The 66,027-nt window shown below is 57.4% G+C and overlaps 5 protein-coding genes, 1 long non-coding RNA gene and 1 other non-coding gene across 9 annotated transcripts; 3 read left to right on the forward strand and 4 right to left on the reverse strand.

Annotated features, from left to right (window-relative positions):
* Positions 1-1,787: 1,787 nt before the first annotated feature.
* Positions 1,788-8,072, reverse strand: DAPK3 (death associated protein kinase 3). Of its 2 annotated transcripts, none has more exons than XM_071452217.1 (9): positions 7,951-8,072; positions 6,856-7,001; positions 5,331-5,691; positions 4,231-4,360; positions 4,027-4,075; positions 3,877-3,903; positions 3,625-3,777; positions 3,152-3,197; positions 1,788-3,013 (listed from the first exon to the last, which is right to left on the reverse strand). In XM_071452217.1, the coding sequence occupies exons 2-9, from the start codon at positions 6,915-6,917 to the stop codon at positions 2,471-2,473; spliced, it is 1,371 nt and encodes a 456-aa protein (XP_071308318.1). In that variant the 5' UTR covers positions 6,918-7,001; positions 7,951-8,072; the 3' UTR covers positions 1,788-2,470. The 2 variants fall into 2 exon arrangements, with proteins under 2 accessions (XP_071308318.1, XP_071308319.1); XM_071452218.1 differs by having other exon boundaries at positions 7,921-8,033.
* Positions 8,073-8,501: 429 nt separating this feature from the next.
* Positions 8,502-17,713, reverse strand: EEF2 (eukaryotic translation elongation factor 2). The gene is made up of 15 exons (XM_071452213.1): positions 17,537-17,713; positions 16,709-16,923; positions 15,823-16,004; positions 15,515-15,726; positions 14,685-14,863; positions 14,329-14,434; positions 13,954-14,067; positions 13,680-13,818; positions 12,871-13,066; positions 12,472-12,730; positions 12,143-12,250; positions 11,708-12,061; positions 10,430-10,612; positions 9,545-9,677; positions 8,502-8,852 (listed from the first exon to the last, which is right to left on the reverse strand). Exons 1-15 carry the CDS (start codon positions 17,537-17,539, stop codon positions 8,659-8,661), a joined length of 2,577 nt encoding a protein of 858 aa, XP_071308314.1. The 5' UTR covers positions 17,540-17,713; the 3' UTR covers positions 8,502-8,658.
* On the reverse strand, positions 14,203-14,271 carry LOC139602418 (small nucleolar RNA SNORD37). Its single transcript, XR_011683195.1, has one exon. It is a non-coding gene; the product is annotated as a small nucleolar RNA SNORD37 (small nucleolar RNA).
* A 2,046-nt stretch (positions 17,714-19,759) lies between the features above and the next one.
* On the forward strand, positions 19,760-34,889 carry PIAS4 (protein inhibitor of activated STAT 4). Its single transcript, XM_071452216.1, has 11 exons — positions 19,760-19,874; positions 22,615-23,044; positions 26,679-26,763; positions 27,871-27,912; positions 28,199-28,289; positions 28,597-28,725; positions 28,807-28,912; positions 31,280-31,353; positions 31,874-32,034; positions 33,686-33,816; positions 34,245-34,889. Exons 1-11 carry the CDS (start codon positions 19,848-19,850, stop codon positions 34,448-34,450), a joined length of 1,482 nt encoding a protein of 493 aa, XP_071308317.1. The 5' UTR covers positions 19,760-19,847; the 3' UTR covers positions 34,451-34,889.
* Positions 34,890-35,185: 296 nt separating this feature from the next.
* LOC139602390 (uncharacterized) lies at positions 35,186-37,269 on the forward strand. The gene is made up of 2 exons (XR_011683187.1): positions 35,186-36,067; positions 36,148-37,269. It is a non-coding gene; the product is annotated as an uncharacterized lncRNA (long non-coding RNA).
* Positions 37,270-37,942: 673 nt separating this feature from the next.
* Positions 37,943-39,821, forward strand: LOC139602076 (forkhead box protein L2-like). Its single transcript, XM_071451584.1, has 4 exons — positions 37,943-38,254; positions 38,777-38,949; positions 39,162-39,345; positions 39,804-39,821. The coding sequence occupies exons 1-4, from the start codon at positions 37,943-37,945 to the stop codon at positions 39,819-39,821; spliced, it is 687 nt and encodes a 228-aa protein (XP_071307685.1).
* Positions 39,822-45,088: 5,267 nt separating this feature from the next.
* ZBTB7A (zinc finger and BTB domain containing 7A) lies at positions 45,089-65,085 on the reverse strand. Of its 2 annotated transcripts, none has more exons than XM_071452214.1 (3): positions 64,926-65,085; positions 50,516-51,723; positions 45,089-47,347 (listed from the first exon to the last, which is right to left on the reverse strand). In XM_071452214.1, exons 2-3 carry the CDS (start codon positions 51,706-51,708, stop codon positions 46,903-46,905), a joined length of 1,638 nt encoding a protein of 545 aa, XP_071308315.1. In that variant the 5' UTR covers positions 51,709-51,723; positions 64,926-65,085; the 3' UTR covers positions 45,089-46,902. The 2 variants fall into 2 exon arrangements, with proteins under 2 accessions (XP_071308315.1, XP_071308316.1); XM_071452215.1 differs by lacking the exon at positions 64,926-65,085 and adding an exon at positions 51,854-52,972.
* Between the last annotated feature and the right edge of the window lie 942 nt (positions 65,086-66,027).

A 66,027-nucleotide genomic window follows, 5' to 3' on the forward strand; every position in this document is an offset into this window, starting at 1 on the left:
GAGGGGTCAGTGCCATCCCTGAATGCGTGTGGGGCCTCCCCATGCATTCATGAGAGATGAATGCCATTCATGCCAGGGGATGAGCCCTGGCAGCTCTCAGCACTGAAATAACTTGGCTGGGGGGTCCCTTCCCAAGATTTTGAGGCCTGAATTAGGAACTGCTCTGGAAAAGCAGCTGCTTTTAATGAATTAATTTAATTTTAGTTAATGAGTTAATAACCCAGAAACCCACCCAGGGGCGCTTTCAGCAGCCCGAGGGGAGCCAGATCCAGCTCCTTGCTCTCGTCCCACCCCGATGCTTTCCCAGTTGTGCTGGGCAGGGATGGCATGGCCAGAAAGGGATTTGGGGACACCCACCCCACCGTGCTGGCACTGTCCCCAGGCAGGGACTGTGACCTGTCACCCTGGGCAGCGCTGCCCAGAGCTCAGGGCTGCAGCCGTGGGGTTCCCTGTGCCTGCACAGGTTGGCTTGAGCCGCACAAAAGCGTTTGGGGCTTGTGAAGACTTATAAGGGAAAAGCCCTCGCTCCCACCGCCTGCCAAGCTCTGGGAAGCAGAAATGGGAGCCTAAAAAAGGCATTTTGGTGTCTCTGTCCACAGAGGGGGGTGGCAGCTCCAGCTGCTAAGAGGGGGCTGGAGCAGAACATCCTGGGAACGTCCCAGTGCTGGAAGCCCCTTCTGGCCATTCCAGAACTCCTGCAGGCCTCGGGATTAGGAGATTTGTGGCATCATGAATCACACCCCAAATTCTGCTATTTTAGAGCTATTTTGGTGTCATTTCGTGCATCCACGTGAGCGAGATCCCCCTGCCTGCTCCAGGGCCGGGGTGAATGACCGGTGACTTCCAAGAGCCTTTTGGGAGCGTGAAACCCAAAGCCTGGGCAGGAAGAGAATCCAGGAAATGTTTCTCACTATGTGACCTTTGGCCAGCTGGGGAACAGCCGGCACTGCAGGGTTTCCATCCATCCCTTCAGCCCCTGCCTGTGCAGGCAGAGCTGGGGCTGCACCAGATCCACACCGTGAGCCCCAGGTGTCCCCTCACTCACGTGGCCAGGGCTGGTGGCCGTGCTGGACACGGGGACAGCCCCGGTCACGCCACCTCCCCTGGCAGCCAAGGGCCTTGGCAGGGAACACCAGGGCAGATCAAATTATCCCAGGTCCACGTGTCCCGTGCAGGGGGGTGAAACCTACACCTGCTGGAGCGTCAGCAGGGACGGGGACATGGGGCACAGCCCCCCTGCTCCCCAGGGAGCCACAGGGGACACAGAAGGGTGACAAATAAACCCCAAATGGAGCAAACGCCCTGGGCCTGGAGCTGAGCTGGAGGTGAAGCCACCCTGGCCTGCCAGGGGAACGCCTGCCACCCACTGGCATTTGGCTGGTGATTCCCCCGGATCAAATTCTGCTGCATCTTGGCTCCGGGGGGCCCCAGGCAGTCGGAAAGCCCGCGGTGCTCCCGGGGGAAACGTGCTCCGTGCTCTGGTGTTCTCTGGAACGTGAGAACGCTTTGGGACCTGGCTCCCCCTGTCCCCAGGAGTGAGGGATCTCAGGCAAGAGGAGCTGGGGGCTCCCCCAGGCTGGGAACACCCCACAAACCACCCCCAGACCTCCCTCTGTGCCCACCACAGCAAGCTCACCTACCAGCACTGGGTTTCATAAGGAATAAAAAGCATTCTTCCCCCAAATTAAGGAAGTCCCTCTGGATGGGAGCACACTGGGGGAGCTGTCACCACGGGGCACATCCTTATCTCCCTCCCGAGCCCTGTCCCACCATGGCAGCCACCCCACTACACAGAAACCTTTATTTATTGTGGGAAAAGGGGGAGCCAGGGCTGGGACAGGGGGACAGGGGGTGCAGCAGCCTGGGGGGAATGTGGGGTGCAGGGGGGCCTGCGGAGCGTGAGGCCACGCAGGGATCAGTCCTTGGTCCCAGCCCATGCGTGGCTGCTGCTGCAGTGAGGGGGGAGTCCTGCCCACCAACCCCTCCACGGGGCACTGGGGCAGCTCAGGGGACCCGGGTGACAGGAGGGGACAAACATCCCAGGGAGGGCAGGGACATGAGCCAGGCAGGAGCTGCACATGGGAAGCCTCAGAGTGGCACAACCCCAGGCCCCCGAGGTGGGGGCTCCAGGGAGGCACAAGCACCCCCTGCACACCGGCAAGGCCAGGGGTGAGCTGGGGCACCAGAGGCCCTGGGGGTGAGCAGGGACACCGGAGCCCCGGGGATGAGCAGGGGCACTGAGGAGCAGTGGAGGCCCCAGGAAGGAGCAGGGGCACTGGGGAGAAGTGGAGCCCCCAGGGATGAGCAGGGGCACTGGAGCCCCCAGGGAGGAGCAGGGGCACCGGGGAGCACCGCAGGCCCCGGGGATGAGCAGGGGCACTGAGGAGCAGTGGAGCCCCCGGGGGTGAGCAGGGACACCAGAGCCCCCGGGGATGAACAGGGACACCAGAGCCCCCGGGGGTGAGCAGGGTTAGCGGATGCTGCCGTCGCCCTCGCTGCTCTGCAGCTTCTCGCACTCGATGGACCACACCAGCTCCTGCACAAACTTCATCTCCGAGGCCACCTGCTTGGCCAGGGCCTCGTAGTGGTTCTCCAGCTTGCGGTAGCGCCGCTTGAGCCCGTTGGCCGCCTGCACCACGCTCCTGGTCTCCTCCTGCGCCTGCTTCTTCAGCGCCTCCGTCTTCTGCAGCTCCTGCCGGATCTGCCGCAGGTCCTGGCTGATGCTCTCGTTCTCCTCTTTGTACCACGACTCCTTCTCCTCGTAGATGGACAGCAGCGCCTCGATGTCCTCCTGGAAGGACTTCTTGTTCCTCTCCAGCTCTCGGAGGCTCTCCTCGGCCGCGGCCACCTCCTCCATGACCTTGGAGAAGCGCTCGAAGTTGATGTAGGTGTTGTTGGGGGGCATGCTGGAGTGGGATTTGATGGTGTACTCCTTCAGGCGCGTGGTCTTCAGCCGGCGCCGCTCGGGCTTCTTGCAGCTGTCCTCGTTGCGGACGTTCCTCCTCTTGATCACCTGAGGCAGGGACAGTGGTGGCTGCAGCAGGTGTCACAGGCAGTGACACCAAACCGGCCCCCACAGGGCTGGGGGAGCAGCAGAGCCCCAGCCTCGGGGGTCAGGCACCCAAAAAGTGCAAATTCTTTCACTTCTCACCTTAATCCAAGGGTGCTCCAGGCTCTGGGCGATGGTCATTCGCTTCCTGCAAACACAGCAAGGCTGGGCTCAGGGCAGAGGCTCTGCTCCTCTTTCCCTCTCACAGCCCTGGAAAAGCAGCTTGGATCCTGTGATTGCCTTTGGGGTCAGGCTGAGCCTTGCTGCACTCAGGGCCCCCCCGGGCAGGAGCTGTATCCAGCCCCCAACCCCCCAAACTGCCTCCCAAGGGAAGCACAGGCAGAGGATGCTGTGGGAACCTCCTGTCCCCACTGCTCCTTCCCAAACCCTGAGCCCTGGGGGCCCGGCTCAAACCCTCCCAAACCCCAGTGGAGCTACTGCACCCTTGGGGTGGTCCCAGAACTCACCCCACCGTGGCGCAGGCAGGAGAGAGGAGCTGCCTGTGCACTGCAGGGTGGGCAGGGGGGACTGTCCCCTCTCCCAGAGGAAGCCCAGCTGTGCTCCCTGTCCCTTACTTGGGGTCCTTGACCAGCAGGCGGCGGATGAAGTCCTTGGCCAGCTCACTGGTGTTGCTGAAATATTCCTCATCGAAGTCGTAGTTGACAGCAGAGATGTTGGTCAGCGTCTCCTGCTTCGTCTCCCCCAGGAACGGGGAGGCTCCGCTCAGCCTGAGGAGAGACTGGCTTGGGACACCCCAAAAAGGCTCCAGCCCGAGGTGGGGGGCTCATCCTGCAGCCCTGTCCCCTCCAGAGCTGCCTCATACTCACAGGATGTAGGTGATGACCCCGATGCTCCTGGAAGAGAGAGGGAGAGGAGGATGAAGCCACACGGAGGAGGATGAAGCCACACAGAGCTTTTGGCACGAGGGCAGATCCAGCAGCACGAGGGGATTGGCTGCTGGGAGGGGAATCACTCACCACATGTCGGCCTCCAGCCCCAGGGGCTCGTAGTTCACAATTTCTGGGGCTTTAGGAGGAAAGGGAAGAAAATGGATTTATTGTGGGGGAAGGAAGCCTGGCCCCATGGACACATCCCGGCAGCAGCAGCACCCGAGTACTGGGTGTCTCTCCAGGATTAATCCAAAGCTTTCAGTACCCCAAGGAGCCCCCAGGAATGCCCACCTACAAACTCTGGGGTCCCAAAGATATTCTTGAACTCATTCCCAGCCTCGATCTTGTGGGCGATCCCGAAGTCGATGAGTTTGATGCGAGGGTTCGGCACGTTCTTGTCCAGCAGCATGATGTTCTCTGGCTGTGGGGGGAGAGGAGCTGGGTCTGTCCCTACACAGCAGCCTGGGGAAGCTGCCCTGGGCTCCTCATTCCAGAGGGGAGGATGAGTGCCTCAAGCTGGGAGAGATCCCAAGCACCAGCCCCACTGCTCTGCAGGAGTGCACTGACCCCACTCCCTAGCACTGATTTCCACACCTCACCTGGGGGCTGGGCTCATCCCTGCTCCTAGTGCTGAACATGGGGTGTCTGTAGCTCCCAGAGCTGAACATGGGGTATCTGCAGCTCCCAGAGCCCATCTGGGGGCTCCTCCCTGTTCCCAGTGCTGAACACAGGGTGTCTGCAGCTCCCAGAGCTCACCTGAGGGCTCATCCCTGCTCCCAGTGCTGAACATTGGGTGTGTGCAGCTCCCAGAGCCCATCTGGGGGCCCATCCCTGCTCCCAGACTGGGGTCTGCAGCTCCCAGACCCTACCTGAGGGCTCATCCCTGCTCCCAGTGCTGAACATGGGGTGTGTGCAGCTCCCAGACCCCACCTGAGGGCTCATCCCTGCTCCCAGTGTGGTGTCTGCAGCTCCCAGACCCTACATGAGGGCTCATCCCTGCTCCCAGTGCTGAACATGGGGTGTGTGCAGCTCCCAGAGCCCATCTGAGGGCTCCTCCCTGCTCCCAGTGCTGAACACAGGGTGTGTGCAGCTCCCAGAGCCCATCTGGGGGCTCATCCCTGCTCCCAGTGCTGAACACGGGGTGCCTGCAGCTCCCAGAGCCCATCTGGGGGCTCCTCCCTGCTCCCAGTGCTGAACACAGGGTGCCTGCAGCACCCAGAGCTCACCTGGGGGCTCATCCCTGCTCCGTGTGTGGTGTCTGCAGCTCCCAGAGCCCATCTGAGGGCTCATCCCTGTTCCCAGTGCTGAACACAGGGTGCGTGCAGCTCCCAGAGCTCACCTGGGGGCTCATCCCTGCTCCCAGACTGGGGTCTGCAGCTCCCAGAGCTCACCTTCAGGTCGAAGTGGGCGATGCGCTTGGAGTGCAGGTAGTGCACCCCGTCCAGGATCTGCTTGAGGAACTGCGTTGCCTCCTCCTCCGTCAGCGACTCCTTCTCGGCCAGGAAGTCGAAGAGCTCCCCGCCGGACACCAGCTCCAGGATGAGCACCACGTCGGTCTTGTTCTCGAAGATGTCGTGCAGGGTGATGATGTTGGGGTGCTGGATCTCGCGCAGGATGTCCACCTCGCGCTCGATCTCCTCGCGGCTCACGCCCCTGCGGCTCGACGACAGCCGCCGCTTCTTGATGAACTTGGCCGCGTACTCCAGCCCCGTCTTCCTCTCCCGGCACTTCCTGACGATGGCGAACTGCCCGCTGCAGGGGGAGGGAGCACAGCACGTCCTGCCTGCCACAGCCCCACGGTGGGCACTGCTGGATGAGCCTTCCCCCCCATGAGAGCTGAGATCTGGGGATGCCCACCCGCTCCCGGGCTCTGGCAAACTCCTGCCAGGAATGTGGCAGCTGCCGATCCTCCCCGGGCTGCTCAGGTGCTGCTGTGATCAGCCAGGCTGGGAGATGCCCCCATCAGCTCCTCCTGGAGCCCCCAGGAGCAAACCCCAGAGCCCAGTGGTCCCAGGAGACCCCAAAGCCCTGATGGAGAAGGCAGATGGAGGGGAAATGTCTGAAATCAGAGTGACTGCACCTGGACCTGAGACTCCTTTACACCTTTATCCATCCCTGAATCGTGGCCAGGGAGACTCCTTTATCCATCCCTGAATCATGGCAAGGGAGACTCTTTTATCCATCCCTGAATCGTGGCCAGGGAGACTCCTTTACACCTTTATCCATCCCTCAATCATGGCCAGGGAGACTCCTTTACACCTTTATCCATCCCTGAATCATGGCAAGGGAGACTCCTTTATACATCCTTGAATCATGGCCAGGGAGACTCTTTTATACCTTTATACAGCCCTGCATCGTGGCCAGGGACACACACAGCCCTGGAGGGCAGAGTGGGTCCAGCCATGGCCACCGCATCCCTCCCCACGGCTCACAAACAACCCCAGCCACAGAGAGGCAAAAGAACCTGCAGCAACTCCTGCAAGTTCCTCTGCTTGGAAAAAAAACAACACTTAAGTGACCCAAAACGCTTTTGCTGCCCAAGTGCCCGAGGAGGGGCCACGGCGCGGGGCTGGCGCGGCCGGGGCAGCGCTGGAGGATCCCGAGGCGGCTCCCCCAGCGCCGCCTCTGCATCCCGGCTGATTAAATCCCATCTGCGGGCTCTGAGTCACCCTGGATCCTTCCCACAGGCGCCGAGCCAGGCGAGGAGGGCCGGAAGCCGCCAGCCCCGGACGGGAGCTCCACCGGGAACAACGTTAATTAACGCTTTTTAAAGAAATCTCTATCTGCCAGAGGTGCCTGACCGCGCACGGAGGGGGCGCAGGGACACCGCGGGGGATGCAGCAGCCGGATCCAGCGAAGCTCCCGCCAGGGCTGCAGCCATGGAAGCCCCCGAGAAGGCAGCGGGACGAGCCTCACCTGCCCAGCTCCTCTCCCATCTCATAGAAGTCCTCCACGCTCTCCTGGCGGAAGGTGGACATGGCTGCGGGGCCCTCCGGAGCGGGAACCGCCCCGCCGCTGCCAGCGCTGGATGTCAGGAGCGGGGAGCAGCCGGGGATCAGCACCTGTGGCACCGGGAACAGGGGGGCTGTGTCCCGGGAGCTCACACCGACACCCAGGGCACCGGGAACAGGGGGGCTGTGTCCCGGGAGCTCACACCGACACCCAGGGCACCGGGAACAGGGGGGTTGTGTCCCGGGAGCTCACACCGACACCCAGGGCACCGGGAACAGGGGGGCTGTGTCCCGGCAGCTCACACCGACACCCAGGGATTTGTGGCACCGGAATAGGGGGGCTGTGTCCCGGGAGCTCACACCGACACCCAGGGATTTGTGGCACCGGAATAGGGGGGCTGTGTGCCGGGAGCTCACACCGACACCCAGCTCAGCGATCCCGGGTCCCCGGGGGATGCGCAGCCCCGGGCCGGGCGGTGCCGTGCGGCAGCACCACGAGCTCATCCCGGGGATGCCCCCCCGGTCTCACCACACCCCAAAACCCAGGGGACAGAGAAGGGAAGGGGGCCACAGCCTCTCCCTGCTCCACAGGGCCCACACCCGCCGTCCACCCAGTCTCCTCATCCCTTTCCTGCCCCACAGCCCCTCCCCACCCCAATTCCCCAGAGCCCCTCTCACACCCACGGCCCCCCAGTCCCTCCCCATCCCAATCCCTACCCCTCCTTTTCCAGCCCCACGGCCCCTCCCAACCCGATCCCACACTGCCCCTCCCTATCCCACAGCTCCCCCCAATCCCTCTCCACCCCTCTCCCGACCCGCAGCACCTCCCAGCCCCACAGCCCCCACACCCACAGCCCCCCCCATTCCTCCCGTTCCTTCCCCACCCCACCCCACAGGCCTCACAACCCCCGCACACCGCTCCCCGCGCCATCCCTCTCTCCCCACGCCACGCAGCCTCCCTCCATCACCCCTCTCCCACCCGCACAGCCCCTCCCGCCCCCCTCCCGGTCCCACACCGCCCCTCACGGACCCCTCAGCAGCACCGGCCCCCGTTCCCAACCTGGGCCGCCGCCGCCCGCGTCGCCGCCGCCACATTCCAGCACAGCAAGTCCCGCCCCCTCCCGCACAAACCACGCCCACCTCCGCATAAAGCCCTGCCCACGTCGCGGCATCCTCATGCATCCAAGCCCCGCCCACTCCCCGCCAGAGGCCCCGCCCCGCGGCTCGCGGATGGGCGGGTCCAAGGCAGCACCACCCCTTCACTCCCACCAGAGGGCGCCACCCTCACCCTTAAAAACACCCCAAAAATTCACTTTTCGTCACCATTTATCCAATTTTATTAATTCCAGTGGCACTAATACAGGCGGCGATGGGCACGACGGACAGTCACGCTGCAGATAAGGCACCCTCACCCCCTCTCTCTTTCCCCCCATTTTCCTTGTCCTCTTTAAGCACGCCCCCACTCCCTTCCAGGCCATTCTGCAGCAGTATTTTTTTTTTTTTTGAGTCAAATAAATACAGAATTGGGCAGATCTAGTGGAAATGTTTTAGTTACAATGGCAAAGATGAGTCATGTGCAACACAGAAACCTATAAGGCTTTTTTTTTTTTCTTTTTGTTTGTTTTCCTCATTTGAAGTTCTCAAAATCGCTATGAAACCCATTTAATTAACAAGATGGTGGTCACAGGCGTCTATAGCCCCTGGCGGCATGGGTGATAACGCTAATTAATTAAATTTTTCCTGCTCTCCCAGAGTTCCATGAGTGTCATTAGAGTTTGTCCAGGAAGTTGTCGAGGGCAGGGATTCCTTCCTTCAGCCCTTTGCGTTTGCGGGTCTCGGCCACCACCTGGGCTGGCCGGGTGGCACTGTCGAAGGGGTCCCCGGGCAGGATCTGCCAGTGGTCAAAGACGCACTGGGGGAAGGCCTGGCCACCCGTGTTGGACCTCAAATCCGCTGTGAAACCTGCGAGGGAGAAGAGAAAAGGTGAGGTAAGGACAGGAGTGGTCGTAGTTCAATGCTGCATCCATGGATAGCCCCTTCCTTGTTTCCATGGAGGAACCCAGAGCAGCTCTCAAAAGCCTCCTGAGATCCCAACCAATGTGAGGTAGGAATGGAGAAAAGGCTCCAAGAAGAACTTAGAGACCCTTTTAATGCCTAAAACTGGGGAGGGACTTTGGACAAACATATGGAAGGACAGGACATGGAGAATGGCTTCCCACTGCCAGTGGGCAGGGATAGATGGGGTATTGGGAAGGGCTGGGATGAATTCCCAAAGCAGCTGTGGCTGCCCCTGGATCCCTGGAAATCTCCAAGGCCAGGGATAGTGGAAGGTGTCCCTGCCCATGGCAGGGGTGGCACTGAAAGACCCTGAAATGTCCCTTCCAACCCAAAATGTTCTGCAACCTTGGACTCTTCTCCTGGGCACCCAGTGACAGGATGAGAGGAAACACCCCTAAGCTGTACCAAGGAAGGCTTGGAGATTTCCCCAGAAGAAGAACATTTTCCCCAGAAGGATGGTCAAGCCTGGCATGGCTGCCCAGGGCAGTGCTGGGGTCCCCATCTGTGTGGATGTGGCACTTGGGGACACGGTTCAGTGCTGGCTGAACAGCTCAACTCGAGGCTCTCCCTCCTCCCAGGACGGCTCCAGGACTCACCAAAGGACTCGTTGACAGGCAGGTAGGCCTTGACCACGAACATGGGGGTCCCAGCCACCTGGGTCTCCTCAAACACGTGGCCACGTTTCCTGTTCAGCACCCCGTAGATGCCTCCCACCACCTGCTCCGGGCACTGCGGGAGAGATTGGAGTCAGGATTGCACCCAGCTGCCGTCCCCCCTTCCCTGAGGGCTGGCAGGGGCTGCACTGCAGTGTGATTTCAGGGTTTACCTCAGAACCCGGGTCCCTCCCCTGCAGATTCCCTCCCAGGTGTGTCAGTGTCACCTCTCCTTTCCCCACCCTGACCCCTGCCAGCACTGTCTGTCAGTCCTGGCATTCCAGAAGGGCACTGAGTGATTGGCAGATCCAAAGGATGCCCTCCACCCCTGGGGGGGGGCATTGGGCCATCCAGGTGTCCTTTGTCCCTCCCCTCCTGTCCCTGCTTGGTGGCTCCCTGCCCCTCTCCCCGGGGTTCAAAGGAGCAGCAGCCATGGGCTCAGGGAGTTCTGTTGGAGCTGGTGCTGCATTCAGAGGCCAGAATAAAGCTCTGGATCCAAACCCTCCATCAGAACCGACTCCTTTCCTTCACCATCCCCTTAAAGCTTCTCTGGCAGAGGCAAACCTGAGGAGCAGCCCCTGTTATGGGGGGAAGCTCCATCCCAGCACCACCAGAGCTCCTGCAGGCCTGGGTTTGTCTCCATGTGCCAACTGCATCACCCAGCCAGCCAAAAGTGTCTGTGGGGTTAAACACCACACACCCAGCCAGCCAAGAGTGTCTGTGGGGTCAAACACCCCAGTGCCACTGTTTGGTTCAGCACCAAGGGCCAGACAAGCCCAGGCAGGTCCCACCTGCAATGCTGGCAAACATCCCGAGAGCGCTGCTCACCTGGATCTCCACCAGGTAGATGGGCTCCATGAGGCGAGGCTGGGCGGTCAGCACGCAGGCGTAGAGGCAGCGCCGGGCCGTGGGGATGATCTGGCCGCCGCCGCGGTGGATGGCGTCGGCGTGCAGGGTCACGTCGTGCACGTCGAAACGCACGGCGCGCATGTTCTCCTCACACAGCACCCCCTGCCAGGGCACGGCGGGGCCAGCGTCACCACCCGGGGCACGCAGCCACGGGGGTGCTGCTCCCTCAGCTCACAGCTCTGTGCAAGCGGCTCCTGGAGGAGCAAGCCCGCCCAGGAGCCACCCGAGCTCCCTGCTGAGGGATGAACCCTCCAACCTACAAAGCTGGACTGTGGGAGGCCTTTCCCAGCTTAAGGGGTCTAAGGGGCACCAGCTCCCAGCCCTGTGCCATCACTGCAGCATCCTCGTGATCGAAATGTAATGTCCCCAGTGTCCCCACATGAGGTGCTGCTCCCTTGGCTCACAGGAGCTCTGTGGAAGCAGCTGCTTGAGCAGCAAGCCCACCAGGAGCCACCTGACCTCCCTGCTGAGGGATGAACCTTCAAACTCTTGTAGGCAGTAGCTCCTTGAGCAGCAAGCCCACCAGGAGCCACTCAACATCCTTGCTGATGGATGAACCTTCAAACCTTTGTAGGCAGTAGCTCCTTGAGCACCAAGTCCACCCAGGAGCCACCTGACCTCCCTGCTGAGGGATGAACCTTCAAACCGTTGTAGGAAGCAGCTCCTTGAGCAGAAAGCCCACCCAGGTGCCATTCAATCTCCTTGCTGAAGGATGAACCTTCAAACCTACAAAGGTTGGACTCTAGGAGATCTTCCCCAACTTAAGGGGCACCAGGTCCCAGCCCTGTGCCAGCACTGCAGCATCCTCGTGATCAGCTCTGAGGTTCAAGCCACAAGAGCTGTCACACATTTATGGTGCTGAAACTCAAGTATTTGGCCAAGGAAAATGGTTGGGTTTTTTTTTGGTCTCAGTAATGTCATAGAAGTTGCTGGCCTGAAATCTCCCTCAGACTGAAACTGAATGGTAAACAGGAAAATGAATCTTTCCAGTTGCTGTTCCCAATCTGTCAATTTACCCTGCAGTCTAAACCTGAAGATAATTGCTAGATAAGGCCAAGACCCTCAGAGCACCTTTCCTCCTGAAGCCAGTTCTGTTATTCACTGCCCAGATATTACATTTTGCTCCATGAGAAGCATTACAAAAATAAGGACGTGTCGAACCCTGGATGCCACCCAGACCAAGACACCAGGCCTCACCTCCTTGGTGGCCCACTGGAAGCCGGCCACCACGCTGTCCTTGATCTCGTTGAGGTACTGCACTCCCTTGGTGATGTCGGTGAGGATGTTGGGGCCGGTGCCGTCGGGCCCGAAGCACCAGATCTTCCTGGCCTCGGTGACGTCCCACTCGTACTTCTCAGCCAGGTACCGCGCCCGCTGCTTCAGCTCCTGCCGGGCCGACACCTCGCCCTTGTCGATGTCCTCGGCCAGCCCGTCGGGGAAGGGCCGTGCCTTCATGTACAGCCGGTTGTGTTTGTTGGGGGACTTGGAAAGGCACATCACGTTGGACTCCTCGCTCACCGTCTCGCGGTACGACACCACGGGATCCGATTTCTGCGGGGACAGGGTGGGCGTGAGGCACCAGAGCTGGACAAAGCCCCAGCCCTGAGCTCAGCCAGCACTCAGCCTCTCTACCTTAATGGGGATGCAGGCGTGGTCCTCCTCCAGGTCCTTCAGGCAGATCTCCAGGTGCAGCTCCCCGGCGCCAGCGATGATGTGCTCCCCTGACTCCTCAATGATGCACTGGGAACAGCAGGAGCAGCAGGTGAAGCTTCAGAACGAGCCACAGCCACAAACACCAGCAACTCTCTCTGTGTTGTGTTTGACCCGCTGAGCTACCTCTGGATGTTCTCCCCACCGATCTGCTGGTGTCAGAGCACCAAGCCAGGGACCAACACCCAACTCAATACTTGCCCAGGAGTGCAGGCAGCACCCCCAGATCCATTCCTGCAGCAGGCACTCACCTGCACCATGGGGTCAGACTTGGCCAGGCGCTTCAGCCCCTCCACCAGCTTGGGCAGGTCGGCCGGGTTCTTGGCCTCCACGGCCACGCGCACCACGGGGCTGACGCTGAACTTCATCACCCTCATGTTGTGGGCGTGCTCAAAGGTGGTGATGGTTCCAGTCTTCACGAGGAACTGGTCCACACCGACCAGCCCCACGATGTTTCCACAAGGCACGTCCTCGATGGGCTCCACGTAGCGGCCCATCATGAGAATGGTCCTGAGGGGAAAGTTGGGTTAGTGAGGCTGGGATGGGGAGGAGATCCCACTGAGCCCATGGCCAAGCACCTTGACAGGCCCTCAGACATGAGGAGAGCTGAGACAGCAGCAGAACCCCTCACCACCCCAGCCAGGACACACCTTTGAATTGGCTTCAGGTACAGATCCTCCTTCTTGCCGGGGGTGTAGTTTGGTCCCATGATTCTGACTTTCAAGCCAGTTGAGACGAGACCAGAGAAGACACGGCCGAAAGCGTAGAAACGTCCCTTGTCAGAGGTTGGCACCATTTTGGAGATGTACATCATCAGGGGGCCTTTGGGGTCACAGTTCTTAATGCCTGGGAGGAGGAGAGAGACCAGCTTAGCACCAGAGGTGTTGATGGATCTGGCACCCAGCCCAAAACCCAACTCAAGACCTGCACCCACCATCCCAGCCCAAGGGCTTTTGTCTGGACAAGAGGAAATTGAGAATGGCTTCCCACTACCAGAGGGATATTGGGAAGGGATTGTTCCCTGGGAGGGAGCTGAGGCCCTGGCACAGGGTGCCCACAGCAGCCGTGGCTGCTCCTAGATCCCTGCAAGTGTCCAAGGCCAGGTTGGATGGGGCTTGGAGCAGCCTGGGACAGTGGGAGGAGTCCCTGCCCATGGCAGAAGATGGGGCTGACTTCCAAGATCTCCTCCAACCCAATCTACCCTGAGACTCCATGGAAGATCACGTCAACAAGCAATGTCTTTAACAAATCCAGGCTCACATGGACCCCCTGCCTACTCTGAGATTACTCAACCAGCTCAGTGCTCCAGAAACAAGCTGTGAGCCACTAAACTGTTTGATCCATGCTAGAAAAGACACAGACTCAATTTCAGACGCTCCTGAGCCGTGCACATGGAGATCAAGCTGGTTAGAGGCGTGCTAGAGCTGAGGCCTGGCAGCAAAGCAGCAGCTCCTCCTACCTATGGCAGCCTCATCATCAGGGGGGCCCTCGTAGAGCAGCTCGCAGCGATACTTCTGGGCTGTGACGGGGGAAGGCAGGTGGATGGTGATCATCTGCAGCAGGGCATCTCCAGCTGGCAGCCACCGCCTCATCACGGCCTGGGTAGAGCAGCAGGACCCAGTCAAGAGTGTTCCCAACAAGGGTTCGCCTCCCACTCTTTCCCCACCTCCCAGTCTCCCCCAAGTAGGTTGCAACTGCTCAGCTGCTCCCCAGAGAACTCAAACCAGCCTCACCTTCAGCAGGGGTTTGCCCTCCTTGTCCTTGTCCTCACTGTCCAGCTTGATGTCCAGTTTCTCAATCAGTTTAGCAGCCTCTTCCTTCTTGAAGTTCATGATTGCATCGAAAACCTGAGAAAAGAGCAGCCATTGGAGCGCTGCTGGGACCCAGTCTGGAGCAGCTGCACCACTGCACCTGCAGAGAACTCCTGCTCCTCCTCAGCACCCAGCCTCCCCCAGGAGACACAGCCCATGTGCCCCCAGGTGTGTCAGACAGCTGAATTTCTTCAATCAAACAAGTCAGGTCAAAGTGAAGAAATTTTCCATCATCACGCACGGAACAGAAGCCCAGAGCGGGAGGCACTGGCCAAGGAGGAACTCTGAGGAACTCACCTTGAAGATGGGGTCAAGAATGAGCTGGCAGAAGGTCCTGGGCAGCTTCTTTCCATCAGGGCTGGTGGCAGATTTGCTGAACTTGCCAGTAGCAGGGTCAAAGTATCTACAGGGAGAAGGAAATCAGACAATTGTCCATGCTCAGCTACAGACACAGAGCTTGTTCTGCCTGCTCAGGGCAGAGCCAAGGGCTGCTGAGGAAGAGCCATTTCCTGCTTTCCCCCTCCTTCAAAACGTAATTAACTCCTGTTAAACCGGGCACAACCACGCCCTGCCTCCCTTCACCCATCCCCTGCAGTGCCAGGCTGCAGCCACGCAGAGCTGATCTGGAATTGCCATCACCACCATTCCCTCACCTGTCTCCCCACAGCTTCTTCATCATGTCCTCGACTTTCTTGGCACGCTCGGCGGGGCTGAGCTGGGCATCTCCCTTGGCAGCAAACTTTGCCACGTACATCTCAGCAAACTGCTTGAGGGTGAAGGCCCAGCCGTGCAGGCCCGAGCCGAAGCCCACGGTCCCGAGCACCGGGTCAATCTGAGAGGGAACAGCAGAGCTGGGTCAGGGAGCAGCCTCAGCCCATCCCAAAAACAGCCCAGTACAAAATGGGCCTTTGGGACACTGAGATTCTGAATCGTTCTGTCCCAGTGACCACCTCTGAGGGCTGGGACAGGCACCATTTTATCTCTGCACCACAGAACTGGGTTGGTTTTCCTCCACTCCCACCAGGTGTGTGCTCAGGTTCACGTGCAGGTAGGACTCCCATCCCTCCAGGAAGGATCAGGAAGGCATGGACACCTCCAGCTTCTCCTCAGAACCCATCACCCACAGCCCTGATCCCTTCCCAGGAACGTTAAGGTGGGAAGGCAACGTTAAAACCATCCCATTCCACTCCTGCCATGGGCATGGACACCTTTCACAATCCCAGGGTGCTCCAAGCCCCATCCAGCCTGACCTTGGACACTTTCAGGGACTGGGCAGCCACAGCTGCTCTGGGCAACAATCCCAGCCTTTATTTGCTCAGGCCTTGAACAGGAAATTTGGGAGAGGAGCCAGCAGGAGCCCCAAGCCATCCCAAGCCTGGGAGTTCAGGCACCCTTAGGATCCCCTGTCCTCCACCTGGGATAGGGAGGGAGCTGCTCCCTCTCCCCAGAGTGGCTCCATCCCAGCACTCAGAGCCTCCCTCACCATGATGTTGCCCATGGGGCCGCTCTCTCCCTCTCCGTAGGTGGAGATGATGACGTTGACGTTCTCCACGATGCGCTGGAAGGTCTGGTACAGCTCCTCAGGCTCCAGCTGCAGCTCCAGCAGCGCTCTGTCCATCTTGTTCATCATCAGCACAGGTTTGATCCTCTCGGCGATGGCCTGGCGCAGCACGGTCTCTGTCTGCACGCACACGCCTGCCAAACACACCAGCGGTTAGGAATGAGCTATCCCCAGCTCCAAATTCCAGCTCCAAATTCCCCAAAATGCTCTCCAGCTGCAGGAAACCTCACCAGAGACACAGTCCACGACGACCAGGGCACCGTCAGTGACTCGCAGAGCTGCAGTGACCTCTGAGGAGAAGTCCACGTGCCCAGGGGAGTCAATGAGGTTGATCAAGAAACCAGAACCATCCTTGCTCTGCTTGATGAAGGCCAAGTCGTTCTCAGAGAGCTCGTAGAACAGAGAAATGGCTCTGGAAGCAAGAGAAAATGTTAAAATAATGATCTGTGTTATTCTTCCCGAAAGTTTAGAAATGTTTTGCCCTGCACAAAAAGCTGCCACCACTGGAGGTGGCACCCAGTGCTCTGCTCTGGGTGACAAGGTTGGAGTTGGTGACCTTGGAGATCTCTTCCAACCTGAATCCTGGGCTCCAGGATTTCCTGAAGTGTATTCCAGGGAGGTCAGTGTGTGAGATAACAGGAGCCCAGGCTACAACCTGTCCTTCCTAAACTGTAACATCCTCCAGAATCCCACCCTCCTCCAACTCCCTGCATTCTCCAGCACCCATAAAGGGTTCCATTCCCAAATCGTGGATTTAGGATTTTCCTACCAATCCAAACCGTATTCTCCACCCCTTTTCCAGCCCTCAGAGTCCTCACACTCCCTGTGGCAGCACAGCCACCAGAACATCCCCAGAGATGCTCCCAAGGGTCTCCACACCACATCCATGATTCACCCAAGAATCCTGGTGCTCAACTGGGAGTATGAAGTTCCTGCTTCCCCAGTGCCAAGCACAAGCCAGTCAACACTTGCTCCACCATTCAAGACCCTCATGAGCAGAGATGAGCTTCTGAACTAGACCAAAACCCAACAGCGTTTTCTTCCACCTCCTGGAGGAGCCCAATCTCCCCAGAGCTCAGCCCAGGGAGCAGCAGGAGCCCGAGGGAGGGCACTCACGTGGATTTGATGGTGATGCACCGCTCCTGCTCGTCCTTGCGGGTGTCGGTGAAGCGCGTCTCGCCGGCCCGAGCCGAGGCGATGATCCCGGCCTTGCACACCAGGGAATCCGTCAGCGTGGACTTGCCGTGGTCCACGTGGGCAATCACGGACATGTTCCTGATGTTGGCCTTTTTGTCCATGATGGCCCGTATCTGGTCTACTGTGAAGTTCACCTTGAGGGAGGGGAGAAGGGGGACTCAGCGTGTACAAAAACAGCTTTGGCGATTCCAAGGAAGCCGAATCGCCCATAAATACCTGCCATAATCGCGGTGACACCACCTCTGCCTGGCTGACAACACAACCCGCAGCAAGGGCACCGCAGCGAGGCTGCGGCACCAACCCCTCCCTGCCCCGGACCCCTCAAGCCGCGGTGTCAGCAGGTGCAGGGCACAAATCGCCCCCAAAACCGAGCGCGGGCCGGTGCGGGTGCCGGTGACAGCCCAGACCGCAGCGTTACATAAGGCACGACCGGCACCGCAGCGCCCCGTCCCCGGCGCCGCCACCGCGCTGCCACATCAGCGCGGCCGCTCCCGAGCCCCGCGGGCCAACGGCAGCGCCGGCACCGACACCGGCGGCTCCTGCCGGCTCCGGGGGTGTCACGGCCGCCCGGACCGGCCCCCTCTCGCCGCCCCACCCTCTCCCCGCAGCCGCGGCCCAGGCCGGCAGCACAGGCCGCAGCCTCCGCCGTGTGACCCGCGGCGCCCGCGGAACCGCCATCCCCGGCGATACGGGAAGCGCGACGGCCGCTGATCGCGCCGGGAGCGGCGGCGGGCGGCGGGGGCTCACCATGGTGGCGGATGGCGGCGGATGCTGCGGGGCGGGGGGATCACGGCAATGGCGGCGGCTCGGCCCTGTCTCGCTGGCGAGCGCAGAGCGGGCGGAAGAGAGCGCTGACGTCAGCCGTTGCCCTCTTATAGGGCGGCGCCGCCGAGGGGCGGGACCGGCGCAGAGCGCGTGCGCGGCCGCGCCGCTCTATCCCGCAGACTCTATGGTCAGGAGGCTGTTCCGCCTCGCCGGCACCACGTGGGTGTCACCACGGCTGCACCGGGACTGCAGCGAGGCGACACCGGGGAAACAGCGACCGGCAGGGACAGTCCCGCCCCGCCCGGGCTGCAGCGGGTTGAAAGTCACACCGGCAGCGGGAGGGGCGAAGAACCGACCCGGGGCACCGGGGTCGGTGAGGCCGCCCTCAGAGCGGTATCACCGAGCGGCAGCCGAGCACGGCGGCTGGGCCGCTGGGAGCAGGCGGTACGGCCGAGCCCGGTGGCAGGGGGCGGCCCCGGCACCGGTGGGTCCGGGCCGCCCCGCCCCGGTCCCGCAGGGTGCCCGCAGTGCGCATGCTCCGGGCGGGCCGGTGCTGCAGCGCCCCCTGCGGGCGGGGAGGAGCGCGGGGGCAGCACCGGCCGGAGCCCCCGCCGGGCCCGGGGCTGGAACGGAAATCAGGGCCCGGGCTCCAAACTGTCCCTGTGCGCCCTCACCCGCCTTAGAGCTGGCTGGAATCATGGAGTGAATGGTTTGGGTCGGAAGGGACACGGAGGAACATACAGTGCCATGGCAGGGACACCTTCCACCGCCCCAGGGGGCTCCAGCCTGGCCTTGGGCACTGCCAGGGATCCAGGGGCAGCCACAGCTGCTCTGGGAATCCCATCCCACCCGCCCAGGCAGGAATTCCTGCCCAATATCCCGTCCAGCCCTGCCCTCTGGCAGTGGAAGCCGTTCCCTGTGTCCTATCCCTCTGTCCCTTGTCCAAAGTCTCTGTGTTTTTTGTTGGGTCCCTTCAGGTCCTGGAGGCCACAATGAGCTCACCCCAAAGCTGCTCCTCTCCAGGCTGGGCAGTCCCAATTCTGTCTCTGGCAGCTCCCAAATTCCCAGCACAGCCCCAGGTTGCCCATGTGAGGCAGGGACAGGCAGGATGGCCATGGAGGGACACCCAGGAGGGCTTTGGGCCCGGCTCTGCCACCGTGACAGGATGAATTATCAGCCTTTGGGGTTTCCATAGCAATCTGATGGGTTTTTAGCACCGACCCCGGCTTTTGCCAGCCTAGAAGGGAAAGCTGGGAAACCTGATTAACATCCTGCTCTTCCTGAGAAACTGTTAATTGCTTTTTTCTTTAATTAGTATGTGGGGTCGATGGCAAGGAGAGTGCTGAAAAATCTCACCCAGTGCAGCAATTCACCCCAAACGCTGGAGTTACCCTGAAATCATCCAGTCCAACTTCTGACCCTGCACAGAGCGTTGCCCAAAGGCTCTTGGAGCTCTGGCAGGGTGGGAATGTGCCCATTCCCTGGGGAGTCTGGGCAATGCCCACCACCTTCAGAAGCAGAACCTTTCCCTGAGCCCCATCCCAAACCCCTGGCACAGCTTCAGCCATTCCTGGGCTCCTATTCCTGCTCCCAGAGCAGAGATTGGAGCTGCCTATCTGGAGAAAGATGCAAACTACAATGCATTATTGCTACTATTATTATTACTATTATTATTATTATTATTATTACAGTTATTACTATTATTATATGGAAGGTGTTGTTAATTAGCGATGTGTTAAGTTGCAGAAAGGGGCACAAACACGGACTGGAGAAGGGATGCTCGGGGGTCTCTGGGATGTCGCTGCCATGGAGCAAATTTTGGCCAGGAGATCTCCTTGCCCTGCCTTCCCTTCCCCGGGAACCGGGGCACCAGGACCTTTCCCCATCCCCTCCTCACCGGGGACGGCGGCGGAGCCTCGGGCCGAGCCCACCGGGCCCTGCCCTGCCCCGGGGGCAACCACCTGCCGCCATCTTGGGGGCAGCCCCCACCGCCTGCCCACGCCCACTCCCTCTCCCTCCCGCAGTGCCCGCGGGGCCGCCTCCATCCCTGTCCCCACCGCTCCCACCCCCGCTCCCGCCGCCGTTACCCCGGTTTAGCGGAGTGCGGCCCCTTTAAGACTCCCGGGGAGGCGTGGCCTGGCGGGGCGTGGCCCGGAGGGCGTGGCCGGGAAGCGAGGAGCGCGCGCGCCGATTGGGCGGCGCTGGCGGCGCGGCCCCGCCCTCCCCCCGGCGCGAGGGCGTCACGTGACCCGGCGGCGGCGGCGGCCGGCGCGGTGGACGCTGGAGGCCCAAGATGGCGGCGGAGCTGGTGGAGGCGAAGGTGAGGGAAGCGGCGCCGCCGCCCCGCCCGCGGGGCCCGGCCGGCACCGGGCGGCTCCCGGCGCGGAGGGAAGGCGGGGGGCGGCGCTGCGGACCGCGGGGGCGGCGCTCCGGGGCCTCCCCCTCGCCTTTTTACCTTAGAGACTGCCCCGCCCCGGCCTCCGGGCCGCAGCCCCCGCCGGACCTCCCGGGGCCGAACCGGGCCGGGCCGGGCCGCGGTGCTGCCCGCCCTCCTCGGGGTGCCCCCGCGGCGGGCCTGCCCCGCTAACTGCCGGGATTAAGGAGGGCTGGTGCTGCCCCCGCGCCCCCCGGGCCGGTCCCGCTGCCCGCCCCGGGGCTGAGCGCTTGGTGCGGGGCTGTCCGGGGGTCGGGGAACCGCTGGGACCGGCACTGCCGGGGGCGGGGGCGGGGGCGGCCCCAGGGCCCCGCTGGGATGGGGTGAGGCGAATCCACGCTCGGAGTTGTGTTTCCAAGGCGGTTTGTGCCTCGGGAAGCAGCGGGAGCTTTCCCGGTCCCCTCGGGATCCCGGTTCTGTGGGGGCCGGGGGCAGCGGGTGCTGAGGGCGGTTAAGGAGCAACGGCAGCGGCCGGGGAGCGCTCCCTGGAAGTGTTCCCTGAAGCGTTCCCTGGAAGCGTTCCCCGGGCAGCGCTCCCCGCCCGCAGGAGCAGCCCCTCGGCAGGGCTGGGGCTGCGTGGCCGCAGCCATCCCGGCCGGGGAGGGTTTTTGGGGGGCTCTGCCCTCCCCCTGCGGTCCCGGAGCGCTCCCCAGGCACCGCGGTGGCCGCAGAGGCTTTGGTGGGCTCAGAGCCGTCCCACACGAGCGTTCTGAGAGGAGGAACAGGCAGGAGCGTCGGGAATCTCGGCACTCCATGTGCTCTCCCTGCTCGCACGGGGAACCTCGAGCCCTCGGGTTGCTTTGTCTGGGGTTTGTTGTTGTGTTGCTGCTCAAATCTCATCGTCCTTAATTCCTTCAAAATTCCTTCCAAATGGAAACTCTGGGCTCCAGCTCCGCTTTCCAGGCCAAGAGTCCTGGGTGAGGGGCTCCAGGAGCAATTCCCACAGGAGGAGTTCCTGTCTCCCGAGCTCCTGGGATGCCCTGGTGCCTCCTGCTGCTGTGTCTTGATGAATTTATCTTTCCAAATGCACCTTTTATCCTCAAATCCCTCGGGGACGACAAGGTTCTCTCCATTTCCTAGCACGCTTTAATGATCCTGGTGGGATTTCATCAGACTTGATGATCTTGGAGGTCTTTTCCAACCTTAATGATCCTGATTCTATTTTTGAGTTGAACAAAACTGAGGCACAAAGTAGATTCCTCCAGGATTTCACAGGTGGTGTGTGCTGGAGCAGCACCATGAATCCGGGGCTCTGAAATTCTGACTTTCTGGCAATTAAACATCTTTTCTCTCCTCTTTAGTCATCAGTCTTTTTTTCCCTCATCAGGGATATTTTGGGACTCATCACGACTCCCAGAAGTTCTAACTACAGACAGTGACATAACAGCTTTTTGGGGTTTCAGATTAAATGACATATGTAAGGGAAAAGGAGAAAACCAAGTGGCATTTTCTCTCTCATCTAATTCCCACATAGCCAAAAGTGGCTGTGAAATGTTTCTGGAAACAGTTGTAGATTTCTTAATTAAAAAAAATAAAAAAATAATCTGTAGTGGGTTTATTTCAGGAAATGATAGAGATTGTTAAATTATCTTTTATGCTTTCTTTTTAATTATTAATTCAAGAGTGAGGTAGAGGTTGGGGAAGATCTGCTGGGTTTTTTTTGTGGGGTTTCTTCTCGAATTTCCCCACAAACCAGGAAGGATGTGGAGCGAATACGTGTGGATATCTACCGAGTTTACTTCCAGGGCAACTTGAATTTTCCAGCCTGTGTACTTTATTAGCTGCTTCTTTGCAGTTTTAAGGCTGTTTGGGGGTCTGAAACGCCAGCCTGGAGCTGTGGATTCACCAGGAAGAATTCCTGATGGGAGCTTCCCTTGTGGCCTTTGACTCTGCAAACACTTACAGGCCTGGGCTGCCACAGAGAGGGAATTTTGGGAGCCCTGAGCTGGGTTTTGCTGCTTATCAGACACTGAAATTGGGAATTGCAAGGCAGCTCCTGGCTGGGATCCCAGGGAAGCGCTTGGCATTGTTCTGCTGGGAGCACACTGCTCTCCTCAACAATCTCAGCATCCTTCCACACTCTACAATGTGTGGGGTTTTCTAAAGATCCTGTGGATGTAGGGAGGATTCTGGAGGGGTTTTCCCCATCTGGAAGTCCAGGATTGGTGGCCCCAGTTCACCTCAGCCTCACCTAACTCACGTTGATTTTCTCCCTGTGCCTTGCACTGGCACCATTTGGGATGAAGTTTTCCGTGTTTCTCTGGGAGTTCGGGATCCTCAGGCTGCTGAAGGAGTTCATGAGCTCCTCCACAAGTGAGGCCTCTTGGTTTAGACCTTTGAGGCCGCTCCTACCTCCAGCTGAGCTCTCTTGAGGATGCTTAGCATCTGTCCAAGTGATTTTGGAGCCGTTTGATGCCTGTTTGTCCTTCAGTGGGTGATCTCTGTGTTTGTGTTGCTCAAACAATAAATGGGAACCAAAATCAGACGGCAGCAGCGGGTTTGGACAGGTTTGGGGGTCTTTCTTTGAGGGGAAAATTTAAAATATCTTGCCTTGTAGTTATAAAGTGACAACTAAACCTTTGCCTTTTATAACTATGAGAACATCTTTTAATTTTTTATCCCCCAGAACATGGTGATGAGTTTCCGAGTCTCAGATCTTCAGATGTTGCTGGGTTTTGTTGGCAGGAGTAAAAGCGGACTAAAACACGAACTAGTGACCCGAGCTTTGCAGCTGGTCCAGTTTGACTGCAGCCCCGAGGTGTTCAAGAAGATCAAGGAGCTCTACGAGACTCGCTACAACAAGAAGGGCTCGGAGGTGGCGCCGCCGCCGCCGGCGCCGCCCCGCGCCGAGGCTCTGGCCCTGCACTCCTCGTACGACCGCGGCAGCGCCGTGCCCCGGACCCTGCCCGCCGCCAGCATCGACTACCCTGCCCTCTACGGCAAATACCTGAACGGACTGGGCAGGTTGCCCCCCAAAGTGGCCAAGCCCGAGGTTCGCTTGGTCAAGTTGCCCTTTTATACCACGCTGGACGAGCTGTTGAAGCCCACAGAGTTAGGTGAGTTTGGGGAGGGGTGTTGATAAATAAGGTAGAAGTTGAAGAAAGTTGATAAATAAGGGGGGGGGTGTTGATAAATAAGGTAGAAGTTGAATAAAGTTTATAAATAAGGTATAAGTTGAATAAAGTTGATAAATAACTTATACCTTATTGATAAATAAGGTATAAGTTGAATAAAGTTGATAAATAAGGGGGGGTGTTGATAAATAAGGTAGAAGTTGAATAAAGTTGATAAATAACTTAAACCTTATTGATAAATAAGGTAGAAGTTGAAGAAAGTTGATAAATAAGGTAGAAGTTGAAGAAAGTTGATAAACGTGAGTTGATAAATAAGGTGTGTTTTTAAGGAGTTTCTAAAGTTGTGTGGCAGGAGAGGCTGATGGATGGGGTGGTGAGACCCCTCTCTTTCCCCCCTCTTTTTCTCTCTCTTTCCCCCCTCTTTTTCTCTCTCTTTTCCCCCTCTTTTTCTCTCTCTCTCTTTCCCCCCTTCTCTCTTTCTCTTCCTCCCTCCTCTCTTCTCCCCCACTTTCTCCCCTTCTCTCTTTTTCCCTCCTTTCTCTTTCTTTCTTCCCCCTCTCTCGTTCCCCCCCTCTCTCGTTCCCCCCCTCTCTCTTTCCCCCTCTCTCTCCCCTCATACTCAAAATTTACACAGGAATATTTATCTTTGGGCTTGCCAGTGCCTAAAGGTGGCTGACAAAAGAGGGAGAGCAGCTTTTTACAGAGAGAGACGGTGCTGGCAAAGGGGGAACAGTTTCAAACTAAAAGAGGAGGGATTTCGATGGGATATTGGGGAGCAATTCCTCCCTGTGAGGGTGGGGAGGCCCTGGCACAGGGCAGGAGAGGCTGTGGCTGCCCTGGGAGTGTGCAAGGCCTGGCTGGAGCACCCTGGGACAGTGGAAGGTGTCCCTGCCTGTGGGATGGGACTGGATGATCCTCCAGGTCCTTCCCAATCCAAACCCTGTGCTCCTGGGATTTTCCTCAGGCCTGGAATGTGCTCACTTTGGAATCCCACCTTGTTTGGTTCCTGTGGATTCTGGAGCCGTGTTCCACACTAATGCTGGTTTTCAGCACTGAAAATCCCTGACCTGAAGCATCCCGTGGATAAAAGAGAGTGGCAACACCTCAAACTGTGTTTTTGACCTGTTATTTGTGTGTGGTTCTGTGTGTTTTGAGGGGTAACCAGTAAAACTGGAAGGAGAGCTTTTTCCCTGGGGTGTGGAGACTGATTTTTCATTATTTAATTTGGAGAAACAAAGGATGTTGTTAACTGGTGTTAAATAGAACGTTCTGGTAGCAAATTCAGCGTGTCCAGAGAAGTTGAGTTCTGCTGAGTGTCTCATAAATCCATGTGGTGATGTAGAATCAATTGGTAGAGAATTCTGACAGCTTGGGCTGGTCTGGCTTTGCTGAAAATACATTTGTTGTGGTTTGGGGGGGGAAAAAATAGATAAAGATTTGATTGTGCAGAAACAAAAAGACAGAGGCCTAATTAGTCAGATTTTATGTAATTTCTTCTTCGTTTGAAGGCGTTAATGCTGTGACAAAGCAGCTGAGTGGTGACAGAGTCAAGCTCAAACACGATCGTGGTGTGGGGAACGGTTTGTGCAGTGTTTCTCTGGGAGTTTGGGATCCTCAGGCTGCTGAAGGAGTTCATGAGCTCTTCCACAAGTGAGGCCTCTTGGTTTAGACCTTTGAGGCCGCTCCTACTTCCAGCTGAGCTCTCTTGAGGATGCTTAGCATCTGTCCAAGTGATTTTGGAGTCGTTTGATGCCTGTTTGTCCTTCAGTGGGTGATCTCTGTGTGTTAATGCGTGTTAGTCAGCAATTCCAATGTGGGATTCTGAAGGAAAACCAATTTCCACGAGGTGGAGGCAGAGGGGGCTGGGGGCGCTCGCTGGGATTGCCCGGGTGTGTCCCAAGGTGCCATCGGTGTGGGACTGCCCGGGTGTGTCCCAAGGTGCCATCGGTGTGGGACTGCCCGGGTGTGTCCCAAGGTGCCATCGGTGTGGGACTGCCCGGGTGTGTCCCAAGGTGCCATCGGTGTGGGACTGCCCGGGTGTGTCCCAAGGTGCCATCGGTGTGGGACTGCCCGGGTGTGTCCCAAGGTGCCATCGGTGTGGGACTGCCCGGGTGTGTCCCAAGGTGCCATCGGTGTGGGACTGCCCGGGTGTGTCCCAAGGTGCCATCGGTGTCCCCTGCCCCAGGGCTCATTAAAGGCAGCCCTGGCAGGTGACACCAGCCCTGGGCCCCGCAGGGCTCTGCCTGATCCCCCTGCTGCCTCCTGAGGCACCTGTGGAGCCAGCAGAGCTTCAAGTCCTGCCCAGGCTGCACCTCCCAGGTTCTGGGTTTCTATTCCAGCAGCAGTTTAGGTTTTTGTATAAAGAGCCAGCTGAGAAAAATGCAAAATAAACTGTGGGCAGCTTCTCGATTTTCCTAATCAGGTTTGCTTTGTCTTTGTGTGGCTGAACAATCAGCAGGACTCGGTTTATTGGCAGTTTCTTAATCAGAAACATTAAAATTACTTTTTGTTATTGTCCTTGTCAATCATCACTTGCTAAAAATACCTCGTGAAATGTTTTACTTTCTGCTGGTTGTTTTTTGTCAGAAGATATTTGGGCAGAAACTGGAATTAAACAAAAAGTTCCACAAAGATATCTTCATTCTTACTTCTGAAATGTATTTTTGCAAGTTCCATTTGCATTTTTAAAGCAGAAAAGGCACCAGAGGGGAAGCACCTGGAGTGACTCAAGTTGTCCCCAGGTCTTCCAAGAGCTGCTGAGGTTTTATCCTTCCTCCATCTCCTCTTCTTCATACAAAAGTGCATTTTCCTCCTTCTGAACTCCTGGTGGCTTTGAATAACCCTGCAATGGAAGTGAGACAAAGCAAAACACCCAATTCTTGCTAAATGATTTTTAAAAAGCTGTTTTAGCACTTCCTCTTTGTGTTCCTCCTGTGACTTTCAGCAGCTCAGGGTCTGAACTTTGCTTAGAGACACAGAACTGAAAATAAAACGTGTTTGGATTGAAGCACAGGTTGCAACAAAAGTTTCCCACGTCTCAAGCTTCATCTTCCCCACATTAAATGCACTTGATCTTAAAATTATCACTGTGCAAAAGGCCCCAGTTAATGCTGGGCTCTCTGCAGCCTCTCTGAGGGTGAGCTGCTGTCCCACCCTCAAGGTCAGGGGGTTTGAAGCCGTGTTTTGTCTCTTCCAGCTGCTTTTTGTGTTGCTTTTTTATTATCTGAGCTAATCTCTCTTGTTGCTGGGGTTTTCTTTCTTGTCCAGAACCCGCCTGCTCTGTCTGGTTGGTTTTGGGCTTTTGTGTCAGGCTCAGGTCTCCTCTTGGGCTTCTCGAGGATGTGGTCACACTGTGGCACCACTGATGTGGTGAGCTGATGGCTCTTGGATTGTTTGAGGAGAGGAAATATAATTTAAAAAGAGAAAAATCAGATCCAAAGCCTGTGCTGGTCACACCGAACAATAAATGAGCAAAGCTTTAATCAAAGCAGAATTACCAAAACAGGTGAAAACTGCAATTCTGGGGTGTGGGAGAGAACAAGACTTGGAGATAAACAGAGCATGGCAATCACCTCGTGCTCTCAGTTTGATGGACACTCTTCTCTTCCCTCCTCAGTTCCACAGAATAATGAGAAGCTTCAGGAAAGTCCGTGCATTTTTGCATTAACACCAAGACAAGTGGAGCTGATCAGAAATTCCAGGTACTCCTCACTGGGTATTAACAGTTCCAGAAAGTGCAGCTGCATAATTCCAGCATTGCTCAGTGTTCCCTGCCTGTGGAAGCTTTTGTTCTCTGCAAGGGACCAGGATTTGTGTGAGGACACCAGGCTGCTCCTCATGTACAGCAGAGAGCTTTGGGAGGAGCGGGAGCTGCAAATTCCCCCATCCAGGTCCTTAAGTTTCACTTGTGCTGCTCTAATCTCCCTCTGGAATGGTGCATTTGGGCAGGAAAACGGGGATGAAATCATCAATGACCTAAATTCTCTGCTGAGCTGGTGCTGTGAGTGTCTGCAGCCTTTCCTCCGGGCCAGGTTCAAAAGGCAGAGTGTGGAGCTCTTTGCATCTGAAAGGACCTTCCTTGGTGGGGAGGAAACATCTGGGATTAGGATTTACCCTGACCCCTGTCAGATGCAACTTTTGAGCCAAACAAAGGCTGCCCTCAGAGGTGGCAGTGCAGGCAGGGAGGTTTCCTCTCGCCTGACCTGCTCCCTTCACGCAGAATTCCTCCAAAAATTTAACATAAAACCTTTCAATATTTCTCTTTGTCATAAATTAAAGAGCCGGAGAAAGAATATCTTGGTTATTTTGCCTCCTGGTAAAACATCCTTGTTGTGTCTTTCATTTCTTTGCTGATTGAAGTTAAAATCCTGTCAGGAATGGCCCTGATGGAGGTTGCAATATTCACAGTGGGGCCTTAATATTCAGTCCCTTGGTTTGCATGAGCAGCTTCAGCTGAATAATTAAACACAGAGAGTCTTGAACACTGTCAGGTAAACCTGACCTTAAAACCCAGTTTTTATAAATTCTCACAAATCACCAGAAGGCACCTGAACAGTTTTAAAAAACCCAGAGAAAAGCTGTAGGTTGGTGCATCAGGAAAAAAAAAATAATTACAGGATCACTGATATTTGCAGGGGGAATTGTACAATTTAAATAAAGTTCTGGGAGGTAATTTTTTGAAGTTCTATTTAAAAAAATTAGGAACAACTGAAGTTCTTGAGTCTGGCAGCTGGTTTGGGTGATTCTTTTGGGGGTAGGGATTTTTTTTACATAATTAATTAGAAGTTTTCTGTTCTTTCATTTATCAGGGAGTTGCAACCCGGCGTGAAATCGGTTCAGGTGGTGCTCAGGTAGGTCTGGGCTGGGCTCATTGAACATCAGGGGCAGAGCAGGGGAGGAGGGAAGGTTCTAGCAAGTTCCAATGTGGATTTCATGGCTCCAGAGAGAATTTCCTGTGAAATCTTTGTTCTTGGGCCTCTTAAACTCCACTTTTGAACCTCGAGCAGAAGCAGCAGAGTCCCACCCGGATGGGCTCTGCTGAGGGAGCATGGATTGGGATGGGATTGGGATGGGGGCTGTGGGAGCTGGGCATGTGCAGAGCGTTGGGATATTATGGGATGTGTTGTTTGTGCCCAGAATCTGCTACACAGACACCAGCTCCCCCCAGGAGGATCAGTACCCTCCCAACATCGCCGTCAAGGTGAACCACAGCTACTGCTCCGTGCCGGTGAGGACTGGGGGGGAAAATCTGGGGGAAGTTTGGGGAGTGTGCAAGGAAATGGCTTTCCTGATGGGTGCCACACTATAGAAGTGCTCTACTTAGTTTAAAGCTAATTTTTTTTATGGATTAGCCATGTTGTTAATGAGCTGTTCTGTATAAAGGCTCGATCCTGTTTAATTGTGCTCCAGCTGTACTCAGCTCCTTCCCCCCCCATCCCTGAGATCTGGGGCTGAGTGTAATTTAATGGAGCTGATCAACAGATGTACCTTGAGTAAAAAACATAAATAATCTGTATTTAATCTTCCTGCTCTAGGGCTACTACCCCTCAAACAAACCCGGGGTGGAACCCAAGAGGCCCTGCAGGCCCATCAACCTCACCCACCTCATGTACCTGTCAGCGGCCACCAACCGCATCACGGTCACCTGGGGCAACTACGGCAAGGTGAGAGCCCAGGGAGCCCCCAGAGCTGCCCAGGCAGCCCTGCAGAGCAGCCTCCTCATCCTCCCCTTCCTCTCTCCCCAGAGCTACTCGGTGGGGCTGTACCTGGTGCGGCAGATGACCTCAGCAGAGCTGCTGCAGAGGTTGAAAACCATCGGCATCAAGCACCCGGAGCTCTGCAAAGCACTGGGTGAGTGGCTCAGGAAGGGCCTGGCTGCAGCCTGCTGGGGAATAACCACCACCTTTCACACCTCTGCTCCCCTCCAGCTGTGTAAACCCCACTTTTTATCTGAACAGACTTGCTGAGAGCTGTGTGGGAGCCGTGGGAGGTCACCCCAAAGCCGTGGTTCTGGTGGCTCTCCCTGTAGGTGGATGTAGGATTTGTGCCGCTGTCGTTGGGACTGGAAGGGCTTCATGCCTTCAGCTGAGTCAGTACGAGCAGCACTGACCTCGGGATTCCCAAAGGACTTTTCTGGAGCGAGGGATCCTGGTGACAATGTCCTGCTGCCCCAGTCCCTGGCACTCCTTGGGGTGGCACTGGGATGTCACCAGCAGCACTTTGATATGCCTTGAGAGCTTCAGAGAAGAGATGGTCCCCAGAGATGCTTATCCCAAACCGCTCAGGTAAATCCTCCTGGTGTGAGGCTCATGTAAAACATTACTGGAAATGAGGGGAAGTTACTTTTCCAAGGTGGAATCTGACTTGGAGCTCATGAGTGTGGAAGATTCCCAGTTTTTCATGTTGCTGGACAAAACCTTCTCAGTGTTTCACTCTGCGTGGGAGAGCTGACCCCATGATCCTGATGGTCTTTAAAACTGCCCAGATCCTGGAAAACTCCTCCCAAGGATAAGAAACTGTCAGGGGATCCCAGCATAGTTCGGGTTGGAAGGACCTTAAAGCTCATCCAGTGCCACCCCTGCCATGGCAGGGACACTTCCACTGTCCCAGGCTGCTCCAGCCTGGCCTTGGGCACTGCCAGGGCTCCAGGGGCAGCCCCAGCTGCTCTGGGCACCCTGTGCCAGGCCCTGCCCACAGGGAGGAATTTCTCCTGCACATCTTAACCCCAATTTGCCCTCTTCAAACCATTCCCCCTTGTCCTGTCACTACAGCTCCTAAGGAAGAGCCCCTTTCCAGCATCCCTGGAGCCCCTTCAGGGACTGGAATGTTCTGGGAGGTCTCCACTCAACCTTCTCTTCTCCAGGCTGAGCTTCCTCAGCCTGCCAGTCTTGGAGGTGGATGGTAGTTCCCAGGGAAAGGTGATGGCTCCAGGTGTATCCAGCCTGCAGACACCTGGATTTTGGGCAGGAATCAGTTCTATTTGGTTCTATTTATTTAAATAAAACCAAATGAGAGCAATGTCTTACTTCAGCTCCTTCGTGTTTTCGTGCTTGGAAGTTGTTTGGATATCCAGAACTGGCCAACCTGAGGAGATCCTAAACTTTGCTTTTCTAGCTCTGGTCTGCTCTGCAAATACTTCCCTGTCACTGAAGCTGCCCTTTGGCTTCAGTCACATCTCACTGCTGACTCATCTTGCTTTGCATAAAATTCTGTAGAACTTAATACAGGGACATTGTCTGAGAACAGATTACGGCTTTGGATCCAAAATCCTGATCTGGAGATCCTAGAAAATTCTCCTTCCCAGGTCTCCCAGTAATTGATGCACAGAGAAGGCTCTTACAAAGAACTTCATAAAAAATTAAGCTTGGATGAAAAGGCTCCTAATGTGAGGAAAACAAGCCCAAATCTTGTAATCTCCTGGGAATTTCACATCTGAGAAGTCCCTCTCTAATTAAAGCTGGGTGTTGCAGAGCTGCATGTAGCCTCATTGTCTGGAGACATCTTGTTATGATCTGAAAAGGTCAAAAGAAATGGTTGACTTGCTCCAAAGAAAAACAGTGATGGAAGTGTCAGAGGCAGTTGCAGACAGCAGTGGGAGCAGCAGCTCCTCCTCAGGACTTTGGGAGCAGTTCAAAGCTCGTTTTGTTGATTTTTGCACCTTGGTGTGGGACCTGCACACGTGGGCCCTGCCCATCTGCTGCTTTCTTTGATTTCCCTGCTGCTCCTCTGGTTTTTCCTTTCAGGCTGCAGCAGCAGGGGCAGGATTCCTCCTTTCCTGACATCTGATTCTTCCCAGATCTGTGCTGGATGGCTGCTGTGCCCGGCCTTGCATGGCTGCCTTGCTCTGAGCTCTCTGCCCGGCTGCCTCTGGGCCTGTTTGTGGCTCCTGTGGAACGTTCTGGGTTAAAGCAGGTGGCCAGTGGAGAGGCCAAGGAGTGGCAGCCCAGCAGGGCTGAGAGGAGGCTTGATAACCTGATGGCAAAAGGATGGGATGGGGACTTGCTCTGAGCTGGAAGTGCCAGGGGGAGACATTTCCCCACATCCTGCTGCCTCTGAGCTCAGGAGGGAATTAATGCCAGGTCCATGTGTTCATTCCCTCCCTGACAGGGAAAGTGATCCCCACACACCCCAGGGCTGGGGTGAGCTGCTCCCCCTGTGCTGCACAGCCCTGCCAAGGCTGAGTTTTGTTTAATGCTGTGTCCTCTGCTCTCCCTGCAGTGAAAGAGAAGCTACGCCTGGACCCCGACAGTGAAATCGCCACCACCGGGGTCCGAGTGTCCCTCATCTGTCCGGTGAGACCCTGCAGGCCCCTCATGGACTTGGAGTTTGGGTTGGAAAGGAGCTTAAAACCCTGCAGTGACACCCCCTGCCACAGGGTGACACCTTCCCTGACACACCTGACACTCCCACTGTCCCAGGCTGCTCCAGCCTGGCCTTGGGCACTGCCAGGGATCCAGGGGCAGCCCCAGCTGCTCTGGGTACCCTGTGCCAGGGCCTGCCCACCCTCACAGGGAAGAATTTTCCCCCAATATTCCCTCTGGGTGTGAGGAGCCACTCGCTGTGTGCTGTCCCTCCATCCCTTGTCCCCATTGCCTCTCCAGCTCTCCTGGAGCCCTTCAGGCTCTGGCACCCCCAGCTCTCCCAGTTTAATCCAGAACCAAGGAGCTCCAGCTCTGTTTTAGCCTGGTTTTGTCAAGAACCCAAACCATACTCCCAGAGCAGCTTTGCCAACTGGCAGATGTTTTTCTTTCTGAGGGGATCTGGGGGTTCCTTGCCAGGTGTCCAGGCTGATGCTCTGCTCTCTCTCCACAGCTGGTGAAGATGCGCCTGTCGGTGCCGTGCCGGGCCGAGACCTGTGCACACCTGCAGTGCTTTGATGCCGTCTTCTACCTACAGATGAATGAGAAAAAGCCCACATGGATGTGCCCTGTGTGTGACAAACCTGCCCCCTACGACCAGCTCATCATTGATGGGTGAGGTTTGCACCTCTCTGCCCTTTCCCCTTCCCCGCTGGGCGCAGCATCCAGCTCTTGGTTGAAGTTCACTTTGAAACTGTTGAAAGTTTATTCTGCTGGTGCATCATATTCTGGTTTCAGTGTTTTGGTGTGTTAGAGCAAGTGGGAATGTGCTGGGAGGGAACAGGCTTGTGGTGCAGCATTTTTGGGGTGAGTTTGGGAGCAGCTTTGTGCCCCCAAACACTGGGAGCCTTCTGTAGACTGGGACCACTGGCCAAGGACTGGTGGAGCAGCACACGTGGTTCCTGCCTGCTGGGAAATGATCTCCACCCTCGTGGCTGTGTGATTGGCCTCCACTGCAGGTGCTCTCAAGAGCAGGGAGAGTTTGCAGCGATGTTTGGGGTGCCTCAGCTCCCCTGGCACAGGGAAGTGAGCAGACCAGTCTGGCCCAGGGCTCCTGCAGCGTCGCTGCCCTTGTGGGCCTGGGCAGATGCAGGAGCTGTGGCTTTCCAGGCAGCCTGGAGCAGCCTCAGCACAGATAACCTGTTTGCTTTGTGCCCTGGCCAACCCTGACAGGAAAATCCAGTTCCTTGGAGATCTCTGGCAGGGGGAGGTGGAGGGGAAGCTGTGAGGGGTGGGATTGTGGAACCCACACGGGTCAGCCGTGCCCGTGTCCTGCATGAGGAGCAGCAGGATGTCCCTGGGGAAGGCTCAGCAGACTTCAGCTCCTGCTCAGGGCTGGGTTTGATGCCACTTCTGCTGGGTGAAATCCTTCCCAGATTCCCTGGAAGTGAGGGGAGGGAGCTGGCACTCAGCTGGGTGCTGGGAGTCAGGAAAGAGCCCGAGGCTCCTGAGCAGGGTGGGAGGTGGTTGGTCAGGTCTGGCATCCTCAGGGCCTTGTCAGCTTTTTGGGAGCTGCAGCTTGGTGGTTGCTGTGCTGGTGATGGGATTGGCTGTGGGAGCAATTCCTGCAGGAGCTGGGGAAAGCTGGAACTCTCCCACTGGGGTGCCACAAAGTTTTCCTGACCTTGGAACTCTCTCCACTAAGAGTTCTCCTTCCTCCTGAAGGAAAGTGCTCAAGTCCAGGAGGGAGTGAGGCCTGGCAGAGCAGCATTTCCAACTAAAGATCCCAGGCAAACGCTGGGACACAGGGAATGAAGCAAGTCCCCAGTTTCTCTGGAATCAGGGCCTCATTCCAGGAGTATTTTCATGGATTCGTGGTGTTCCTGATGCAGGAACGTTGTTCTGGTGGCTATTGTGGAGATTTGGGAAATAAAGCTGGGAAGGAAGGGAAGTGCTGCTGGTTGGATTGCTGAGTTCCTGATGCCAAAGGATCTCTCACCTTTTGCTAAAGCCTGGCTGGGAACGTCCCATGGGATGGGGCAGCAGGGGCCTGCCTGGAAGCAGTGCCTGGGAAACTGGGTGAAGAGGAAAAACTGTCCTTAATTGCAGCTAATTAAGCTGGTAGTTGATGATTCGGGTGCATGGACAGGAAGGGCTGGGGTGGATTTGCACAGTCAGAACCTGCACGGGTTTTATGGGGAATAAAGTCCGTGACTCCAAGGGCTCTCAGCTCAGGAGCCAGCAGCAGGTTCCTTTGGCTCCAGGGTCACTGCACACACCCTGCTGAGTGCCAGGGCTGTGACAGCTCCTCCTGTCCCCTCTGCAGGCTCCTGTCCAAGATCCTGACAGAATGTGAAGATGCAGATGAGATCGAGTACCTGGTGGATGGCTCCTGGTGCCCCATCCGAGCCGAGAAGGAGCGGAGCTGCAGCCCTCAGTGTCCCATCCTGGTTCTAGGTGAGAAAGGCTGGAAACCCCAGGGGAAATCACACAATTCCAGCATGCCTTGGGTTGGAAGGGACCTGCAGGATCATCCAGTCCCACCCCCTGCCATGGCAGGGGTGCCTTCCACTATCCCAGGCTGCTCCAAGCCCTTTCCAGCCTGGCCTTGGACACTTCCAGGGATCCAGGGGCAGCCACAGCTGCTCTGGGCACCTGTGCCAGGGCCTCACAAGGAAGAATTTCTCCCCAGTATTCCCTCTGGCTGTGGAAGCCACTCCCTGTGTGCTGTCCCTCCATCCCCTGTCCCCAGTCCCTCTCCAGCTCCCCTGGAGCCCCTTTAGGCTCTCCCTGGAGCCTTCCCTTGTCCAGGCTGACCAGCCAGGAGCGTTGGATCCTTGCCTGAGCTGGGCAGGGCTGGTTTCAGCTCCTCCTCCCCGTGCCAGGTTCCTCGGAGGTGAACGGGCTCCTGGCCGCCCCCAACGGCACCGGCGAGAACGGCAAAGCCCCGGCGGATGTTGTGGATTTAACACTGGACAGCTCATCCTCGGAGGAGGACGAGGAGGAGGACGAGGAGGAGGATGATGATGATGAGGGACCCCAGCCCAAACGACGCTGCTCCTACGAGAAAGGTTTAGTCTCTGCCTGCTGACTGCAGCCACGGCTCGGAATTCCCAACGGACAGACTTGAATACTCTGGTGCTTATTAAACTGGAGGAGGGGGAGAACGTCCTCTCCCACCTCATCTCCCTCCCTCCCTCATCTCCTGTGACTTTCCTATTCCAAATTACTCATTAAAACGAGAGAAAAAAGAAAAAAAAAAAAAAAAAAAACAAAAAACGACACAAACAAAACAAAAAACAAAAACCATTGAGCTGCTTCTTGGTTGGAAAACGACCCCACTCAGAGCCTGACCCTGAACTGGAGCCTGAAGTAAAGAAAGTGTCTTAAGCCAGGCAGGATCCTCCCTCACCTGGATCCCGGGATCGGGGGAGCTCCCCTGCACACCTCCAGGACACCCACCCCTGCATCTCCAAAGCCGTGTGCAGTTTGATCCTCTTGTTAATTAACCATTCCTTAATTAATCTAAAGGTTTTGCTGGACGTGTGAGTCCGGGGCGGGGCGGGAGGGGGGAGCGGGGAGGGCTCTGGGAGGGGGGATTTGGATAACCCAGAGAGGATAGAGGGGGGTTTGTAGGGGTGGGACTGGGGGCATGGGGTGCCAGGGGTGAGATGTTGGCTTGGAAGTGGCACTGTTCTAGCTCAGAGCTCCAGCAGCTCTGCACCTCATGTAAAGAGACACGTTTGGAATTTTAACCTAATCCCAAGGGAAGTGTAGAGATTTGTGCAGTAGTGACTCGTTTTAGTTGAGCAGAAGCCATGGGGGGGGCGGGGGGTGGGAGGGGGGGGCTCGAACCACAGATCTGTTGTATTTTTGAAGTGCAATAACTTTGGTGTTTTTGAAGACTGACAAGGGCTGCGCATTCCCTTTTCGTTGAGGTTGGTTCTGGAGGCGGCGGCCGTGACCTGCAGGGACACCCCCGGGCCTGGGGATGGGGACGGTGACCTGCAGGCCACCCCCACACCTGGGCACACCTGGCACCAGGAGCAGGAGCAGGGCAGGGGGGTCCTTCCAGAAAATGCCGGGTGGGGGAATCTCAGTTTTTAGCCAACTACCTCGGTAACTCCAATTCAGGTTTCTTTGAGTCCCGAGCCCGTCGCGGGCGGGTGCGAGGGTGGGGCCCGGGCGCTGCCGCCGCTCCGGCCCCTCCACTTCTCTGTCCCAGCCTTTGGCCCCAGAGCCAAAGCTCCTCCTGTGCTCTTTGGTGGCAAAACGTTGTTGCTTTTGAGTTTGCGAAGCGTCACCTTTTTGACTTTGTCTTGGAGAGTTTCTGTCCCGGCCTCTGCTGTTCCCACGGGCTCCTCCCGGCTCTGGTTTGCTCTGGACCTCGCTGGCTTTTCCCCCTGAGCCCGCAGGGAGCTGGGCCTGGGTGAGGAGCAGGGGCCGTGTCCCTGTGCCCGCTGCTGGCCTGGGACCCCCAAGGGGCTTGGTGTAGCTGGGCACTGCCAGACCCCAAACCCTCCATCCTCCCTTTATCCTCCCCTCAGGGTACCCCAAACCCTCCATCCTCCCTTTATCCTCCCTTCAGGTACCCCAAACCCTCCATCCTCCCTTTATCCTCCCCTCAGGTACCCCAAACCCTCCATCCTCCCTTTATCCTCCCCTCAGGTACCCCAAACCTTTTATCTTTCCTTTATCCTCCCCTCAGGTACCCCAAACCTTTTATCTTTCCTTTATCCTCCCCTCAGGTACCCCAAATCCTTTATTTTTCCTTTATCCTCCCCTCAGGTACCCCAAACCCTCCATCCTCCCTTTATCCTCCCCTCAGGGTACCCCAAACCCTCCATCCTCCCTTTATCCTCCCCTCAGGTACCCCAAACCTTTTATCTTTCCTTTATCCTCCCCTCAGGTACCCCAAACCCTCCATCCTCCCTTTATCCTCCCCTCAGGTACCCCAAACCCTCCATCCTCCCTTTATCCTCCCCTCAGGGTACCCCAAACCCTCCATCCTTCCTTCCCCTGCTCTGGGCACCCCAAAGCCTCCATCCCTCACCCCAGCAGCCAGGGGGGCACAGAGAGGGGGGGTCTTGGTGCCTTTCCCAGCACTCCCCCCTCATTCCAGAGAATTCCACACGTGGCCAATCCCACCTGGAGGGAAAAGCCCCCGAGGTCCAGCCAGAGCCACCCTAAATCCTCGTTGGCCACGTGCCCAAAAGCAAGGACCCCTCTCCACAGTGAGGAGGGGGCTCCTCTCCCAAACCCCCATCTCCCCATGGGGTGGGGGTCCCTGAGCCCCTGTGGGAGGGGGATTCTCCCCTCCTGCCTGGCTGGGTTCTGGCTGCAGGCCGGGATTGGGAAGGGCTGGGGATCAAAGCCCCCTTTGCTCCCGCTCCCTCTCCCACAGGGACACTGCACCCCTTGGCCCCAGGCTTTGCTTTTCCTTCTCTTTCCTGGCTGTAAGCAATATGTTTTCAGGTTGAAACGGGGGTGGGGGTGGGAAAAGGGGGATGAAAACAACTGACAAAAACCCGGGTAGAGCTCCCAGATTAATTTTACTGTACAAAGTTCTGTGCTCGCGGCCCCGGCTGCACAGTAGCTTTAGAGTCCAGTTGTTTTCCTAATATTTTTTATTCTAATTTAATTGCTTTTAAATTTTCCAGGCCAAGCAACTGTTTGGAAACACCATGCTTGTTTTAGTGCTTTCTGTTGGAGTTGGCCAGCTCTTCCTGTACATATGTTGGTTTTATTTTTTTTTTTTCTTATATCCTGGTTTTTTTTCTTCTTTGTTTTGTAAAGAGAAGAGAAAAAAAAAAAAACAAAACAAAAAAAAAGAAAATTATTTTTCTTTCCCTCAGTACACATTCTTCAAATTATAGTGTTTGTTAAATAAAATGAAAGATTTACATTTAATTCTGTGTCGGCTTGTTGGGATTTCTCACCCCAGGGTCTCCAGGATCTCCCTGGGCTTTTCAGGATTCCCCAGGATCTTCTCCCAGGGGGTCCCAAGGATCTCACCCAACATCCCCAGGATCTTTCCAGGGAAAATCTTCCCACAGGGCCTCCCCAACCTTCCTGGGGTCACCAGGATCTCCCCCAGGATCTCCCCAGGCTCCTGAGCTCTCCAGAGGGTCCCCAGCATCACTCCCAGCTCACCCCAAAATGAGACCTGGGGGTTTTCATGCACGGCAGGAGGCTCCTGGGGCAATCCCAGGATTTCTCTGGACATCCCAGGATCTCCCAGCGTGTCCAGGATCACCCCAAACGGAGCCTGGAGGGCTCTGGTTCAACCCCCATCCCCTCCAGCTTCTTCCCTGGGTTTTGGGGGGCAGCCGCACCCCCCGGCACCCCCCGGCCCCGTCCCCACGGGCACCTCCTCGGTGCCACTTTGAATTCCTCCACCTCCAGCGGATTAATCATTTTATTTATGAGGCTTAAGGGCCCAAATCCCGTTAAAGCCGGGGCTTTGCCAGATAAACAGCCCGCTTTGGGGGCAGCGCGTTTGTGAAAACACAATTAGCAAACCCTGTAATCTGCACTAATTACCGGGCCATGAGCGCCGGCACTCGCCGGCAGCACCTGCACCATGGGGGACACGGGGGACACCGCTGGGGACACGGCTGGGGACGCGGCACCTGCGCCCCGGCGCCCGCCCGGAGCCTCCTTCACCATCGAGTATCTCCTGTCGGGCCGGGGGCCCGGGGCCGCCCCCAGCCCGGAGCCCCCCGGGCCGAGCCCCCCGGGCGCCCCCCGGCCCCCGCCGGAGCCCGGGGACAAACCGGCCCAGTCCTACATCGCCCTCATCTCCACCGCCATCCTCTCGTCCCCCGAGAAGAAGCTGCTGCTGTCCGACATCTACCAGTGGATCATGGACAACTACCCCTACTTCAAGAACAAGGTGAGAGGGTTGTGGGGCCGGGAGCGTTTTCTGGGAATTACCCCCGATTTCCAGGGTTTGGGGTGAGCGGTGGGGACTGGGCTGGGGAGCTGAGCCGGCTCCGCTGAGCCCGATCCGCCGGGAAATCCATCGGGAGTGCCCAGAGCTCGGCCCTGCCCGGGTCGGTGCCCTCCATCGGGGGTGCCTAGAGCTCGGTGCCGGCCGGGTCGGTGCCTCCGGGCTCGTTCCTGAGCCTGCCGGTGTCGGCTGCCCCCGATCCTCCGGGAGAGCTCCGGTGCCGCCGGCCGAGCCCGGGCCGGCTTCTGCAGGGCTGGAGTGGGCACGGAGAGGCCGGGGAGCTCGGCCTGAGTGACCCCTCCAGGCCTGAGTGACCCCTCTGGGCTGCCCGACTGACCCCTTTGGGCCTTAGTGACCCCTGCGGGCCTGAGTGACCCCTCCAGGCCTGAGTGACCCCTTTGGGCCTTAGTGAGCCCTGCGGGCCTGGCTGACCCTTCCAACCCTGACTGACCCCTCTGGTCTCAGGAGAAGAGCTGGCGCAACAGCGTCCGCCACAACCTGTCCCTTAACGAGTGCTTCGTCAAGGCCGGCCGCAGCGACAACGGCAAAGGCCATTTCTGGGCCATCCACCCGGCCAACCTGGAGGACTTCGCCAAGGGCGACTACCACCGGCGGCGGGCCCGGCGCCGCGTCCGCAGGTCAGGGGGGCCTCGGGGGGCCCAGGGGGCCTGGGGGGCTCTGAGGGGCTCTGGGGGCTCTGAGGGGCTCTGGGGGCTCTGGGGCCTGGGGAGCTCTAGAGGCCCGGGGGGCTCTGAGGGGCTCTGGGTGCTTGGGGGGCTCTGGGGGGCTCTGGGGGCCCCAAGGAGGGGTTTGGGTCTCGGCGCTGACCCCGCTCTGTCTCCCCTGGCAGGGTGAACGTCGGCTACTTCCACCCCTACGCCCTGTACGGCCTCGGCTGCTGCTGCCCCTGCTGCCCCCCGGGCCCCGCCGGGCCCCCCCCGGTGCCCCCTGCCCGAGCGGCCGCGCTGGGGCTGGGGGCGGCTGCCAGCGCTGCCCCGGGGCTCCGTGCCCGTCCTGCCCCGGGCCCCCTTCCTGTGACGCCCCTGGGGACAGCTCTGCCTCTGTGGCCCGTGTCCCCTCCTTCCCTGGCAGCCCAGGGGTCACCCCTGTGTGTGTCCCCTGTGTCACCAGTGCCACCAGGACGGGGCTCATTCCCGAGGTCTCCACATCCCCATCCCGTGTCCCCCCTGTGCTCTCACCCCTGTGTGTGTCCCCTGTCCCCGGTGTCACCAGGACAGGGCTCCTTCCCACAATCTCCACGTCCCCATCCCGTGTCCCCTCTGTGCTGTCACCCCACAGGACACCCCAGGATGGCACCGCTGTCCCACCCTTTGCCTTCACTCCCTAACAGAGCTTTCCCATGAGGGAAACTGAGGCACGGCCCAAATTTGGACTGATCCCCCCTCAAACCCCTCTGGACACCCCCAAAGCGGGGGTCCCCCAATCCCCTCCCCTGCACACTCAGGCACATATGGGGCTTAAACCCTTGCAGCGGCTGCTCCTGCCCTAATTATTCCCTTACTAATTGTCCCTGACGCCCCTAATGAAAATCGCGGCTCCCAGGTGTTAAGTGGCATTAGGGCGTCTCGCTAAGAAAGACGACTCGGCCATAAATCCCGGGATAAAGCCCCAAAGCCCCGAACAAGGCAGATTATGACACAAATTAATCCCCTCCCCTCGGCCGTGCCCTCTGGGGGGGCCGGGCTGGCTCCTGCCCCCACGGCCACATCGAGATTTGGGGCATTTTGGGGCATTTTTGGGGCATTTTTGGGGTGTGGGGTCACCTGTGCACTGCCCTGTCACGGTTTGAGGTGGCCCCATGGGGTTGGGGGGGTTTGGGGAGGGGGGGACACCCCAAACGTGTCCCCTGAGGCTCCTTAAACCGCGGCCATCTGTCCCCAAACGCGATTAGGGTCCCCAAACCCCCCCTCGGTCCCCCCCGAGCCGCTTAATGGGGCCGGGGGTGCTGGGGGGGGCCCTGGGCAGACTGGGAGGGTGGGGACCCCCCCCCTTTGCTGTTATTCTGTAAGGGAGGGGGGGGCTTTGTTCCATTTGGGGAAACTGAGGCACGGCCACAGAGTCCCCCCCCATCTCAATCCCCGTCCCCACAGCGCCCCAAAATGGGAGGAAAAAAATCTCCCCAAAATCCCCTGTGTAGTTCTGGAGCCCCCAAAATAACTCCCCCACAATCCTGGAAACCCCCAAAAACCCCCAAAACAGGGGGAACTCCCCCAAAAATCCCCTGTGCAGTTCCGGAGCCCCCAGAACAGGGGAAGCCCCTGCCCCAAAAAAATCCCTGCAGTTCTGGACTCCCTGAAATTGGGGAAATCCCCCAAAATCCCCCCCACAACCCTGGAAACCCCCAAAACAGGGGGAACTCCCCCAAAAATCCCCTGTGCAGCCCTGGATATCTCCAAAATAGAGGAAATCCCCCCAAAATCCCCCCCAGCCACGGCCCTGGACCCCCCAAAACCCCAGGGACCCCCAGCCCCTGCCCTGCTCCCCCTGCCCGGGGCTCCCCAACCCCAAAACCAGCAAAAAAACCCCAAAATCATTAAAATCTCCCCCCAAAAAATTAGGGGGACACCCCCATAAAGAGCCAGTGCCCTCCATCCTCTCCTCCCCCAAGAAATCCAGCGGGCTCCGGGTGTATTTTTAATATATAGTTTATTTCTCTCTTTTTTTTTTTTTTTTTATTTTAAAGCCCCCCCCAAAGTGCAATTTTTATTATTTTAATTTTTTTTGTCGTTTTTTGTCATAGTTTTTATTTTTTTTCCTCATCTCCCCCCACTTTATAAAGAACTATCAAAGTTACAATCTATGGAATGTCTTTTCTGTGCTTTATTTTTTTTTTTCATATATTTCTTTATATTTCTTTTTTTTCTCTCTCTCTCTCTCTTTCTCTCTTCCTTTCCTCACTCCTTTTCCTCCCCCCCACCCACCCCCGAGAAAATCCTCACCAAAACAAAAAAAAAAAAAACAAAAAAAAAATTGGAAAAAACACATAAAAACCGCTGCAACCTTTGCGAGTGCTTGAAGATAAAGAATCTCTTTAATAGATTATATAGAAAGACGCAGGAAAAAAAAAAAAAACAGAAAACAAAAAAAAAAAAAAAAACCAAAAAAGGGAAAAAAAATGAAAATAAAATTAATATTTATAATAAAGTGGCCCCACCTCGAGCATCCTTTGGGGTCCCCGGGCCGAGCTCGGTGTCCCCCCCGTCCCTGGGGACATTTCAGCTCTTGCTGTGTGTATATATATATATATATATATAGATAGATAAGATAGATAGATAATTTTATTATATAAAACACAATTTAATGCAGCATTTTGCCCCCTCCCCGCCCCAAAATTTCCGTCCCGTTTTGCTCTTTGTTTTTTTGTTTCTCTTGATTGAAATTAATTTTTTTTTTTTCTTGGTCGTGAATCAAAAACAACAACAACAAAAAAAACAAATTAGAAAATTTTAGAGAGAGAAATTCAGGGGGTTTTGTCTTGATTTATTATTAAATTATTAAATAGTTAAATTTGGGGGTGGGGAAATTGGGGCTGGGGAGGCTCTAAAGGGTTGGGGGGAGCTTAAAGGGGGGGATGGAGGAGAATTTTGGGGTGGGGAGGGGGAATCAGCCCTTGCCTGTGGAAAAATGAGAAATGGGACCCCTCGCACTCAGTTTGGGGGGCAGGACCCCCCCAGAGCCCATTTTGGGGCAAAAAAAACCCCAAATTTGTCCCTTCCCAGCCCAGCAGGGGGTGCAGCCCTCCCTTGACCCCAAAGCCAGGATTAAACCCCAAAAACCTGGGCTGAGCCCCCCAAACCCTGATCAATCCCCCAAAATTGGGCTGAATACCCCCGAAACCCTGATCAATCCCCCAAAATTGGGCTGAGCCCCCCTGAAAACCCAGATTAGTCTCCCAAAATTGGGCTGAATACCCCCAAACCCAGATTAATGCCCCAAAATTGGGCTGAATACCCCCAAAACCCAGATTAATCCCCCAAAATTGGGCTGAGGCCCCCAAACCTGGATTAATCCCCCAAAATTGGGCTGAGCCCATCCAAACCTGGATTAATCCCCCAAAATTGGGCTGAGCCCATCCAAACCTGGATTAATCCCCCAAAATTGGGCTGAGGCCCCCAAACCTGGGCTCTGCACCCCAAACCTGGATTAACCCCATCAAACCCAGGCTGAGCCCCCCCAAACCTGGATTAACCCCCCAAAATTGGGCTGAATCTGCCCAGACCTGGATCAATCCCTCAAAATTGGGCTGAATCCCCCCAAACCTGGGCTCTGCACCCCAAACCTGGATTAACCCCCCTAAACCCGGGCTGACCCCCATGAGGGGAGGTGGGATGGGGGAAGGAAAAGGAGGGGACACACAAATTTCTTCCTCTTTAAAATCAAAAAAAATCTTTTTTTTTCCCCTCCCTATTTCCCCTTGCCCCTGCTTGGCTTCGATCCAGATTTTATTATTTCGTCATTTATTATTATTATGATTATTATTAATAATAACTTTTATTATTATTCCCCTCTCTCCCTCTCTCTCTTCCCACCGTAACTCAGCACTTTCTTTGGCAACACTTTCATCCCAACCTGGATTCAAAAAAAAGAAAAAAACAACAAAAAAAAAACCCAAAACAAAACCTCAAATTAAATTAAAATTAATCAGAATAAAGACAAAAATCTCGATGCTGAGCTACGGGGGGGGATTTTGGGGTGGGGGCTTTAAGGCGACGGGACAGGGACAATCCTGGGGCATTTGGAGCTTTTTTTTTTGCTTTTTTTTTTTTGCTTTTTCTTGATTTATTTTTAGTGCAAACTTCACCTTGTGCTAAAGTGTTGCCAGTGGGGGGGACAGGGAGGGGACAGGGGGGACACGGGGACATCGCTGGGGGAATCCTGAGTCTGCTCCTCTCTCCTCTTCCTCCTTTGTGCTCCTTTTCCTTTGCATTTTTCCTTTTTTCCTTCTTTCTTGCCCTATTTTTCTCCCCTTGCCCTCCCCCCCCCCCCCCATTTATTCCTTCTTTTCTCATTTTCCCCGCTTTTTTTTCCACCTTTCATTTCTCATTTTTCCTTCTCCCCCCCCCTTTCTTTCCCTTATTTCCCCTCTTTTATTTCTCCCCTCCAATTTCCTTTTCCCCCGTTTTTTTCCTTCCTTTCTTTTGACCAATCCCTCCTTTTTTTCCCCCACATTTTTCCCCCTTTTCTGCACACCTGGAAGCTCCCACCTCCTGGTGCTGCTTCCCCCACGATTCCTTTGGGATTGGGAATGGGGGAAGGAAAAGCAGCAGCGAGGGTGGCAAAATCCACAGGGGGAAAAAATAAAAACAAAACCCCCAAAAACCAGGACGGGAGGAGCCACCACAACCCCGAGCACAACAGGAACCTCCACAAGTCTCTATTTACAAATCCACACGGAATTTTCTTTGCATATTCCCAAAAAAAAAAAAACCTCAGCCGGTGCTGCCAGAGGGGCCGGCCCCGCCCGGAGCCCCTGGGTTGGGATCCGACCCCTTCCCGATGGGAATTCCCTGCCCAGATCCCAAATCTCCTGCTCAGGGAGGGATGGGGACCCACAGGCACCTGGGGGCTCGATTTTCCTGCCCAAAGGGGGCACGGGAGGGACACAAATCCCTGGGATCTGGGCTCCCTCCAGCTCCTTCCCGGGGGATTCCCTGCCTGGAGCCCAATTTCCCTGCCCAGATCACAATTTCCCTCTCCAAATCACAATTTCCCACCTTGTATCCCAATTTTCCTCTCCAGATCCCAAATTCCCAGCTCATATCCCAATTTCCCTGCTCAAATCCCAATTTCCCTGCCCAGATCCCAATTTCCCAGCCCAAATCCCAATTTCCCAGCCCAGATCCTAATTTTCCTATCCAAATCCCAATTTCCCAGCTCGTATCCCAATTTCCCTCTCCAGATCCCAATTTCCCTGCCCAAATCCCGATTTCTCAGCTCATACCCCAATTTCCCAGCCCAAATCTCAATTTCCCTGCTCATATCCCAATTTTCCAGCCCAAATCCCAATTTCTCAGCTCATATCCCAATTTCCCTACCCAGATCCCAATTCCCCCTGCCGAAATCCCAATTTCCCTCTCCAGATCCCAATTTCCCAGCTCATATCCCAATTTCCCTGCCCAAATCCCAATTTCCAGGCTCATATCCCAATTTCCCTGCTCCAGACCCCAATTTCCCTGCCCAAATCCCAATTTCCCTGCTCCAGGTGGGATTTTTGCCAAATCCACAGGGATCCCAACACCTCTGCGCTGGCTAAAAAAAAACATCGTAAAAATAAAATTATTTCTACAAAAAAAATTAAAAAAAACCAAAAAAACCCAAAAAAACCCCCAGACAAACAAACAACCTCCTCAAGGCTGTGGGGAGCAGTGAGCGAGCCACAACCCCCAGGATTCCTGCCTAAAATTCAAGCTTCCATGGATTTTTTTTTTCTATTTAAAATTCCCGAGGGTCAGGGCATGTCACAGAACCTAATTAGCATCTTCCTCCCATCCTCCAATCTCACTTGGATTCTGCCTATATTTGTATTTTTTTCTAGGTTTTTTTTTTTGTTAAATATATATATATATATACACATTTTTTTCTTACAAAAATAAATTTAGGCTTTTTTTTTAATAATATTTTTTTTTCTCCGTAGAAGTCTTTTTTTTTTTAAAGTTTTTTTTTTTGACTTGTAAACATCTTGAATCTTGCTTTTTTTTTTTTTAAATTAAGATAAAGTGAGCTCAAAGTACCCGTTCCATCGCAAAGTGCTAAGACTTCTTTGTTTTCTTTTTTTTTTTTTTTTTTTTTTATTATTTTTAAGCTTTTTTTTTTGGAATTTTTTATTGCTTTTTTTTTTGTTTTTCTGCATTAAATAAACATCCATCTCTTCCCCCAGCCCCACCACTCACCCCACCCTCCCCAGCACACACTCCCCTCTCACTCCCTCTCCAAAATACATTCGGCCAAAACCTGCTCTTTGCTTTTTTTCTTTTGAAAGTAAAAACACCAAAAAAAAAAAAAGAAAAAAAAAAGAAAAAAAAAAAGGAAAAAAACCCAAAAAAAACCAACAAAAAAATTAAAATAAAAGGAAGAGAATCTAAAAAGTGCTTTGAAAATAAAAGGGCTTAAAATCTCTCTGGTTTTTTACTCTTTTTTTTTTTTTTTTTCTTTTTTTTAGCATTTAAAAATGTGCATTTAGAAAACAGGTGACCAACTCAAAGGTGCCTTTTCCCCCCAAGGGTCGGGACCCGCCTCTCCAGCCATAGAGCATCTCTAGATATATATATATATTTATATATATTTTATTTTCTTTTCTTTGTGGGAATGGGGCTGGGGGGGGCCAGGCTGCTCCCCCTTTCCCAAAGGCCTCCTGCTCCTTTAGGGGAGACCCCAAAGAACCTTTTTGCCAAAGGGATTTGGAGGCGTTTTTGGGGCCGTGCTGGGGAGGGAAAAAATTCCCTGGGGCAAAGGGAAGGGGGGGGGGGGTGGGGGAAAAAATTCCCTAAGGGAAAGGGGGGGGGGAAGAAAAATTCCCTGGGGGGGGATTTGGGACCCCCCAGCCCCAAATTCTGCCGGCAGCGGGGGCTGGGCTGACTCAGGCACTTCCTGGGCACTGCGGGGTGGGGACGGATGTGGGGACAATGGGGGGGACAGGGATGGACACAGGGATGGACACAGGGATGGACACAGGGATGGACACTGAACCCACGGCACGGCTGAGCCATCCCTGGTGTCCCCACCCTGGTGTCCCCACCCTGGTGTCCCCACCCTGGTGTCCCCAGCCCTGCCCTGTCCCCATCTCCAGCGTCCCCAGCCCCGGGTGCCCGACACAAACCCTGCCGAACCTGCTGCCTTCTCTCACATGATTTTTTTCTTTTAAAAAAAATTTTTTTTAGGCAATTTTTCCAGCAATTTCCAGCAATTTTTTCCCCACCCGGAGCCCTCGCTGCCCGACTGAGCCTCGCACTCGGGGGGGGGCTGGGGGGACAGACCCCAAATCCTGACCCCGATCTCCTGGGAAGGAGCCCCCGGCCCCCAAATTCCAAACCCCGCCCTGCCACAGCCCTTCCAACTCCTACCACTCCTTATTTTTTTTTCTATTTTTTCCTTTTTTTTTTTCTTAAATAGATCTCTCTCTGAAATAAGTTTTTTTTTTCTTTTCTTTTTTTTTTTTTTTTTTTTTTTTAAACATGTGTTTGGACACAAAATAAAGCTTTGGATTTACATGGAAGCTCTTTTCCATGCGACAGAGCCACTTTCCATCCCCACCTCGTGCTTCCCTAGCGTCCTTGCCTTTCCAAGAAAAGGTCCTTGGCTATGAGGGATCCTCGGGGGAGAGCCCCGCTTACGATGGGAAGATTGGAAAACGTTAATATATAATATCTCTCTTTTTTTTTTTTCTTTTTTTTGTAGCTTTTTTTTGTTTTTTCCTTAAAAAAAAGGGAGAGAAACATCTTTTAAAGAGAAAAATCGGAGGAAAAGTACTAACTAGATTTTGTGACTTTGTTTTGTTTTTTTTTTTTTTTTTTCAGGTTTCATCGTTTCATCGGTTGGGGTTGGTTTTATGGTTTTTTGTTTTGTTTTTTGGTTTAGGAGAGTCCTTGCTCATTACCCTCATCCGACCCTCCTGCTACATTCAATCCCGGCGCTTCGTTATTGGAATTCTCCTCAAAGTGCTGCTGCTGCTGCTGCTGCTCCTCGCTGCCCGCGGCCGTGTCCTCGGGCTCGGGGGCCGGGATGCTCCCGTCCTCCGTGGGCGTGGGGGGCATGGCCCCGCCGGCCTCCCTGACCCGCGGCTTGCGGCCCCTCCGTGACGGGATCCCGTTGCATCCATCTTTTTTAAGGTGCCTGTGCAGGTGGTCGGAGCGGACGAAAGTCTTGCAGCAGCTGTCGCACTGGTACGGCCGCAGCCCCGTGTGCACCCGCATGTGGTTCTTCAAGTCGTAGTTGTGGGCGAAGGCGGCCCCGCACTGCTGGCACAGGTAGGGCTTCTCCCCCGTGTGCTTCCGCATGTGCACCTTCAGCTTGTCCTGCCTGCGGGGACACACGGACACGTCAGGGACGGACTGGCGGCGTGGAGGGGCAGGGAGGGGTGTGGAGGAGGTGACACGGCCTGGGTGGCACTGGGACGGGGCTGGAGCGGGGATGGGCATTGGAATGGGCAGCTCCTGGTGTGGGGATGGACACTGGAATGGGCAGCTCCTGGTGTGGGGATGGACACTGGAATGGGCAGCTCCTGGTGTGGGGATGGACACTGGAATGGGCTGGGCAGCTCCTGGTGTGGGGATGGGCATTGGTGCTGGGCAGCTCCTGGTGTAGGGATGGACACTGGAATGGGCAGCTCCTGGTGTGGGGATGGACACTGGAATGGGCAGCTCCTGGTGTGGGGATGGACACTGGAATGGGCAGCTCCTGGTGTGGGGCTGAGCATCACCCAGTGCATGGTGAGAGGGCAGGGTCACACACTGTCACATATGGGGTCACACATTGCCCATATAGGGTCTGAGCATGGCTGTAGGGTCACACATTGGCCCATACAGGGTCTGAGCAGGGTTATGGGGTCACACAATGCCCCATATGAGGTCTGAGCAGGGTTATGGGGTCACACATTGGCCCATATAGGGTCTGAGCAGGGTTATGGGGTCACACCCTGCCCAGCCCAGGCTGATCACAGCTCTGGGGTCACACATGGCTCATTTGGGGCTGGGCCACCTGAGCCATCGCTGCTTCCTGGAGGCAAACCCAGCCCCGAGCACATGGCCAGGCAGGGGAGCCCCTGCTGCCCTCCCCAGCACCTGCCCGACCCTTCCCAGGCGGATCCACCCCATTCCTGCTCGGATCACTCAGATCCCAGCCCTGAACGTTCTCCCTTTACCCACAGGATCCCAGAAATCCTAAAGCTCCGGGGAAGGATCAAAGCCCCAAGGTCGTGTCCAGCTCTGAGTGACACACAAAGTGGCTCGTGAAATTACAATTTGGCATTTTATAACCTCCCAAACTCTTCTCTTTTTTTTTTTTTTATGGGAGCTGCTCCTCCCCCTGTGACCGCAGAGGAACCAGGAAACGCCAGGGAGCAAAAATCCCTGAGCAGGGCCGGGCTGGGTGCGGGAACACCCGGCTGGAGCAGCCCCCTCCTCCTCCTGCCACACCCCAAACCCCCTCCCAAACCCCTCCCACGGAATGGGGAAGGGATTTGTTCCCAGCCCTGGATGGGGAAGGAGAGCAAAGGAATAATATGGAATAAATAATATGGAATAAATAACATGGAATAAATAATATGGAATAAATAACATGGAATAAATGGAGCTTGGGGCACGGGAACAAGCGATGCCAAGGACAGCTCCCTGTCCCTGTCCAGGCTTCCCAAAGCTGCTGTGGGCAGAGGCAGGAGGATGTTTTGGCTGGAATCTGCTGGTTTAGAAAAGCAGCTTTTTTACAGGTGCCAGGCCCTCCTGGGAGCCAGCAGGAAGCAGATCCTAATCCCACAGAATGGGAGCAGATCCTAATCCAATGGAATGGGAGCAGGGTCCTACAGAATGGGAGCAGATCCTAATGCCAAGGAATGGGAGCAGGGTCCTACAGAATGGGAGCAGATCCTAATGCCAAGGAATGGGAGCAGGATGGAAAAAGGATGAGGTGGTCCCACCAACTCCCCGTCCCCACAAGTCCCCCCTGTGCCTCCCCTCACGTTGCAGTGCCAGCAGCTGCCAGGGACCCTGTGGCATTTCCAGGGCCTGCAGTGGCCTGGATGGTGCCTAGAGGGGGATGGCAGTGGGGTGGCTGTGGGGTGGCTGTGGGGTGGCTGTGGGGTGGCTCTGGGGTGGCTCTGGGGTCGCTATGGGGTGGCTGTGGGGTCGCTGTGGGATCAGCCCCAGCCCCGGAGCAGGGAGGTGCCGCGTGGCAGGGCCGGGGGAGCGGGGAGGGAGGGCTGGCACCCTGCCCCTGCCATTATCTGCATTCCTCAGCTCTCCAACGTGGGCTGGGCGCGGCCGGGACCAGGGGAAGGGGCAGGACACGGCCTCCTGCCCCTCGGGCTGCACCCCGGGCATCCCACACGGAACCCACACGGGATGGAGCCCCCAGAGCACCAGGGGCCTGGAAGGGCTGGGGGAAGTGGCACAGTGGGAACATCTGGGCAGGCAGGGAAAGGGAAAAGGAGCAGGGAAAGGGAAAGGGAAAGGGAAGGGGAAGGAAGCAGGCAGGGAAAGAGAAGGGAAAGGGAGAAGGGAAAGGGAAAGGAAACAGAGCAGAAAAAGGGAAAGGAAAGGGAGCAGGGAAGGGAATGGAAAGGGAAGGGAGCAGACAGGGAAAAGGAAAGGGAGCAGGGAAACGGAAGGGAGCAGGGAAAGGGAAAGGGAGCAGGGAAAGGGAGCAGGGAGCAGGGAAAGGGAGCAGGGAAAGGGAAAGGGAGCAGGGAAAAGGAAAGGGAAAGGGAGCAGGGAAAAGGAGCAGCCCCAGGCCGGGCAGCCCACGCTGCCCCCGGCAGGGCCAGGGCTGCTCCAGGCTGGGACCCCCGGGCCGGCCCAGCCCCGCAGCAGAGCCGGGGAGAGGAGGCGGTGCCCGGGCACGGACTGGAGTGAACTGGAGCAGCCCAAACAATGTCCCCTTTCTTTGGTGCTGCCGTGGCCCAGGCAGGGAGCAGAGCAGCCCTGATTAGGAACAGGGCCGTGGCAAACGCCCCCGGGAGCTGCACCGGGGCTGCAGAGCTGCTCTGCCAAGGACACGAGTGGGCTCCAACCTCCCTCCAACCCAGCCACGGCCAACTCAGCCATGCCATGAGCCATGCCCAAACCATTCCCCTGCTCCTGCCTCAATGGACAGACCAAAGCTGCAGCTCTGTTTCCCCCTCATGTCAGGCTTCCAGCAGAGCTCAGCAAGTCAGGACAGCAGGATGGTGGCACTGGCCATCGAGCCAGGCCCCTTGAGATAGCTCAAGTGTCACACCCCCAAACTGCGCCCTGGAAAACTTTGGCCTCCAGCCCCAACTCGCCAGTTAGGACGGAAATGAGTTGAGCAGAGAGATAAAATCACCCAGGAGCAGCCCTGGGCTGGCTCCTGGGGAGAGGGGAGGGCTGGGTTTGAGTGCAGACCCCGGGTTTGGGTGCAGACCCCGGGTTTGGGTGCAGACCCCGGGTTTGGGTGCAGACCCTGGGTTTGGGTGCAGACCCTGGGTCTGTGTGCAGCCCCCGTTCCCAGCCGTACCTGGTGAATCTGACGTTGCAGATGTTGCACTCGTAGGGCTTCTCCCCGGTGTGGGTGCGGATGTGGCGCGGCAGCTTCCCGGCGCCCTGGATCACCTTCTCGCAGATGGGGCACTTCTGGAATGCTTTTGCCCTGATCTTCTTCTCCACCTTCTGCGACCAGGACGGGTACACGTCGCCCTCGCTGGAACTGCCAAAATATTTCAAGTAATAATCCATGACCCCATCCTCGTCCTTGCGGTCGTCGTCGCCGAGCTGCTGCCGCCCCACCGAGTTGATCATCTGCTGGAGCAGGGCGCTGGCGGCCAGGTCATCCACCTCCCTGGCATCATCCTCCGTCTCCGTGCCCGTGGGGATGAAGCTGGGCGAGTCCCCGGCCTCCTGCGGGTCCAGAGGGCCCCTGGGGGTGCCCCCCTCCTCTTCTGCCGGGGTGGCCAAGCCGCGGCTGCTGTAATGTCCGTTCTGGGAAGGGGAGAACATCCCGCCGCTGACCGGCTCCTCGTCCTCGCGCTCCAGCCACATGGCCGGGTTGCTGTCGGGGTCACAGTCACTTGCCTTTGGTCTTTCGGTTGGGGTGGCTTGCGAGTAGAAGTCCAGGCCGTTGCAGTTCGACTCCTCCTCCTCCTCTTGGCCTCGGAAGTTCAGTCTCTGAAGGTCTCTCAACTCTGGGTTGGTCCACGGAAAGCTGCCTTGGTGGCCGTTCACGGGGTTGCTCTGGAAGAACTCCAGGTACTCTTTTGCTCTGAGATGGTTCCTCTGATCAATTTGATCTACTGTATCCATCTGGTCATTTTTGGCCAGAATCTTCCTCTCCAGGAGATCCGTGCAGACATCCCTGACGGCCGGGATCTCCAGCAGCGTGGCGGCGTTGAGGATGTCGTTGACGTTGGAAGTGCTGACGGTGAGGGTCGCGGTGTAGGCGAACTCCAGCAGCGCCGACAGGGCGTCCGCACTCACAAAGTCTATCTCATACACGTTCTGCTGGTCCACCACTAACCCTGAGGTGAAGAGCTTCTTGAAGTACTGGCTGCACGCTGCCAGGACGGAGCGGTGGGTGGGGAACTCCTGGCCTTCCACCAGGATGACCACGTCGCACAGCAGCCCGTTGTTCCTCTGCTCATTCAGGCTGCTGAGGATGTCGCTGCTGTGATCCGGGAACGGGATCCCTATGGGGCCGTCCACGCCACCCGCCATCTTCCAGGCTAAAGGCTGTGGGGAAGGAGGGCAAGGCCGTGAGTCAGAGCTCGGAGACATCGGGAGAATCCCCAAATTCCTGAGGGACACACCTGGCAGTGTGTCCCCTGTGCCTCTCCCATCATCCTGCCCGTGCTGTGCTTACCTGGCGAGGAGGAGGAGGAACAGAGGCCAGGTGCTCTCAAGTGAGAACAGCTGAATTAGCACGGATCCGGGCCAGAGCAGCAAGCCTTGGCAGGGAGCTGGCATCACCCAGCCAGGCAGCACCTGGAGCGGGCACAGCCGTGCCCAGCGTGGGGCCAGGGCAGCCTGAGCCTCCCCAGTGCATCCCAGTCCTGCCCTGGGAGCATCTCCCAGTGCCATTCCTGCTGGGAAGGTCCCCAGCTCCGTGATGTCACCACTGGGAACAGCATTCCCATCACGGATCCCTGGCTGCCAGCACCCCAGGAATATCCTCTGGGAAGGGCAGGGAGAGGGGAGCCCCAGCCTCCCCACGCTGCTGCTGCTGCTGCAGGTGTTTGACAGAGCAGAGCTGATCCCTGGAAGCTGAGGCAGCTCCTGCTCCTTCCTGGGAGCGGGAGAGAGGAAAGGACACCGGGAGCACCAAGTGCCAGTGCCAGACCTGGATCCTGGACAGGTTCCAGCAGAAGCAGCAGCTCTTCCCAATGCCAAGGGTTTGTTTGGGACAAGATAAATAAATAAAGTCACTCCTGACACATCCACTTTACTCCAAAGGCTGGAAAAACCCAGCCTTTGCTGGGAAATGGGCACTGGAGCCTGACTGCGAGTCTGAGCAGCCCCTAATTCTCCCACAATCCCACAATCTTCTGATCCCAAAAATCAGGAATAACATTTCCCTCCTGTCCACCTCAAGCACAAATCCACACGCTCCTTGAAGCAGCAATGCCTTTGCTGGAAAATCAGTGTAATTCCCCCCATCCCAAGCACTGGGATCAGCAGGAGCCAAGAAATCCACGCACAAACCAGTCCAAAAATCACCCCAGCACAAGGCTGGAGTACCCAGGTTCCTGATTGTACAAACCAGTCCAAAAATCACCCCAGCACAAGGCTGGAGTAGCCAGGCTCCTGATTTCCAGGTGGGGAAACTGAGGCACAGCGGGACGTGGCCTGTCCCAGGCCATGGGGGCACGGATGAGTCAGGATGGATCCAGAACAGGAATAATTATTCAGGAAGCAGCTGCCAGCCCCGGGTCCCAGCACGGAGCAGGAGCCCAGGTTGCACAACTCCGGCTTCCCCCACCCACCCCCGGCCTCCTCAGTAGTTTTCCATATTTACTTATTTTTGAAACGTTTTGTTAAGCCCAGAAAATAAGTTTAACTTTGGCACCTTCCTGTTTCATACAGAGAAAAGGCAGGAGAAGGCAGGTCTGAGGCTGTGGAAAAGGGATCTGGAGCAAATCCCTGCGTAATCAACAGCAGGAGGACACCAGGATTCGGCTCCCAGCAGGAATGGGATGGGGTGAGGAGGAGGAGGAGGACCCAGGGGCGCTGGATGTGCAGGGCAGGCACCAGTCCTGCCACCAACACCAAACACCAAGGCCAGGTGGCTTCCTCAGACTCCTGGGAGCAACTCCAGAGCCACCTCCGGAGCTCCAGGCTTTGACCTTTAAACCCTAATTTCATGGATTTTTACATCAGGGAGGAAAGGGCTGTTTGGTGGCACCACTCCACACCAGACCTGGCTTCAGGTGTGACCTTGGGCAAGGTCACCCCATCCCAGGGGATCCTGAGCTGGGGTTCCAGGGAGGCTTTGCTGCCTCAGCACTGCTGGTCCCACTCCCACCAGGGCAGCTCCAGAGCCTCCCAAACCCTGACTGGAGCAGATCCCACAACCCTGCCAGCCCCAAAACCAGCACTGGAGCTTCCCCCTCTCCCTCCTCTCTACCACAGATGCTTTACAAGTTTTTTCCTCCCAAATCCAGTGAGCTGGAGCTGCGTGCAGCGTTTGGAAGCTGTGGACAGGGCTCCTGAGGGTTCTGTGTCTGTCCCCCACACAGCCCAGCCCTGGGGAGCAGCCAGACAAGGTCCCCCCCCAGCCTGGGGGCTGGGATAATCATCCCCACAGTGTGGGAATGGCTGCAGGGTCATGAGACTGCCCCTGGAGCCTGCTCCAAGTCGGCCACCCCGCACACAACACGGCCTTTGTGTCCCACGGCCGCGGTGCCCGGGGATGCTGGGGGCAAAGGGGGCGTCCTGAGCCCCCCAGGAACGGGGTCAGGGCCTGGATGCTCCAGCCACATCCAGAGACTGAGTCCTTAAAACGTCCCCTCCATCCCCTTTCCAACAGTTTAGGAATTGCCAATGGGAAAACGGAGCGTTCCAAAGGATGGATTTGGGGTTTTGGGAACTTGCTGAGTCTTTGTGAGGTGGGTGACTCAAAACAAGTTCCAGGCACCCCAAATCCACTGCTTGCTCACGGCACCGGGGCTCAAGGCCACGATGGAATGGGCAGAATCCACTTGGGAATGTGCTGAAGCCAGGTGACAAGTGACAAAAGCTGCTGGCACAACCACAGCCCGTCCCTGCCTGGCAAGGAAAGGTCTGAATGGGCCACCAAGGGGGAGCCTCAACTCCTGACCTGGATTTCCCAGCAGCTCCATTCCCTCCCTGCCTGCCTGGGAGTTCCAGGCCCCTGTGCCAGCCTGGGTGGCTCTGCAGGGCTCAGAGGTGCCACATTTCACCCCAGAAGTGGCACTGGGGGAGAAGTTTGGGAATGGCTGAGGTGAAATACAGCCCGTGAGGAAGGGGGGTTGGAGCAGCAGCAAGCAGAGCCCTCCAGGTGATTTAGGAACATCACTGACAGCCTGCTGGGACACCCTGTGCAGCCCCAACCCTGCTCTGAGCCCCCTCAGCGCTTCCAAAATCCCAGCACAGGGGAGCTGTGGCTATTCCAGCTCCACAGGTCAGCCTGGCACACACAGGCAGGAAAAATGTCATTTTTTGGGTGCTGAACGGGGCTGAGGGAAGCTCTCCACCTCCCTGAGCTGATGTTCCACATCCAGCTGATTCCCCATGGCCTTTGGACGCTGCTCCTCAAGACTGAAATGAATTCCTGAGGTTGGAAAAGCCCTCCAGGATCACTGAGTCCCACCTTGTCCCCAGCCCAGTGCCACCTCCAGGGATGGGAGCTCCCTGGACAGCCCCTGGCAATGTCCAATCATTCTTTCCATGCAGAAATCGTCCCAAAATCCAACCTGAGCCTGCCCTGGTGCAACTCAAGGCCGTTCCCTCTTGTCCTGCTGTCCCCTGGGAGCAGAACCTGACCCCTCCTGGCTGTGCCCCCAGTCAGGGAGCTGTGCAGAGCCAGAAGGTCACTCCTGAGCCTCCCCAGCTCCCTCAGATGTTTTCCAGACTCTCCCCAGCTCCATTCCCTTCTCTGGGCTCACTCCAGCCCCTCTGTGTCCTTCTCACCGTGAGGGGCCACACCAGGACACAGCACCCGAGCTGTGACCTCAGCACCGCGATTTTATTTTCTTTTTTTTAAGCTCAATTTCTCCCCTCTCCCCTCCCAGACCCCCCCCCCAGCCCAAGAGCAGCACCCAGAGCTCCCTGAAACCCCTGAGCTTGTGCTTCCCTCAGCAGGATGTCACCCAATCCCTCTCCTCCAGGAGCTCTGGAATTTGACATTTACATTCAAATGAGACGACCACATCAAGATGGGATCCCAACCAAAAGTGCTGACAAAACACCTCTTTAATTACCAGTTTTCCACAGAACCTCAGTGGTTGTTTTTCCTTTTCTCTTCACTTCTTTGCCTTAAAATTTAGAGGAAGCTGAGCAGTTTGGGAGGGCTCAGGCACAGCCAGGTGGAAGAGCTGGGTCACACCTGGGGAACAGGGAACAGCCAATGTTCTCTACGTGCTCTAATCCGGAAAAGATCCCAAACCCCTTCCACAGGCAGAGGTGCCGCCCTCTGCAGCAGCACAGGTGAGAACTTGAGCAACACCTGGCACCTGCTCGGGGCAGGAAGGGAGAAGCAGCATCAGCCTTTCCATGGGGCACGAGGCAAAACGGCTTTGGGGAATTCTGCAATGCACACAGCAACAATTCCTGGGAAGAGCTGAGCTCTGGGAGGTGCCTCTGGATGCTGAGGCTGTGGGATGGACAGAGACTTTGGACATGACTGTGGAGGGACGGGGCAGGAGGGAATGGGTCAAACTGAGAGGGCAGGGTGAGAAGGGATATTGGGAAGAATTCCCAGAGCAGCTGTGGCTGCCCCTGGATCCCTGGAAGTGTCCAAGAGCAGGCTGGAGCACCCTGGGATACTCCAGGATGTCCCTGCCCGTGGCAGAATATTTAAGGTCCATCCAGCCCAAACTATTCTGAAATTTGGGACACTCAAGGTGCCCAAGGATCCCAAGCTGCTCTGGGATTTCTTGGAGCAAACACACACAACCGAGGCAGGGCAGCCTCAGCAGCAGCACCAGGGGGGAATGATTTAAAAAATGGTGATTTACACAAAAAACCAGCCCAGGGGCTGCTGCCCAAGGCCCAAACACGACCCCAGCAGTCCCTCACCAGCCTGCAGAAATGGGGCATTTCCCCTAGAACTGCTGCCACCCCACACGTCCTCCCCTGCTGACATTTAGGGACAGCCCATCCCAGTGCCCCTGTCCCTCTCCCAGCTCTGCCAGCCTGGCCCAAGGCAGCTCTGGGGCCACGGGGAGCAGAGGCAGAGCCTGTGCTGGGAGCAGCCCAGGACAGGCCCCAGCAGGTCCCACCCTGCCCAGGATCCACCCCAGGCCTCGGGACACACACCTTGCACTGGGGAGCTGGGAACAGGGCAGGGGAAGGGGAAAGGGGAAGGGGAAAAGGGGAAAAGGGGAACGGGAAGTTTCTGGCTGCTTGGGAGAAGTCACAATTCCAACCACTCCACTGAGCCATGGAAACTCAACTGCTCCCAACAAGGAAATGTGCTGTCAGTGCCTTAGGGCCAAACTATCCCAATTATTTGGACCTGGAGAACCAGCTGGATGTTCCTGAGAGGAAGACCCTGAACATCAACAGAAGGAACTGCACTGTGGGAAAAATCAAGATTAAAAAAACCCCTCAGCCTGCTTTTCTTTTAAATAAAACTACATTTTCAATGGTGCAGTGGGAAGAAATCCTTGGTCTTGAGAAGGCAATGGAGTCATCAATGGCAAAGAGTGAATTCCAGCTTTCTTCTGTGCTGCCTGGACACCCCATCTGGGGTAACATGACCAAGATCATGCAGCTCTTGAAGGGAAGAGACCGGAGCAGAACCAGCGCCCTGCAAATATCTGTGGGCTGCTCTGGACAATCTGGCTCTGTTTCCCAAGCATGGGCATCCATCCCCTCCAGCCCCTGCCCAGCCCTGAACAGGGAAAAGCGACCACAGGTCTGGATCTGGGATGTGAGGAATGAGGAACGAGACTGAACCACAGCAGGAGGGTTCAGCTGGTTCCCAAAGAGGCTCCAGGTCCCAGCCCTGACCGAGCCCTGCTCCAGGGGCTCCTCAGAGGGGCTGCACTGCTCTGCTCCTTACACAGATCAGAGCACCCCACGTCTTGGAGGTGCTTTGGGTGCTGGAATGCTGCTGCAAGAGCTCTGGAGACCCTGCAGTGCATGAAGGGGACAGGACAAGGGGCAATGGATTCAAACAGAGGAGGTTTAGATGGGATGTTGGGCAGGAATCCTTCCCTGTGAGGGTCAGGAGGGACTGGAATGGAAGTCCCAGAGCAGCTGGGGCTGCTCCATCCCTGGCAGTGCCCAAGGCCAGGCTGGACAGGGCTGGGAGCAGCCTGGGACAGTGGGAGGTGACTCTGCCATGGCAGGGCTGGCACTGGATGGGCTTTGAGGTCCCTTGCACCCAAACCATTCTGTGATGGGGCAAATACTCAAATTCCAGGTGAAGTGCAAGAACACCTGAGATGTTCTGACAGCTCCTGGGCTCCAGCAGCTCCCCTGCCCCAGAGCTTTTCCTCCCCTGCTCTCAAGGATGTGCCTGGGCAGCACAGGAAGCTCCAGCACAGCCAACCCCCCTCCTGCAGCCCCTTCAAGGAGAGGAACCCTGCCCCAAACCCTGCAGATCCTGGGGCACGGATCCACACATCCCTGAAATGCCAGAATCCCAGGCTGGTGTGGGCTGGGAGGGACCTTGAGACTCGTCCTGTTCCATCCCATGGGCAGGGACACCTTCCACATCCCAGAGTGCTCCAGCCTGGCCTTGGACACCTCCAGGGATGAGGCAGCCACAGCTTCTCTGGGAATTCCATGTCAGGGTCTCCCCACCCTCCAGGGAGGAATTCCTTCCCGATATCCCATCCATCCCTGCCCTCATTTTGAAGCCATTGTCCCTTCCCCTGGCACTCCAGGCCCAGGGAAGAAGCACCTACAGCACTGCAGGAACAGCCAGGAAAGGAGAATCCCACATCCTGCAGCTTCTGGCAGCAAGAGCAACTGCTCCCACTCAAGCCTGGATGGGGCCCTGGGTCTGAACATCCCTCAGACCCTCCATGAGCATCCCAGGAACTTTAATGGAATAAAAAGGAACCATGGAGGGACCACCATGGTGGGGCTGGAGGTCTGGGATCCCTCATCAGCGACAGGGAATTGCTGGGAATGCTCCTATGGAGCCACCAGGAAGAAAGGGGCTCGTTCCTCTTGGTTTCCCCAAACTGCCTGAACTCCACTGGTTTTTCACAGGCTGGCCCAGATGAGGCTGGACAAGGCAGGTGTGGGATTGTTCCAGAGGAAGAACAAGTGTCACCAAGAACAGGCTCATCCCAAAGGCCTGGGCCAGACTCTGCATCTCCCAGGAAAGCCGGTGCTGCCCCCAGAGCCACGAGGGATTCACCAGCAGGGATTGCCCTCCACAGCCCAGGCACAGAGGGGTGACCCAGTGCCACATTCCACAGGGATGGAGCTGGGATGGGATTTCCTTGCAGGGCACAGCACAGCTCCTGGGAAACTTCAGTTTCCAGCTGCTGGCCAGAGGCAGGACATGGACCCCGATGGACAACGGTCAAGTGGCCAAACGCTGGTGCTGTTCCAGAGGATCCCAAAGCTGCAGCCCCAGAGCCTCCCCAGCTGCCACCCTCAGCCCTGACAGCACCAAACTCCTCTCATGTTGCAAGGTGAGCCTGAACTGGTTCCTCCACCCAGCCCTCCTCGCCAATTTTCTCCTTTGTCATCAGAGGCCGGATTTAATCCGGCAGGAATGTGCCTTTTAGCCCTGGGAGTCTCCCACCCGAGCCCTGCGTGTCAGGGTTATTTTGGGCTGAGAAGCTCCTCCATCCCCAGCACTGTCACTCTGCCTCAGCACAACAGTCCCCATGGCACCAACTCCGTGTGCTGGGATTGTCCCCAACAGCACCAAGAGGTCACAGGAATTCCCCTGTGAGAGAGGGAGACAAAACCAACCCCAAACTGCTGAGAGCTGCTCAAAGACCCTCAGCCCCTGCTCCAAACCCACCTCTGTTCCAGCAACTCCCAGGCCTCCCTCAACCTTCAGGCTAAGCTGAGCCCACCTGAGCTGAGCCCAGAGCCCAGGAAGGCTGGATACCCTGGAACTCAAGGAAATTGTTCTGCTGCCCGAACAAACCCTCTTCACTGAGCCCCAGTGTGCCCACACTGCTGCAGTCCTGGCCCTCCAACAGGTTCTGTCCCACCTGGCTCCTGTGGGAAAGCTCCCTGGTTTTGGGAGATTCTGGACAACACCAGGCCGTGGCTGAGCCGGCCACAGTTCTCCAAAATACTTCAGAAAGTCTCAGGAGTTGCAGGGAAAAAGGGGAAGAAGTGCACAAAGCACGAGGCTCCAGTGCTGGCTGCAGGAGCTGCTCTCTCCCAGGAGTTCTTTTCCAACCTGGGAGCCCCAGGAGCCTGGAGGCACCAGGATCCAGGCAGGAATAAGCAACTGCTTTCCAAAAAGGCAGCACGGGGCCCCTTTGCAAGGGAGCAATTGAGGACTCCAAGCTTTAACCCCCGGCACAGCCCAGCTGCTCCAGGTTGGAGAACAACCAGAGCAGGTCATGCTTGGACACCCCTTCCCCTTCAGAGGCCAAAGCCTGTCCCCACTCCAGCCAAAATCCTCCCAAAGTCACTCCAGGGTTTCCTTGAGAAAAACCAATCCCCTCTGCCCCCTCACCCCAATTTCCCCTCTCCTGTCACAGCTCTCGTGGCCTCCTGAACTGAGAGAACCATAAAAACTGCTCAAATCCCAAATCCCCCCAGCAGACAGCATTTACCCCCTCACTCCATGTTCCCCCTCCCTGTCACATCTCTCCTGACCCCTAAGCAGAGAGCCCTAAGAACTGCTCAAACCCCAAATCCCCCCATTCCCATTTGCTGCAGGAGCCCCCAAAGCTGTCCCCTATCCCGGGATTGTCCCCTCTCCCCACTCCTGACATTCCCTGCCCGAGGCTCTGGCATCAATCTAATTGCCTCAAATGACACCTCACAGACCTGTTGTTCTTTTCTACACTGGGAAATGAGGGAGGACAAAAAAAAAAAAGGGGGAAACAAATAAAAGAATAAGCCTGGAGTTTGATGAGAGAGCAGGGCAGGGCAGCCCCTTATGTAATTCCCAGTTTGTGGATTAACAGACAGCTCGTCCGGCCATTCCCGGCTCCAGGGGATGACGAGCAAAAGCGAATCCCTGGAGCAAGCAGGGCTCCATCCCTGGCAACCACGGATCTCCCTCCTTCCTTCCTGCCCTGCTGGGATGCACGGGGGGAACGCTGATCCCTCTCTGCTCCCTCTGCTCTGCCTGTCGGGGCAGGAGGCTCCGGGAGCTCCAACCTGTAGCTACAAGCCCACGTCCGGCACCTTCCCAGCTCCAGCAAACAACGGGGAAAAAATCTCATTTACTCACTGGTTCCCAGCGTGTCGGTGGGAAATAAGGAGGTGCACGAAGCAGGAAGGAAATGGGAGCAGGAGTGGAGTGAAGGGTGGGGAGGAGGGAATTAAAACCCAGCGCTGGGAGCGGGGGGCATCCTCTGCTGTGGAGAAAGCAGCACAGGGACAGGTCGGGAGAGGGGCACGGGCTCCAGGTGGGCACAGGGGTGGGGAACAGGAGGAGAATGATCCCGAGTTCATGCCCAGGAGGATGCCAGCGTTCCAGCAGGTGGGCACAGGGGTGAGGAACAGGAGGAGAATGACCCCAAGGCTGCCAGGATCTCATGCCCAGGAGGATGCCAGAGTTCCAGCAGGTGGGCACAGGGGTCGGGAACAGGAGGAGAATGATCCCGAGTTCATGCCCAGGAGGATGCCAGTGTTCCAGCTGTGGGCACAGGGGTGGGGGAACAGCAGGAGAACGACCCCGAGGGTGCTGGGATTTCATGCCCAGGAGGATGCCAGCGTTCCAGCTGTGGCACAGGGGTGGGGAACAGCAGGAGAACGACCCCGAGGGTGCTGGGATTTCATGCCCAGGAGGATGCCAGCGCTCCAACCAGCCAGGCCAGCGCTGGCAGGTCACATTCCCGGCTCTCTGGCCGCACGTTTTTCCAGGGATGGGCGATGCCAGGGTGCTGGGAAGCCGCTGCTTGCCAGGGGATCTGCAGCTCATCCCACCGCCGTGCCCTTGGCTCCCACCTGCAGCCCCGGGGCAGCTCGCAGCAGTCTCCAGTTTCTCGCACCTCGTCGCATTAAGCTGAGCCCTATAGTTCCCTTCCACCTGCAGCCCGGGGCTGCTGCGGGACATCCCCGAATCCCCGGGGCGGTGGGAACGAGCCCCACCGGGATCCGGCCCGGCTGCGCCACCGGAGCCGGCGGTGCCAGCGGGCGGGTGGGAAACTGAAACTGAGCGCAGGGAAGGCGATACGGGCAGGGGGCTGGGCGAGGAACAATCGGCCCCGGCTACTCCGAGAGGATCCCAGCGCTGGCCTGACCTCGTTTACTCCCGCTGACGTCCTCGCAGAGCTCCTCTGGGACGCTGCAGGCACAGGTACAGGGACGGACACAGCAGCAGTTGGGATCAAAGGGCCACGGGGTTGGGGATAAACGCTTCCCTCAGCCCAGACACTGCCTGTCTTCCTCCCTTTCCCCGAGTTCTGCTCGTCAAAAGGCTTTTAATTACAGACTGGGACCGGTCTGCTCAAATTTGAGGTTAAGGCTGGTTGAGAGTGTAGTTAAAGCAACTGTTCATTGCCTGGACTAGGAGAGATAAGGAGCAGGGCTCTTTCTAATTGTTCGCCACACAAGCTCATCTTCCAAAAAACTCAGCATCCCGAGACGGGGAGAGAACCCTCAAGTGTCAGTTTAAATCAAGATCAAACCACAGTTCTCAAGCATTTCGACTCTGCCTCAAACACACACCCGGGATTTTTAGGTGGGACATCTGCATGGGACTCGATCCCGCAGTTAAACCCCAGCACTGGATCCCAAAACAAGGTCCTGAAGGGAGACAGGAGCACCCAAACCACCACAGAGCCTCGATGGCAGCATAAATTTCACCCCTCATTTGCGTCCCGTGCCCACATCCAAATTCCCACGCTGGGAGAACAACTGGAATTTTTAATTCTGCTTCCAAAAGTCACCAAACACGAAGGGAGCCCGGCCGCCCTCACCGTGCCAAATTAATTCCACCCATCTCCTCCACAGAGCAGAGCTCCTCGTGAAGCCACAGCTAAAGATCTTCACCAGACCCATGGCCACCAGATGAAATACGAGTGAAAAACGATTAATAATTAAAAAAAAAAAAAAAAAAAAAAAAAAGGCAGAGGAAGAGTTGCAGAGCAGCAAAGTGAGGAACTACTTTCATTCACCACCACATTTATTAAGAGCTCCTGCCTTGCAAAACCCTCCCTGGAGTTACTGAAGCAATTAAGGCTTGGTGGAAAAATCCCACCATCATCACCCGTGTTTGGGTTGCGCCTCTTCACTCCCTCTTTCACCAGAACAAGCCTAAACAGGGGCCAGAATGAATATTAAACAAGAAAGGCTCCTCTCTAATAAACTCCTCAGTTTTTCTCGGTCTCTTTTATTATTTTTTTTTAAAGTAGTTGAAATCCAACAACTCCAGCAAAACCATCAGAATTAAAGCCAGCCCAGCTCTTCCTGCTCAGCCTCCAGAAGAGCCCACACGCTGCAATTTCCAACCAGGACGGGCAGAATCCTTGAGAACTCACACAATTCCTTGAAAAACACCACCAACAACCACCCCAAACACTTTTGGAAAGCGCCACGATGACCTTTTAGCTCTGCTGCTACACCGAGCACAACTTCAACCCTCATTAGGTTGTAAATTCTTCCAGGCAGAACCTTTCTCTCCCTGTGTCCATAAAACAGTTATTATATAAGTTATGGTTTCGATAGCCAGGACAACCAACAGCCCCGGGAACACGGCCGCTCTTGAACTGGGACGGCAGCAAACTCTCACCACCAAGAGTCCTTGAGCCCAAAGAAACTTTGGCTGCCCAAAGCCGAGGGTCTGCAGAGCTCAGGGAACACCGAGAGCCAGGCAGGGGCCGGGCAGTCACGTCGGCTGGGCTTGTACAACAGGAACTGTTGCTTTCGGCGGAGCAACGCCGGGGTTTACACGTCCTGGTGCTGCTGCCGGAGTCCCAGGGCTTTCCATGGAATCATGGAATAACCTCAGCTGGAAGGGACGCACAGGGATCACCCAGCCCAGCTGCTGGCCCCGCACAGACACCCCAATAATCCCACCCTGTGCATCCCTGGGAGTGCTGTCCAGACGCTTCTGGAGCTCTGGCAGCCTCAGGGATGGGGCCATTCCCTGGGCAATCTGTCCAGCACCCCACCATGCTCTGGAAAAAGAAACTTTGCCCGATCTCCAACCTCAGCCTCTCCTGATACAGCTTCATAAACCAACTTTTCCCACACTCCCGGAACAACACGGCCAAGGACCCCTTTCCCTGGCAGTGCCCAGCTGCCAGCCCACGCTCCCAGCGATGTGTCCGTGACTCTGTCCCGTCTCCAGCCCCACCAAGCACCGCTCCGAGGGGAAGAGGGCAGGGACCTTTGCCTGTGTCGCGGAGGCCTCAGCACGGCACGGCACTTTTGGGCACCTGACCGGAACCACCAGTTCCAAAACCGAGCCCCGAGAGGGGGGATGACGATGAGGAGGCAGTGCCGGCTCCCCGGGCACGCGGGGAATGTTTTGGCAGCTCCGAGGGATGCTGCCCCTCACGCCGAGCCCTCGCCGCTGCGCAGTCCCGCGGGGGGAGAGGCTTATCCCGCCGGTCTCCTGCGGGCAGCAGCGCCCCAGCCCCGCGGGGGGATTATCACCGCGGCCCCCCCTGCCCGCAGCCGGCCGGGGGGAGATAAGGGACGGCCGAGGGGGGTAAAAACAACCCCGGGCGCGCAGGGCCGGAGCGGGGCGGGCAGGGCCGGGCCGGCGCCCCCCGGCCGCCAACGACCTTGGGGTGCGCGGGGACGGCGCGGCCCGACGCCCCCGCACGGGGCGGCCCCGGGGGACCCCACCCATGACCGGCCTCCCCCCCCGCCGGCCCGGGCCGCCCCCCCCGCGGGGCCCACAGGGAGCCTTGGCCGGGCGCCACGACCCCACCCCTTCCCCCGGGCGGGCGGGCGCCGCAATGGAGGCCGGGGGGAGGCGGGGGCGGGGGGCGCCGGGGGGAGGAGGGGGGGGGGAAGTGTCGGTGGCGGCCCCGCGGGGGCGGCGGGGCGGGCGGGGGTCGCGGCGGGGCCCGGCCCGGGCGGGGGTCGCGGGCCCGGGCGGGGGGGCCGCGCAGGCCCCGCCGCGCCCGTCCCCGGCCACCCCGCGCGGCGCCCGCCATTGGGCCGGGCGGCGGCGGGCGGGGCGGGTGCGCGGGGCGGAGGGCGCGCCCCGATTGGCCCCGCCCGCTGCCTATCAACACGCCTCCCGCTCGCCGCGCGCGCGAGGGCCGCCGGGGAGCGCAGTCCGCTCGCCCACCGGCACCTGCGGCGCGGCGCCGCCGAGGGACTACAACTCCCGGCAACCCCCGCGCAGCGCTCCCCCCCACCCCTCCCCGCTCCCAACCCTTCCCCCCCCCCCCCCCTCCGCGACCCCCCCAGCACGGCCCGGCCAAGTACAACGTATACGGAGGGGGGGCGGAGGGGGGGGGGCAGCCCCCACCCCCCCTCCGCAACGGACGCAACCGACCCCTCCCCACCCCCCACTGCCCCCCACCACCCCCGGGGAGGGGGGGGAGGGTCAGGCCCGAACCACCCCCCCCATGCGCGACCCCCCCCCCCCCCCCAACCTCTCCATGCGCGCCCACCCCTCAGTTCCGTACCGGGCGGGGGCCGAGCGGTCCGGGCGAGCGGAGCGGGCCGCGCCGTGCCGAGGCGGGCGGGCCGGGCCGTGCGGGCGGGCGGAGCAGGCTCTGGCCGCCCCGCGGGAGCTGCTCGCCGAGGCCCGTATGCGGCTCCTTCCTGCTCCGGCCGGGGCCGCCCCGCTCTTAAAGGGGCCGCGCGCCGCCCCCCCGCCCGCCGCCCCCCCCGCGGGGCGCAGCCGCCTCCGGCCGGGGGGGGGCGCAGCGCGGGGGGGGCTCGGGGGGGGCGCGGCCGGGGGAGACCCCAGGGGGGACCCCGCGGACCCCCCCCCACCGCGGGACGCGTGTCGCACGGTGTCACCTCCCCCCCGGGAGTGGCACACGGACCCCAGACCCACACGTGTCGCACGGTGTCACCTCCCCCCCGGGAGTGTCACACACACAGACCCCAGACCCACACGTGTCGCACGGTGTCACCTCCCCCCTCTGTGGCACACAGACCCCAGACCCACACGTGTCGCACGGTGTCACCTCCCCCCCGGGAGTGGCACACACACAGACCCCAGACTCACGCGTGTCCCCCTGTTCCCGTCAGTGTCACACAGACCCCAGACCCACACGTGTCCCCCTGTCCCCGTCAGTGTCACATAGACCCCAGACCCACGTGTGTCACATGGTGTCACCTCCCCCCTCTGTGAGTGTCACACAGACCCCAGAGCCACTCGTGTCCCCACGGGGCCACCCCCAGGTCCCCTCTGGGTCACTCTGCCCACGGGCCATCCCACGGGTCACCCTGGTGTCCCCCTGACCCCCTCGTGTCACCCCCCGGGGCACCTTCACCGGCCCCAAACCCACTCGTGTCCCCACTCTGAGCCCCTTGGGGTCACCCTGCCCCCGTGTCACCCCCTCGGGCCCCTCTGTGGCCCCCAAACCCACGGGTGTCACCCCGCAGGTCCCTTCTGGGTCACCCTGCCCACCTGTCACCCCCTGCGGCACCTCTGTGTCCCCAAACCCACGGGTGTCACCCCACGGGTGTCACCCCTCGGGCCCTCTGGGTCACCCTTTATGCTCCACACCCCCAAAGCCACTCGTGTCACCCCTCGGGTCACCTCTGGCTCACCTC

This window comes from Agelaius tricolor, unplaced genomic scaffold (genome assembly GCF_023055355.1).
Source record: "Agelaius tricolor isolate 1412-34295 unplaced genomic scaffold, bAgeTri1.0.p SCAF_33, whole genome shotgun sequence".
Lineage (NCBI taxonomy): Eukaryota > Metazoa > Chordata > Aves > Passeriformes > Icteridae > Agelaius > Agelaius tricolor.

What these genes read in the sequence shown, in the direction of transcription:
- PIAS4 (XM_071452216.1), top strand. Translation starts at nt 19,848, where the DNA reads ATGGCGGCGGAGCTGGTGGAGGCGAAG. An exon ending in GGAGCTCTGCAAAGCACTGG is followed by an intron (nt 28,913 to 31,279) that starts GTGAGTGGCTCA and finishes CTCTCCCTGCAG; the next exon opens with TGAAAGAGAAGCTACGCCTG. An exon ending in GACCAGCTCATCATTGATGG is followed by an intron (nt 32,035 to 33,685) that starts GTGAGGTTTGCA and finishes TCCCCTCTGCAG; the next exon opens with GCTCCTGTCCAAGATCCTGA.
- ZBTB7A (XM_071452214.1), bottom strand. Translation starts at nt 51,708, where the DNA reads ATGGCGGGTGGCGTGGACGGCCCCATAGGGATCCCGTTCCCGGATCAC. An exon ending in TGCAACGTCAGATTCACCAG is followed by an intron (nt 47,348 to 50,515) that starts GTACGGCTGGGA and finishes GTGTCCCCGCAG; the next exon opens with GCAGGACAAGCTGAAGGTGC.
- DAPK3 (XM_071452217.1), bottom strand. Translation starts at nt 6,917, where the DNA reads ATGTCCACCTTCCGCCAGGAGAGCGTGGAGGACTTCTATGAGATGGGA. An exon ending in GGGCTGGAGGCCGACATGTG is followed by an intron (nt 3,904 to 4,026) that starts GTGAGTGATTCC and finishes TCTCTCTTCCAG; the next exon opens with GAGCATCGGGGTCATCACCT. An exon ending in CTGCTGGTCAAGGACCCCAA is followed by an intron (nt 3,198 to 3,624) that starts GTAAGGGACAGG and finishes CTGTGTTTGCAG; the next exon opens with GAAGCGAATGACCATCGCCC.
- LOC139602076 (XM_071451584.1), top strand. Translation starts at nt 37,943, where the DNA reads ATGGGGGACACGGGGGACACCGCTGGGGACACGGCTGGGGACGCGGCA. An exon ending in ACCCCTACTTCAAGAACAAG is followed by an intron (nt 38,255 to 38,776) that starts GTGAGAGGGTTG and finishes CTCTGGTCTCAG; the next exon opens with GAGAAGAGCTGGCGCAACAG. An exon ending in GCCCGGCGCCGCGTCCGCAG is followed by an intron (nt 38,950 to 39,161) that starts GTCAGGGGGGCC and finishes CTCCCCTGGCAG; the next exon opens with GGTGAACGTCGGCTACTTCC.
- EEF2 (XM_071452213.1), bottom strand. An exon ending in AAGAAGCTGTGGGGAGACAG is followed by an intron (nt 14,435 to 14,684) that starts GTGAGGGAATGG and finishes TTCTCCCTGTAG; the next exon opens with ATACTTTGACCCTGCTACTG. An exon ending in GCCTGTCAACGAGTCCTTTG is followed by an intron (nt 8,853 to 9,544) that starts GTGAGTCCTGGA and finishes TCTCCCTCGCAG; the next exon opens with GTTTCACAGCGGATTTGAGG.